The sequence below is a fragment of the Schistocerca americana genome, chromosome 7 (genome assembly GCF_021461395.2).
Source record: "Schistocerca americana isolate TAMUIC-IGC-003095 chromosome 7, iqSchAmer2.1, whole genome shotgun sequence".
In the NCBI taxonomy this organism is placed as follows: Eukaryota; Metazoa; Arthropoda; class Insecta; order Orthoptera; family Acrididae; genus Schistocerca; species Schistocerca americana.
The window spans coordinates 54,171,211-54,243,299 of NC_060125.1; the positions used below are offsets into that span (position 1 = coordinate 54,171,211).

General features: G+C 43.0%; 1 long non-coding RNA gene and 1 other non-coding gene across 2 annotated transcripts; both read right to left on the reverse strand.

The window, feature by feature from the left end:
• Nucleotides 1-3,764: 3,764 nt before the first annotated feature.
• LOC124622548 lies at nucleotides 3,765-37,399 on the reverse strand. Its single transcript, XR_006980648.1, has 3 exons — nucleotides 37,335-37,399; nucleotides 26,079-26,231; nucleotides 3,765-3,927 (listed from the first exon to the last, which is right to left on the reverse strand). It is a non-coding gene; the product is annotated as an uncharacterized LOC124622548 (long non-coding RNA).
• On the reverse strand, nucleotides 17,354-17,427 carry Trnas-cga. The gene has a single exon. It is a non-coding gene; the product is annotated as a tRNA-Ser (tRNA).
• Nucleotides 37,400-72,089: the final 34,690 nt, after the last annotated feature.

Here is a 72,089-nt window from a genome sequence, read left to right on the forward strand (position 1 = left end):
TATTAAATGAAAGCATTTTAATTACAAATATTTACATACAATTCAAAAAAAAGTTATATATCGGTAGCAGGTGCCATGCATCCTGCATTTTCGCTATTGCAAATGGCAGATACGCTGACAGCTGCGAACGAACTGCATCACTTCATGCTTGACGCCTTTCAGCTGTATAATGGTCCGTGTCTCGGCGTCTGACAGTAAAACAGTGGTTTGAGCAGCATTATAGTGAACTCACGTTGAAGTTTCAGCGACCAAATTCTAAATTCGCCTGATGTAAATCCTAGGAAACCCATCTGGGTCGGTATCGGGCGCCATCACCGCATACGCAAATCAGCGGCCCGTTATTTACGCGAATTACATGACCTGTGCGTAGACATCTAATTCCACATACCTCCACAAACCTACCAACAAACTAACGGATCCGTGATACGCAGAATCAGCGATGTATTTCGTTCTAAGGACGGACAAACTTTTTCCCAACAAATAAGAAGAACTCTCAGCCACATATGTAGCGGCTCACTGAAACAGGGCATTTTTCCAGACAGACTGAAATACGCTATCGTTAAACCATTGCATAAAAAAGGGGATAGGTCTCATGCTGAGAACTACCACCCAATCTCATTTCTGGCAGTTTTATCCAAAATTCTTGAAAAAGTAATGTATTCAAGGGGAGTATCATACGTTTGTAAACATGAAGTACTAACAAAATGGATCAAATGGCTCTGAGCACTATGGGACTTAACATCTGAGGACATCAGTCCCCTACAACTTAGAACTACTTAAACCTAACTAACCTAAGGACATCACACACATCCATGCCCGAGACATGATTCGAACCTGCGACCGTAGCGGTCGCGCCGTTCCAGATTGTAGCGAGTAGAACCGTTCAGCCACTCCAGCCGGCTAAGTACTAACAAAATGTCAGTTTAGTTTTCAACAGAAAATGCTATACATGTTTTCACTGATGAAATATTAAATGCATTGAATATCCGAACATCACCCATTGGGATATTTTGTGATCTCAAAAGCTTTTGACTGTGTGAATAATGAAATTCTTCTAGATAAGCTTAAGTATTATGGTATGAGTGGGACAGTGTACAAATGGTTTAATTCGTCTTTAACTGGAAAAATGCCGAAGGTTGAAATTAACAGTACAGATAGTCTGCAAAAATCAGCAGAGTCCTCTCACTGGGGAGGTATCAAGAATGGTGTCCGACAGGGATCAATCTTGGGTCCCTTATCGTTCTTAATATATATTAATGACTTGCCACTCCATATTAATGAAGATTCAAAGCTAGTTCTTTTTGCTAATGATACAAGTATAGTTATCACATCCAACAAACAAGAATCACGTTAGGAAATTGTAAATAATTTCTTTAAGAAAATTATTAAGTGGTTCTCTGTAAATGGACTCTCACAAAATTTTTGAGAAAGCACAGTTTAAACAATTCTGTACGGTGAATGGCGTAACACCATTGATAAATATGGTCTATGAACGAAAGTCTGCTGCTAAGGCAGTATAGTCGAAATTTCTGGGTGAATTCATTTATGAGAAAGTGAATTGGAAGAAACACATCGATGATCTGCTGAAACGGTTAGGTTCATCTACTTATGCTGTTAGGGTTATTGCAAATTTTGGTGATAAACGTATCAGTAAATTAGCCTACTATGTTTATTTTCATTCACTGCTTTCACACGGCACCACATTTTGGGGCAATTCGTCATTAAGAGAGAAAGTATTCATTGCACAAATGCGTGTAATCAGAAAAATGGCTGGAGCCCACCCAAGAACACATTGCAGACATTTATTTAAGGAACTCGGAATATTCACATTACCTTCGCAATACGTATATTCACTTATGAGTTTTGTTAGCCGGCCGCTGTGGCCGAGCGGATCTAGGCGCTTCAGTCCGGAACCGCGCTGCTGCTACGGTCGCAGGTTCGAATCCTGCCTCGGGCATGGATGTGTGTGATGTCCTTAGGTTAGTTAGGTTTAAGTAGTTCTAAGTCTAGGGACTGATGACCTCAGATGTTAAGTCCCATAGTGCTTAGAACCATTTGAATTTTGTTATTCCTCCCGCCGGAGGTTTGAGTCCTCCCTCGGGTCCGGGTGTTTGTGTTGTTCTTAGCATAAGTTAGTTTAAGTATGTGTAAGTCTAGGGACGGATGAGCTCAGCAGTTTGGTCCCTTAGGAATTCACACACATTTGAACATTTTTTGAATTTTGTTACTAATAATCCATCCCATTTCAAAAACAGCGAAGTGTGTAGCTACAACATTAGAAGAAACGATGATCTTTATTATTCTGGATTAAATCTCACTTTGGCACAGAAAGGGTTGAAGTATGCTGCCACAAAAATCTTTGGTCATTTGCCAAATAGCATTAAAAGACTGACAGATAGCCAACCAACATTTAAAAGCAAATTAAGAGAACTTCTGAATGACAACTCCTTCTGCTCAATAGACGAATTTTTAGATATGAAGTAGTAACTGTAAAAAAAAACTTTAATTATTTTGTTTAAAGAAAACTTACATTAAAGTGACACGTTCCACATCATTACGAAATGTCGTATTCATGATCTATGGAAAAAGTATTAATGTATGTATGAACAAAGAAGCTATTATGTAGCTGGTCATAATGTTTTGCTTCATCAATGTATATCATGTGCAGTCGACCACCAGATGTCACAAGCGACGCATCCGCCAGTATAAAAGGAGGTGGGGGATTACAGTGACGTCAGCTGAGATAATGTCCACTAATAGAAGTCCGGGTACTTTTGGACACATTGTGTACAGGGAACACCTAAACAAAAAGATGTGTAATAAGTTGCTGATGATAGCATACGTCAGGAGACATTAACGATATCCTGACGTTTTATTACGCGGTTTTTTTTAATGCACACATGAACTATGAACTAATATAACACTCCTGAGAAACTCTACTGCCGCTAAGAATATTTTCTTCTATCAGAAGAATATCATAAGATGCATTTTTGAATAATAGAGCACAATTTTTTGTACAAAAGACTTTAATGAATAAAAAATATTTGCTTTTCCTAACTTGTACGTATTCCTTGTTTTGACAACGTCCAAAGGGAGTGCACATTTGTACTAAACTTGGGCCAGGGTCCATATTTACGAAACCAGAAATAGAAACTTGATGAATATATCCTACACAAGACTACCTATAATCAAAAATATATCTGCGAACATTGTGGTAGCTTGATCGGGAATGTTTTTGGAAAGTGTAAAGGAATTCCCTGTCAAACTCAGAATGTTACAGCAATCGTGGATGAAAAGGAATTTGTTCTATATTTCTGAGGAGTCTGTATGTAAGAGTGTACATTGAAACATGATGTAAGTGAAATGTTTGGTAACGTCAGTGGATTAATATTAAATGTAAATTTACGTGCGTTACTTAATTACGTAAGACAGCGATCAGCCTTCACGAAAATCATTTTTACAGTGACGCTGTCTCATACAACAGCAATGCTGTTTCACTGTGGTTACGCTTGACTTTGATTTAAAAAATTCAACAGAGGCTTGGGATGCTGTAAAAATTTCAGTCGTAATAAAAATTCCAAACTGAAAAATATGAAACGGACAGTAGCCGAGAAAAGGTTGGCTGTGAAGTGAACGTGCGAACCGTGAAAGTTGTAAGTTCACCGATGCCATCGAATATCTATTCGCACCAAGATGTGGTACTTAAGTGAAATAAAATACTCGATACGAAGCAGGAAACATGAAAAAATAATACACAATGAAAATAACACGCCCACATTTCCGTATTTAATTTCTGCAATAATTTTGTTTCCACCAGCAAATCACAAAACCTCAAAAAATGTCCATCAAGCGTTTCTTCGACTGATGCATCAGCCATCCAAGTGCTGCTGGCGTCGTATCGCTCCTGGCAACGTCAGCCTTTGCATTCTGAAACAGAACAGAATGATGAAATTAAATACTTTTCCGTATTAATATAATAAACATAATGCGTTTGTTTATGCTTGTAGAATATTCCATTTAAAATATCAAGTTTGCTGTGAAGCACATTTGTCAAAAAACTGATTCGTTAAGTACTAGAAGAACAAATCTTGTGCTGCAAAAATTGACGTTAAGTCGTAATGATCATTCTCAGCATCATTATTTGATTGAGTTTTAGGATTTCACTATTCACAAGTTCAAAGGCTAGATTTTTTAAAAGTACATACATCTATATGTGTTTTCTTTGGCCCATTATGGATGCTGCACAAAGTAGAACGAAAGTTGGACCGCGTCTAATTACCACCAGACTTTCCAAGTATCTTCTTCTCCAGTTTCTTCACAATGAATGGATCTTCTGAACTTCCTCCAAAACTAGTGACTATCAGAGAGCTCAGATTTCAGCAGTAGATTAAATATTTCCAGAGTAAAATGGTTAATCTGTTAAAATTTGTTTTTAAGTTACGCGTTATTTCTACTGTAATATATCAATTTTGTAACTCGGTCTATCCTGTCATAACTGGCAAACGACACAGACCTGGTAATAATAAAGGTAGAAAATGGCATAAGAAGCTGTTTGCAAAGCTTGATAGTAAGTTTCCTCGAAGCTTTGTATGGCTCAAACGTAGCAGGTAATCATTTTCACTTTTACATAAGCAGTTTTTTGCTCAATTAATCTCAGAGAGACAAGTTTACAGCGTAAACATCCAGAATATACATGGTGCCCAAAAAGGAATGGTCAGTATTAAGAATATGATAGGAACGAGCATTCGGAGCAAAAATGTCCGGTACACATGGGCTCTGAAATGCATGTCTTACGAGCTACTAGCACTTCTTCGTCTTCGATACTGTGAAAGAAATCTGTTCTACTGCGAGCTTTTTGCTTTCCATATTTTGGGAGGAAGCAGTATGGATCAAAACGAGGAAAAAATATCTAGTATAGATGGACACTAAAATGTATACCTTAATAGTTAGGAGCAGTTGTTCAGTGGAAGAGATGTGTTTCACAATCATGAAGATGAACAAGCGCTCGTAGTTCATAAGGTATGCATTTCAGAGTTCATGTTTACTAGACTTTCGCGCTCCGAATGATCGTTCCAGTCATATCCTTAATACTGACTATTTCTAATCTTCCACGCAGAAACACCCGCCCCAAGTAGTCACCACACGAAAACGCACTCTAACGGTCCAAAAGATGCGCAGGCGAATTGTGTACATTACAGTTCCAGCCCTAGAGTAAAGTAACAGAATGATGTAGAATCTGACCTCAGAAACATATGCCAAATTACTGAAGAACAACTTTTTCCGGCGCAGAAAGCGCGCTTTCGAAAGGAGGAAGAAAAGAAACGAAATAGCCAACGTTATTTCAGTACGATATTTTAAGTGCTACGAACTCACATCCCTCCCCCCACTGTTACTAGCTTGCTGACAAGGTGCAATGTAGTACTTGCAATAGTCGTGTTTGCGTCCTTAAAAGTAGAGAGAGAGAGAGAGAGAGAGAGAGAGAGAGAGAGAGAGAGAGAGAGAGAGAGACTAAAAGCATACCTCTCATCATTGCTAAAATGAATTTTTAAGTCACAGAATTGAAAAGTCAAAAACTTGAGATGTTCCATGCCCTCTTTTGCTTGTCTCCTCTCATTTTCATCAATTTTATTAATGTTCTATGTCATTGCACGGTAGTAACAGACCGAATAAGGTTATTGTAATGAGAGTATTTGTACTGAGAGCTCAAAAAATACTTCTCACTTGATTCCTAAACATGTTGTTTTACTTCCCTGGGTGGCCTGTGCGAGGCGAGCATCAGAGGACGCGGCACACTGCGTTTCCGGTTGGAGGCTGCACTTCCCTGAATTCTGAGGAGTTCATACATTAGGCTGAAGCGCCAGGCGGAACGACTTACGTCGGTCGAGTTTCACCTATTGTATGCAGGGCGAAACGACCTGAGAGACGTTTGAGTGTCGCCGCAGTTTGTGTGTTTACCGTTCCAGCGCGTCCGGAATGAAGATTCCTGGCACCAACTGACTGCCTTGTCCTCTTGATTCTGAGAATACTTGTGGACTGGGCCCTGCTGTGTGCGACTGTCTGGCGCCGGATGGCCGATGGTCTAGGCGGGTTGTTTTCGTAGCCGGTCAAACGGCAAGTTCAGTGCCCTCAGCTGAATAGCAGAGGCATGATTGGTCAACTTAAACTGAGGCTAGTTGACGTCATAAAGCCCTGCTCGAAATTGGAGGGAATGGTCGCTGTTGGCACGAATGGTGTTCTGAGATGGTGTGGCAGAATTTTGGAATCTGAACTGAATGCTGATTCGCAGTTTTCGAGGAGAGTAGGTAGTAGAGCAATGTTGGATTCACTCTTGCGTTGCACGGGCAGTGGATTCGGGATCTGATATTCCTCGGAGTTGGGCGGTCTTGCGACTTGGTCGCCCGTTTTCGGAAGAACTTAAAATTCTCGAACAGCCTTCGCGGCCAGGGGTTGACACAGAATTGCTGCACGGCAGAAGTCGGCGCCTACATCATCAGGACGCTGCCTACCGGCGACGTGCTGCAGAATTCAGTACTGGTACAGTATTTTGCGGCACCAGCATTGTGGGACCTTATCAATTTTATACTGAATCCCTCAGCAGCACGCGCGTTTGCTTTGCTACAAGTCCACCTTGCTTGTTTCTCCATATGATCCCATTTGAGCTATCACTACTAATTACGATACTGCCGCATAGTCGGGAGATTAATATCTGATTCATTAGGACCTCCAGTCATTATCGTCAATCCATTGCATCACAGAGAGTAGGAGCCCCTTGTTCTCAAGCCAACTCTTATTCTCATAATATTTCAGTGTATCCTATCCTTTAACCTACTGTGTGCGTCGACAATCATGTGCATTTATGTTCAGACATATAATAAAACTCATTGTGATATTTAATCCACATATCACATCGTAGATACAGGCAGAATCCCATTTCCTGTTGTTTATTATGATAAAGTTCTCTTTTTTGTGTAGATTACGATTTTTATTATTGCCAGTGTGCATCCTTATTTTACCAACTAGCAGGGTCCACAATTTCCTTCCGTTACCGTTGTGTACATAATTGGTTAGATGGTAGATAAGGAGGCGGTCGAGTCCATGTCTCGTTCTCATGCAAGATTCGACTGAATTACAGAGGTACAAACTCTTCTCCACCCCGGCTCCTCGCAAACTCTACGACGTATAAATGTGACTGGCTAAATGTAAAACATTATGACTAATAAATGTGATCGTGATCACTGGAATAATCACGGATGTACGAGCCACTGTGTAACACATTAAAACCTCCTGATTATAAATGCTTAGCCCAGAGTCCAAATTCTGCATAACATTTGAAAAGTTTCAGCATGCTTGTCACGTAGTCGGTTAAAGTAGAAGGCTGGTACCCACTTAAATTTTCTCCTTCCCTCTGTTCAAAATATGAAATTTACTCAGATGGTTGCATTTGGTAATTTCCGCACTACAGGCATTATGAACTGGGGATTCCTCCGTCTGGAACATTGGATCATGTGTCAGTGGACAGTGTCCTAATAATAGGGGGGGGGAGGGGGGGGGGGTGACTGCATCCCATCGGAATGACCAGTATGAGGTGCGCCCGAGACGGGTGTTTGACTTCACCGACCGCAACTTATTGCTCCTAACCACAAGCCAGTCTTTCTCCATCACGACGGCAACATAGCGAGTGCCATCAGCTGATTCCCAAACACTTCGTTTGGTCCCTTTAATCTTTAAACCAACCAACCAACCAAACACTTCGCTCAGTGGCAGAGAGGGCAAAACAAGCGAGCACGTGTCTCAGGTCATATGAAGACATCCGACCGTTTTGTGAGAAAACGCAGTTTCCTAAGTAATTTATACACATTTTAGCAGGCGATAAGTTAAGCCGATTTGTTGCCATAATGGGTTACGTCGAGGCTTCACACTTTGCGCTCGATGTTCGAAACCCTATTATTGTTTTTATTTTATTTTTCCCGTTTATTTACCGATGCCTGAAGAAGATTACTGCACGAATGTTTCTTATCACATTAGCGGGTATCAAGGCGTAATATTAATTGTAAAGTGACCATCTGGGCTTCACAACAAGTGCCATTTATTTATTATGTAATATTCTTGTGCATGGTATTTTCAGGGGTCCAATTTTTTTTAAATTCTCGTATTTTTATATTTCATTCTTCTATCAGTTCTTATATTAATTCTTAAATTTTATTCTTCTTTTTATTCTTCAGGGAGATTTGGTGTATTCCCTTGACAGATACCGATCGTAGAAACATTGGAAATATAGAATTTTCCAACACAACGAACAGCATACGAAGGCAGATTTACCGCTGTGACATTTCTGCGTATGTATCTCAATCGACATAGAAATGTCGTCAACACTGAGGAAGTTTTCGGAGGAGGAGGGAATTAGCGTTTAACATCTCGTCGACAATGAGGACATTAGGGACGGAGCACAAGCTCGGATTAGGGAAGGATGGAGAAGAAAAGAGGCCGTGTCAATCCGAAGGAACCAACGCGGCGTTTGCCTTAAGCGATTTAGGGAGATCAAGGAAAACCAGAATCAGGATGGCCGGAAGCTGTTCTGAACCATCGTCCTCCCGAATGCGAGTAGGGGTCTCGCGGTTCTAGGCGCTCAGTCCGGAACCGCGCGACTGCTACGGTCGCAGGTTCGAATCCTGCCTCGGGCATGGATGTGTGTGATGTCCTTAGGTTAGTAAGGTTTAAGTAGTTCTAAGTTCTAGGGGACTGATGACCTCAGAAGTTAAGTCCCATAGTGCTCAGAGCCATTTTGAACCATATGAATGCGAGTCCACTGTGCGAACCACTGCGCTACACTGTCCACCGAAAACAATTTCAAGTTCAAATGGCTCTGAGCACTATGCGACTTAACTTCTGAGGTCATCAGTCGCGTAGAACTTAGAACTACTTAAACCTAACTAACCTAAGGACAACACACACATCCATGCCCGAGGCAGGATTCGAACCTGCGACCGTAGTGGTAGCGCGGTTCCAGACTGAAGAGCCTAGAACCGCTCGGCCACCACAGCCGGCGAAGTTCCAGAAGAAGCAAAATACTAAGCACAGATGATTCCGTCGTCTCCAAAGCCAGGGACTGCTCCTCTGAGAACGCCGTTAACTTCTATCTGTAATTCTCACTGTCCCCATATTTTTCAGTACGTTATCTCTGTCGGCCAGCCACTCTCAATGTTCTTCACTTTTTAACGCTTCCGGAGTCTCACATCAGTGGCTCCCATCTCAAACTAATATTCCAATCTGGCCCACGAGCATGAACATCGCCCCGAAAGCTGAGGTTCAATAGTGGACCCATTCACTTGGGGTCCCTACGGTCAGCATACATGCTGGGTGTCTGTAGTACTTTTCAGCTTAAGAAACGTGTAGTTACGTAGGACATACTGTATAATAACTGTCGGTGCTGTGTCTTTTGGCTAGATGATGAAGACGATCTGGAACACCCACTGAAATGATTCTTTCTTACAAAGTAGGTTGGGTTGGGTTGTTTGGAGGAAGAGACCAAACATCGAGATCATAGGTCTCATCGGATTAGGGAAGGACGGGGAAGGAAGGCGGCCGTGCCCTTTCAGAGGAACCATCCCGGCATTTGCCTGGAGCGATTTTAGGGAAATCACGGAAAATCTAAATCAGGATGGCCGGACGCTGGATTGAACCGTCGTCCTCCCGAATGCGAGTCCAGTGTGCTAACCACTGCGCCACCTCGCTCCGTACAAAGTAGGTGACTAGTGGTTTGCTGCTAGGCATGTTTCGAAAACTGATGTATAAAACCTTATGGCGAAATCTATGATGAAATGTAGACCAGCCACATACACTTACGAGCCAAAACATCACGACCACTGCAACCGCGAGGGCACGAGACGCGGTAAGAGAAGTACATGAGCGGAGCAGAGACGGATGGGGCATCATTCTTGCGGCGACAAGTGGCGCAAATGCGGAAATCTGCCTACTTAAGAGACTTTGACAGAAGCCAGACTGCTGTGGCCCGGTGTCTGGGCGCGAGCGTCTCGGAAACGGTGAAGCTGGTCGTCTGTTCGCGTGCTACTGCTGTGAGCAGCTGTGGAAAGTGGTTGAAGAGTGCTGAAGCCATAAGTAGGCGACAAGAAGCTGGACGTTCATAGCTCATCACAGAACATACACTGCTGGCCATTAAAATTGCTACACCACGAGGATGACGTGTTACAGAAGTGAAATTTAACCGACAGGAAGAAGATGCTGTGATATGCAAATGATAAGCTTTTCAGAGCATTCACACAAGGTTGGCGCCGGTGGCGACACCTACAACGTTCTGACATGAGGAAAGTTTCCAACCGATTTCTCATACACAAACAGCAGTTGACCGGCGTTGCCTGGTGAAACGTTGTTGTGATGCCTCGTGTAAGGAGGAGAAATGCGTACCATGAAGTTTCCGACTTTGATAAAGGTTAGATTGTAGCCTATCGCGATTGCGGTTTATCGTATCGCGACATTGCTGCTCGCGTTGGTCGAGATCCAATGACTGTTAACAGAATATGGAATCGGTGGGTTCAGGAGGGTAATACGGAACGCCGTGCTGGATCCCAACGGTCTCGTATCACTAGCAGTCGAGATGACAGGCATCTTATCCGCATGGCTGTAACGGATCGTGCAGCCACGTCTCGATCCCTGAGTCAACAGATGGGGACATTTGCAAGACAACAACCATCTGCACGAACAGTTCGACGACGTTTGCAGAAGCATGGACTATCAGCTCGGAGACCATGGGTGCGGTTACCCTTGACGCTGCATCACAGACAGGAGCGCCTGCGATAGTGTACTCAACGACGAACCTGGGTGCACAAATGGCAAAACGTCATTTTTTCGGATGAATGCAGGTTCTGATTACAGTATCATGATGGTCACATCCGTGTTTGGCGACATCGAGGTGAACGCACATTGGAAGTGTGTATTCGTCATCGCCATACTGGCGTATCACCCGGCGTGATGCTATGGGGTGCGATTGATTACACGTCTCGGTCACCTCTTGTTCACATTGACGGCGCATTGAACAGTGGACGTTACATTTCAGATGTGTTACGACCCGTGGCTCTAACCTTCATTCGATCCCAGCGAAACCCTACATTTCAGCAGGATAATGCACGACCGCATGTTGCAGGTCCTGTACAGGCCTTTCTGGATACAGAAAATGTTCGACTGTCGCCCTGGCCAGCACATTCTCCAGATCTTTCAGCAATTGAAAACGTCTGGTCAATGGTGGCCGAGCAACTGGCTCGTCACAATACGCCAGTCACTACTCTTGATGAACTGTGGTATCGTGTTGAAGTTTCATGGGCAGCTGTACCTGTACAGGCCATCCAAGCTCTGTTTGACTCAATGCCCAGGCGTATCAAGGCCGTTATTACGGCCAGAGGTGGTTGTTCTTGGTACCGATTTCTCAGGATCTATACACAGAAACTGCGTGAAAATGTAATCACATGTCAGTTCTAATATAACATATTTGTCCAATGAATAACCGTTTATCGTCTGCATTTCTTCTTGGTGTAGCAATTTTAATGGCCAGTAGTGTAGATCGGAGGCCTGTGCGCCCTTAAATCAGGATAGGCGACGATGTGTGGCAGATCTGACGACACAGTACAGTGCTGGCGCAGGCACGAGTGTTTTGGGGCACACCTATTTGCGTACAGTATTGAACATGGCGTTCCGCAGCAGAGGACCCCTATGTGATCCCATGCTGACCCAACGAAATCGTCAGTTATCATTACAGTGGGCAGGGGATCATCGAAATTGGACCGCGGATCAATGGAGTCGTGTTGCCTGGTCGGACGAATCCCGTTTATTGTTAAACCAAGCCGGCCGCGGTCGCCGTGCGGTTCTAGGCGTTTCAGTCCGGAACCGCGTGACTGCTACTGTCGCAGGTTCGAATCCTGCCCCTGGCATGGATGTGTATGATGTTCTTAGGTTTGTTAGGTTTAAGTAGTTCTAAGTTCTAGGGGACTGATGACCTAAGACGTTTGTTGTGGACTGGCAAGACAGCCAATCTACAGTGACGGGTTGCCGAAAGGCCCGCGTTAAGCTCACGCAGGCTGGCGTGTGGTCTGGAACAGTTAAAGGAGTTATACTAGCAAGAAAAGTACGTAGCTGCTGGAATACTTAACTTTAATCCATAATTGGTGAACATCGGTCTGACGGTACATGCATCACAAGATAAATAGCAAATGATAATGGCGCCTTGTTAGGTCGTAGCAAATGTAGCTGAAGGCTATGCTAACCATCGTCTCGGCAAATGAGAGCGTAATTTGTCAGTGAACCATCGCTAGCAAAGTCGGCTGTACAACTGGGGCGAGTGCTAGGAGGTCTCTCTAGACCTGCCGTGTGGCGGCGCTCGGTCTACAATCACTGATAGTGGCGACACGCGGGTCCGACGTATACTAACGGACCGCGGCCGATTTAAAGGCTACCACCTAGTAAGTGTGGTGTCTGGCGGTGACACCACAATGTTAAAGTCCCATGGTGCTCGGTGGCATTTGAACCATTTATTTGTTAAACCAGGTCGATCGTTGTGTCCAGATAGGCTGTCATCCAGGCACAGCTGCTCGAAACCTGCAGCGCACCAGGGACGCAGGCCTGTGGCAGCAGTATTATGTTGTGGGGAACATTCCCTGGGCTTCCATGATACCTGCGTAAGTAATTTTTTTTTTTGGTGGGGTTTAAGGGCGCTCAACTACTGAGGTCATTAGCGCCCAGTCACAGTTGTTAGAGCACATGGAACCTAGTAAAACTCAAGGGGAGGGGGGGACGCCAGAAAGTCCTGACAAAGATGCAGATAAAATAAGTAAAAAAGTTAGATGTCTTTGGACAAGCCAGTCAAAGTTATAAAACGCAGAACACGAGCAGCTGCTCGAGCGTCATCAGCTAAAATATCCGGTAATGTAGATGGCAGGGACAGGACAACACGGGATTGACTAAAGCGGGGACATGACAATAAAACATGGCGCACTGTTATTGCCTGACTACAAGGGCACTGCGGGGCTGGGTCACCGGAGAGCAGGTAGCGGTGGCTAAACCGGCAATGCAGATTGCAGATTTGCAACCTTGTCAGAAGGACCTCTTCTCGCCGAGATGGTCAGGAGGAGGTTGTCCAAGCACTTGGGAGTGGTTTTACTGCCCGGAGCTTGTTTCCTTGGAGGGATGACCAAGCATCCCACCACAACGACACAAGCCTCTTACAAACAACCCCACGAAAGTCAGATGACGCGACACAATGGGAGGCTGGCCGAGGCAGGAGGACTGCAGCTTTGGCTGCAGCATCTGCAGCCTCATTCCCAGGCACTCCTACATGTCCGGGAACCCACAGAAAACTGACAGGAGAACCATTATCAGCGAAAGAATGGAGGGACTGCTGGATCCGTTGAACCAAGGGATGGACCGGATAGGGAGCTCCAAGGCTCTGAAGAGCACTGAGTGAGTCAGAGCAGAGTACATACGATCAATGGCGGTGGCGGCGGGCATACTGAACGGCCTGATGGAGAGCAAAAACCTCGGCCGTAAAGCTGGAACATTGGTCGAGGAGCCGGTATTTAAAGGTGGCGGCCCCGACGACAAAGGCACAGCCGACACCATCGTCAGTTTTGGAGCCATCGGTGTAAATAAAGGTGTGACCGGGAAGTCGAGCACAAAGTTCGACAAACCGTGAGCAATACACTGCAGCCGGAGTACCCTCCTTCGTGAGTGAGCTGAGGTCGAGATAAATATGAACCGGAGCGTGGAGCCAAGGTGGTGTCGGGCTCTCACCCTCTCTAAAGGTGGTAGGGAGGGCAAAATCCAATTGTCGAACCAGGCGATGGAAGCGGATTCCGGGGGGCAGCAGGGCAGACACATACAACCCGTACTGATGGTCGAGAGAATCGGCGAAGAAGGACTGATAAGAGGGGTGGTCGGGCATTGACAACAGCCGGCAGGCATACCGACACAGCAGTATGTCGCGCCGGTAGGTCAATGGTAATTCGGCAGCTTCAGCATAAAGACTCTCGACAGGACTAGTGTAGAAGACTCCGGTCACAAGACGTAACCCCTGATGGTGGATGGAGTTCAGACGGCGTAAGAGGGATGGCCGAGCAGACGAGTAGACGAAGCTCCCATAATCCAGCTTCGATCGGACTATGGACCGATACAAGCGAAGCAGGACAGTGCAATCCGCTCCCCAAGATGAACCACAAAGAACTCTGAGGACATTAAGGGAACGTGTACAACGGGCCGCCAAATAAGAGACATGCGGAGACCAACAAAGTTTCCTGTCCAATGTGAGCGTTAGAAACTTAGTTGTTTCCACGAATGGGAGAACAACGGGACCGAGATGTAAGGATGGCGGAAGGAATGCTTTATATCGCCAAAAGTTGATACAAACCGTCTTCTCTTCAGAGAACAGGAAGCCATTTGCCACGCTCCATGAGTATAGGCTGTCTAGACAACGCTGAAGGCAGCGCTCCAGGAGGCATGTTCTCTGGGCACTGCGGTAGATCGCGAAGTCATCGACAAAGAGAGAGCCTGAGACATTAGGTGGAATGCAATCCATAATTGGATTGATCGCGATGGCAAAAAGGGCTACACTCAAGACGGAGCCCTGAGGCACTCCGTTCTCCTGGAGGAAGACGTCAGACAATACGGAACCCACACGTACCCTAAACTTTCGATCCGTTAAAAAGGAATCAATAAAAAGGGGCAGGCGACCGCGTAGGCCCCACCTGTGCATAGTGCGGAGGATACCTCCTCTCCAACAGGTATCATAAGCCTTCTCCAAATCGAAGAACATGGCTACCGTTTGGCGCCTTCGCAAAAAGTTGTTCATGATGAATGTCGACAAGGTCACAAGGTGGTCAACAGCGGAGTGGCGGCGACGAAAGCCGCATTAGACATTGGTAAGTAGCCATCGAGATTCAAGAATCCAGACTAACCGAGCATTAACCATGCACTCCATCACCTTACAGACACAGCTTGTAAGAGAAATTGGGCAGTAACTAGAAGGAAGGTGTCTATCCTTCCCGGGTTTGGGTATAGGAACAACGACGGCGTCACGCCAACGCATGGGGACCTGACCTTCGGTCCAGACGTGATTGTAGGTACGAAGAAGGAAGCTTTCGCCCGCCGGAGAAAGGTGTGCCAGCATCTGAACATGAATGGCATCTGGCCCCGGAGCAGAGGAACGGGACAGTGCAAGCGCACATTCGAGTTCCTGCATAGTAAAGGGGGCATTATAAGTTTCCAGATTCAGGGAGTGGAAGGAAGGTCGCCGAGCCTCTTCTGCCTCTTTCCTGGGAAGGAAGGCAGGGTGCAATGGGCGGAGCTTGAAACTTCCGCGAAAAACCGGCCGAAGGCGTTGGAGACAGCCACAGGATCAACAAGGACCTCATTACCTGAGGTCAGGCCAGGTACCGAGGAGTGAGCCTTAATGCCCGACAGCCGGCGCAGGCCAGCCCAAACGACAGAAGAGGGAGTAAAACTGTTAAAGGAGCTGGTGAAAGAGGCCCAACAAGGTTTTTTGCTGTCTTTGATGACTCTACGGCATTGCGCTCGGAGTCTTTTGTATCCAATACAATTCGCCAACGTAGGATGGCGGCGAAAGGTGCGTAAAGCACGTCGTCGAGCACGGATAGCGTCTCTACAAGCCTCATTCCACCAGGGGACGGAAACGCGACGTGAAGAAGAGGTAGCACGAGGAATGGAACGTTCGGCAGCATTGATGATAACAGCCATGAGGTATTCGACCTGACTGTCACAACTGAGAAAATCGTGGTCCGGAAAGGTCGCCAGGGAGGAGTAAAGTCCCCAGTCAGCTTTCGGTATGTTCCAGCTCGAAGGACATGGGGATGGGGTGTGGTGCAGGAGACGAACGACACAGGGGAAGTGGTCGCTCGAATGGGTGTCAGAAAGGACATACCACTCGAACCGACGGGCAAGAGTGGTAGAACAGATCGAGAGGTCCAAGTGGGAGTAGGTATGAGTAGAGTCCGAGAGCAAAGTCGGGGCGCCAGTATTGACACAGACAAGATTGAGATGGTTTAAGACATCCGCCAAGAGTGAGCCTCTTCGACAGGATGCAGGAGAGCCCCAAAGGGGATGATGGGCATTGAAGTCGCCAAACAATAAAAACGGCGGAGGAAGCTAAACAATCAGTTGCATCATGTCAGCCCGACTAACTGCGGATGACGATGGAGTGAAGATGGTACAAACTGAAAAAGTAAAAGCAGAAAGAGTAATACGGACAGCTATTGCTTGAAGTGGGGTGGTCAATGGGATGGGATGGCAATAGGCATCGTCCCGAACGAGCAACATGACCCCACCATGAGCTGGGATACCGTCCACAGTGGTGAGGTCATACCACTCCGAGGCATAGTGGGTAAAGGCAATATGGTCAGTTGGGCGCAACTTGGTTTCCTGGAGTCCAAGGACGAGCGGACAGTGCAGGCGGAGGAGCAGTTGTAATTCCTCACGATTAGATCGAATACCTCTTATGTTCCAGTGTAACAAGGCCATCGATAGTCAAAAAGGAGGGGGAACGAGACGGGGGAAGAGCTGGTCACCTCGACGGCCACGGAGGGCCAGGTTTCGAGGGAACAACGCTACAACCGGCGGGAGGCGGATCCTGTTCCATCGAGTCGTCGCCAGCTGCGGCCGCTGTCCTGAGTTGTGTGGGAGGGGCAGCATCATTTGCCGACGAGACGCCAACTGAGCGCCTGGCAGCAGAGCGTCCCGGTGAAACTGAGGACAGCTGGGAGCAGCGACTCACGGATGGAGCGTCAGACGATACGCACCGGGGTGGAGAGGGGGATAGAGACTTCTTCTTGGAGGCCTTCTTGGAAGTCCGAGGAGGCACAGGGATGGCGGGCTGGACCCGAAGAAGGTCCTCACGCGCGGGGTCCATTTTGGAACGCCGAATCTCGGAAGCTGGGGTCCGGAACGTTTCCCCAATGGACGCCTGAGAAGAGGATCGCTTCTCAGGCGGCGGGGGGGGGGGGGGGAGGAGGAGGAAGGGTGGCACCTGGGGCAGAGGGGGCAGGGGCTGCGGGGAGGAGGATTTGGAAGGGAGGGATTTGGGAGGCGGAGGGAGAGACCCCGGATGGGGGGAGGAGGTGGAAGGGGGACAGGATAGGGGTGAGGATACCGTGGAAGGAGTGGACACGACTGAGGCAAACAAAGTGGTCAACGTCACGGGATGGAGGCGGTCATACTTCTTCCTGGCCTCAGAATAAGAGAGACGATCCAAAGTTTTGAGTTCTTCAATCTTCAGAATGAGATTTTCACTCTGCAGCGGAGTGTGCGCTGATATGAAACTTCCTGGCAGATTAAAACTGTGTGCGCCGACCGAGACTCGAACTCGGGACCTTTGCCTTTCGCGGGCAAGTGCTCTACCAACTGAGCTACCGAAGCACGACTCACGCCCGGTACTCACAGCTTTACTTCTGCCAGTACCTCGTCTCCTACCTTCCAAACTTTACAGAAGCTCTCCTGTGAACCAGGACAGCTTCTGTAAAGTTTGGAAGGTAGGAGACGAGGTACTGGCAGAAGTAAAGCTGTGAGTACCGGGCGTGAGTCGTGCTTCGGTAGCTCAGTTGGTAGAGCACTTGCCCGCGAAAGGCAAAGGTCCCGATTTCGAGTCTCGGTCGGCGCACACAGTTTTAATCTGCCAGGAAGTTTCTTCAATCTTCTTCTCCTTCTGATACGCGGGGCAGTTTAAGGATCTAGGCGAGTGGATGCCAGGACAATTAACGCACCGAGGTGGTGAGGTGCATGTATGTTCCTCACGAAGAGGACGTCCACAATCGCCACAAAGGGGCTCAGCCTCACACCGTGACGACATGTGCCCAAAGCACTAACACCAAAAACAGCGCATAGGAGGCGGGATGTAAGGTCACACGTCGCACCGGTAGCACATCACCTTTACCTTCTCCGGGAGAACATCCCCCTCGAAGGCAAGGATAAAGGCCCCAGTGTTGATGCGACGGTCTTTGGGGCCGCGCTGGACTCGTCGGAGGAAATGCACACCTCGGCGCTCCAGGTTGGCCCTGAGCTCCTCATCAGATTGCAGCAGGAGGTCCCGATGAAAAATAACCCCCTGCGTCCTATTCAGCGCCAGATGCGGGACAATGGATACTGGGATGTCCCCTAGGCGGTCGCACGCCTGGAGCGCCGCCGACTGTGTGGCGGAGGTGGTCTTTATAAGAACGGACCCCCAACGCATCTTACTGAGAGCCTCGATTTCCCCGAAGATGTCCTCGATGTGCTGGACAAAGAACATGGGCTTGGAGGTGGCAAACGCAAACGTCCCCCCATTGGTTCGAGAACAGACCAAATAGCGGGGGAAGTACTTCGCCCCAAGCCGGCGGGCCTGTCCCTCCTCCCAGGGAGTGGCCAAGGAGGAAAGAGCAGGAGAACCAGAACCAGAGACAGTACCTTTCCTTTTGAAAGACTCGGCCACAGAGCGACCTGATAAGTGTTGACGTTTCATCTGCGAAACGTCCTCCCCAATACCACCCACTCCGACCAGGGGCTGTCCCCACGGGCGCCACCCAGCCTCAGCAAGGGCCACCTGGTGGGATGACCGTTGCCGGGAGTCCTGATGCCCCAAGGAGACAGGCATCTACTCCTTGGCCGACATCGGGAGGGTGCAGCTCAGGTATCGGCAGTACGATCCCTGTGTTGTCAGGGGGCTACAACCTAGAGGGTACATGAAGACCCCACCACAACGGGCTGGCTACCATGCTGGATGTCGGGTGCCATGGAAAGTCCATCATTATCGTAGGTGCAGATGGGGACGCACTATGGGCGTAACTTGTACAACCCATCAGGCGTTTAGGCCCAATTTGAGGAATAATGGGTATGGTGACAACGCCGTTACAATGCTGAGTGCCAAGGTCTTAGTGCACTGAGGACCAGTGGTACACCACGTAAGGCGTCCTTCCCCAAAAGGCTCGTACTTCTGTAGAATTTTGAAGAATGGAGGTCAAACCCCAAGGGGGACCATCACATGGAAGGCCGAAACTGTTGAAACTCCTTTTAGTCGCCTCTTACGACAGGCAGGAATACCTTGGGTCTATTCTTACCCCGGACCCGCAGGGGGGCGCGGAAGTAATCGAAGGCACCATGACAGCTAAGGATTACATGAACATATAGGGACCACCTGTAACCCCTTAGCTTGACTCTTCCTCAACAGCGATGGCATCTTCCAGCAGTATAACTGACCGCGTCGCAAGACCAGAATCGTGCTGCAGTGGTTTGAGGAGCATGATAGTGAACTCACGTTGATGTCTTGCACATCAAATTTTGCTTGTCTGAATTAAGTAGGTATTAAGGTATTTAAGGTAGGTATTAAAATCCATGGAGAAGAAATAAAAACTTTGAGGCTCGCCGATGACATTGTAATTCTGTCAGAGACAGCAAAGGACTTGGAAGAGCAGTTGAACAGAATGGACAGTGTCTTGAAAGGAGGATATAGGATGAACATCAACAAAAGCAAAACGAGGATAATGGAATGTATTCGAATTTAGTCGGGCGATGCTGAGGGAATTAGATTAGGAAATGAAGCATCAAGGGATCACAAATTTAGTATTGGAGGGCCACGTGGAAGGTAAAAATCGTAGAAGGAGACCAAGAGATGAATACACTAAGCAGATTCAGAAGGATGTAGGTTGCAGTAAGTACTGGGAGATGAAGAAGCTTGCACAGGATAGAGTAGCATAGAGAGCTGCATCAAGCTAGTCTCAAGACTGAAGACCACCACAACAACAACAACAACAACGAATCCGATGAAACCCAACTGGGACGCCAGCTACGAGCCCATAAACCATCCTCCCGTCAGCTATGGAAAATGTGTGACCTGTACGTAGGTATGTGGTGCCACAAACTTATGGTAACCTGTTAAATACTTGTCGAATCCATGGCACACAGAATCACGCTTTTAAGTATGTGGTCATAATGTTTTGGTTCAAAAGTGTGCGCTTGACAACATAATTCAGTCTTTTCCTCGTCTTCGTTTTAATTTCAGGTTGTCAGTAGTAATTATCTTTGATATACATCATTATTTTCAGATTGACAACAGTCGCCTTTCATTCAAACAGTGGAAGATGGAAACAGCACGGACAGATATTGTTTAACTTCTAGATTTATCGAACAACCATAGAAAATACCTCTAAATCTTTATTTGCAAGCGAATGATGTACTCTTATTTTAATATGGCCAAGACAAATACAAACGGACTCTTCTTGCTTCTTTAAGGAAAAGAAGAAAACAATTACAGACATTAAGAGAGCGGAGTAGCACAGAAGAGAACAAGCATTGCTATTAAGTTAGTGGGCAGTGCTTGGCACTTCCCTGTAAAACATAATGCGAGCGCACCCAGCGGTAGGTCACGTCGGAGAACTCTTAACCCTACGAGAATCCGCGCGAAGTGTCCGCGCAGTTTGAGGCGCCATGTCACGGACTGCGCGGCCCCTCCCGCCGGAGATTAGAGTCCTCCCTCGGGTATGGGCGTGTGTCTTGTTCAAAAATGGTTCAAATGGCTCTGAGCACTATGGGACTTAACTTCTGAGGTCATCAGTCCCCTATAACTTAGAACTACTTAAACCTAACTAACCTAAGGACATCACACACATCCATGCCCGAGACAGGATTCGAACCTGCGGCCGTAGCAGTCGCGCGGCTCCAGACTGCAGCACCTAGAACCGCTCGGCCACCCCGGCCGGCCTGTTGTTCTAAGCGTAAGTTAGTTTAAGTAGTGTTTAAGTTTAGGGACCGATGACCTAAACAGTTTGGTCCCTTAGGAATTCACACATTTCCCTACGAGAACGCTGCTGGTTAACCTGCAGTTCAGCACACAAGAATTTCCCAAACGGCGGACTTAAATCCTGGTGCTGACTAGGTCTGCAACAATAGTAGCAGTGGTAAAAAAAGATGCCGCAAGACCATGTTCATCTTCATTAATTGCAAGCCTACTCACGTTGCGTTTCATGTGTGCTTCAGAGCAGCCATACTGTGCCTGAATATTTGTAGCTTCATGGGACGACAGAGGTTAGCGTTGTGTTCATACTGTCTAGGCACACTGTTTTAGAGAAATACAGTGAACATTTTATAGTGAAATGCATTACACATTATATTACAGACTCAGGTCGCTCAGATGATTCGTTATCTGTTTCGATTCATTGCCAAGCCATCAGCACATGATTTGAGCACCTTACATAGCAACTCGTTACTTATTATGTAATTTATTCAGATCGAAGGACGATGACTTGGTAATCAGTCTTAGTCGTTAATTAAACCATTTGAGCGAGCTGACCCTGAAACAATTCAAAAATAACTGCTCAAAGGTTTTTCATTTTTGAATACATCGTGGGAGCAGACAGCGATCAATGTTATTACTAATAGTTAGTATTAAAATCAGTCTTGATCACAAATTTATTTATTCCCTGTAACCGGTTTCGACCACACCCGTGGTCATCTTCAGACCTACAAGTCAAATACAAAGTCTGATCAGAGGGCTACTACATACATGGAAGAAAATTATATAAAATACAAAGTTATAAAACGATGAATTACCAAAATTCTGTATGCGCAGGAACCTCGTTCTGGTGGTAAATCACTGCTAGATTGAGCAGTGCACGTCTTACTTACATACTGGAGGCTCCGTCCACTTTTGACAGAATGATGTCATCGCTAACCAATGGATTAAAAGTCAAATAACAACGTAAAATTTCGTAATTAAAATAACAATGACAAGAATGTGAAAAATACATGGAACGTAGCTGGTTCAACAGCTATTGTTAGACAAAATATGTAAAAATATTAACCATATGAGATAAATAAAAATTGTTTCTAAAGTACATGGGTTGCCCTCTCTGGGACTGTCGGAGAACCACTTAGAAGCTACTGGTTACCATGGCAAGTATAGACGCCATTCCAAAGAAGTGGCGGCAGGCTACTCTCCAACGAGGTTGTTGTAATATCGATAGGTAAACGCTGTCACGTCAGATGACGTAACATGAACGGCACCATGTCGTTATGAAACCATAGACGCTCCACCAGGGCGCTTTCCATCAAGGAAGATGCAAAAATCGTTGACTGACGTGTTGTAGTAATTGCTGTACATTTGCAATTCCAAGGTGTAACAAGATATCCATTTGTAGAGATTATTCTATAGATAATAATTAGTTCCTGCAGATGAAAACTGAGAAAAAATAGTCGAGAGGGCACAGTACTTGTGCATATTCTTGAAATACTGCCTATAACGCTCCTATATATATTTCAAATTTTACATGTGACAATATTAAACGGCAATATTATGTTTTATTTTACATGCCAGTCTTATAAACAAGAATATACTTAAAGTATAAAAAATAGTACTAGAAGACTAAGAATAAAACAATGACAGTGTAAGGTACGGCATTAACAGGTACCTGTGACAAACACTAAAGCAGGTGACAAAATATATGCACAACATTATATATATATAATAACAGTTTATATTATCTTTTGCTACTTTGTAAAATGTAAAGGAAAAAGAAAAACTGAAGAGTGGCTAAAACTTATGAGACAGACTATGTTATCATAGAATAAGATCACTTGCACATAAGTATATAACAATGTTTATAAAACAAATATAGAAATATAAATCGTGTATATACCATTAGTCAGAAAGTAAAGGGAATTTTGTAGTTTTATATAATTTTCTTCAATGTATCTGATCAGACTTTGTATTTGACTTATAGGTCTGAAGATGACCACAGGCGTGGTCGAAACCAGTTACTAGAATAAATAAATGTGATCAAGACTGATTTTAATAGTAACTATTAGCCAAAGGTTTTTGGTTTCTGTTCTGAAGCTACTCTGGTATGGGGGGGGGGGGGGGGATAAGATGATTCACTAAAACAACCTATCTCTAGAGCGCAGTTAGCTGTATAAGAGTTTCCCGTCGAGTTCTTTTTTTATTCCTGCTGTATCATTCTTCAGTTGCATCTACATAATAGCGTCTTATCTTTCCTTTTTTACCACCATTTCCTCCCAAAACAAGTACGTCTTCCCATCCCACCATTTATTCTATTGACGCTTTCCTTTGATTCCTTTTCACCATCATTGTACTTACAACATTCTTTCACATCCAGAAGTGAAAACACTGTACTGGGCGTTTAAATGTATGTGGCAAACGGTCTAAAAGCCACACTTGCACTTACGGATGGCCAAGGCCAACATTCGTCAAGCCTGAGCCGATCCGCCTGAGGTTCAGTTCCCTGTTCTTCAGAGCAGAAGAGTATGCTGGACATGTAGGTGAATAAAGGTGACTAACATTTATAATGGTAGTAATAATAAGAAACCATAAATGCTTTTACTTCTGATTTTTGAGAACATTTGGAAAACAGAAAATTTTCCAGAAGTAAGGAATACAGCATTAATCCATCCACTACGTAAATGGAGACACAAACAAAGTTGATAACAATTAAAGAGGTGTCTCACTTCTACAATGGCACACAAAACATATTCAAAATCCCTCGTGAACAGAGTTGAAGAAACTGTAGGCAAAGAAGTGTAAGAATGTAAGAATGGGTTTCGAAAGGGAAAGTCCTGCACGGAACAGAGTTTTAACTTGAAATCAGTAGCTTATAATTGAAACGTCCGCTAAATCACGCAGGGCTAACAGGTAATTAGGATTTTGGAAAGGGCCGAGGGAGCTAGGCCGGATTCATTTCACAATTGTAACTTATTATCATTTAGTTCACAAATACACGTTTGAAAGAAATTTACTTCGCGTCTGAAGACATCCAAACAGATGCTTTAGAATAAGTTCTATTTTGAAAATACATGACACAGTTAAATTTACGAATAAGATAAATCGTATACATATATGAGATCAGCATGCGGAGTGGCTGAAGGCCGCCAGATTAAATCTTCAAAATTCCAAATATATTATGATGATTACTGAAGGCAGAAGGCCACAATGTTTTAGGATTGTAACAGGGCTGATGGCCCCCAAAGTGCACAGAAAGAGACAAACAAACACTATAGGATGGCTGAAGGCCGCAAAGTTAAATTCTGCAAATTAAGGAAATATATACTGCAACAATCGGTAAAACAATACATTAAATTTAAAAATTTCCTTTTTGCAACACCAACGGCGGAAGGCCCACAATAACTTGTAAAATCTTTCAGAGGAAATTACAATAGCCTTTCAAGAGCAGAAGGCGATAATGTTTGGACTTAAAGGACACTCTGAGAACTTGTTTTCAGGGCTGAAGGCCCACAACTATCCTTGCCAAATTAAAAATATAAAATACAGGTAAATAACACCAACATAAAGACTGTCAAAAGGATAATTAAGAGAACGGCACTCAGGAGTCTCTAGTGGATCGGTCTGCCCTCTTTCACTTTTTTTTCGGACGTCGTAAGACATCAGTTTAAGTTCGTTGTTGATCAGTTAGCTCAGTTGTTTTTTTTTATTACAGAGGGCTGCTAACACTCTGACCGAACACGCTGAGCCAGCTACCGTGCCGGCGACTTAGGCGAGACAGGTGGTGAGTCCAACTACACTTAATTCATGGGAACCAACCAAGGGACAGTGACGGACCGACAGACCAACCACTTTCTTGCCACGACGGAGTACACGAGAATTCAAGGCTCCAAAAGAAAATTACAAGTATCACTATCCCCAAACAAACGTGTATATGAACTGAGCTGCCAAAACTACACACCATGTTGGGCAGCAACAACAGATGAGGAAAAGACACTGCCCAAAAACTACGTTAGCGGCCAGGGCAGGTAACCAGAACACTAACGGCCACAAGGCAGAAAATTCCGCTGGTGCACTTGACTATGGATAAATTAATTTGATCAGTTCCACCTGATGGCGGCTATCTCTAACACTTCACTCGTTGTTGCTCACAGGAAAACCTCCACAACAGCAACGCCGGAACCAACAACGTAATGCTCAAAACCACTCAACCTTCACGTCCTGGGTCGGCGAACGACGATGCTCGTACCGATCGGACAGCTACAGGCAGACTCCGACACTGCGCGGAGACCGCCAGCGGCCCAGTCGACTACGCCGCTCGGAGATATCCTCGGACCCACCGACCGACCAACAATCCACCAATGTTCAGATGTGTGTGAAATCTTACGGGACCTAACTGCTAAGGTCATCAGTCGCTAAGCTTACACACTACTTAACGTAAATTATCCTAAGGACAAACACACACACCCATGCCCGAGGGAGGACTCTAACCTCCGCCGGGACCAGCCGCACAGTCCACGACTGCAGCGCCTTTAGACCGCTCGGCTAATCCCGCGCTCCCTCCTAAGGTCAGGCCCGGCTTACGTGATGCGTGGCGGCAACGGTCGGTCCACGCAGGACTCACTGCTACTGCAAGCCGGCGACTGGCTGGCCCGGGCTGCGCTCCAGACGAGTTGCAGCTGACTGCCAGGGCCCAACTCACGACCCGAACTGCCTGCCGCCATGAACTCTCCTCCTCGCACTTTCCGATTCACTGCCAGTACGCCGACAACACTTAAAACAAGCTGTCAGTTGAAACTACAGCAACTACACACACAGTTTGACAAACACTTACACGAAGACTTGAACGACACTCCACAGTAACTAAGCACGCACGAAGACAAACCGACCGACGATCCACCATGACCGTGGCCCGGCTGAAGTGATGCGCGGCGGCAATGGTCGGGCGAGCCATGTCGACGCAGACCTCACTGCTGCTCCAACCCGGCTGCACTAGTGCTGCATTGCAACTCCCCGACTGGCAGGTCCGGACTGCAGACACGTTCCCACTGACTGACAGACCCGAAGTCGCTATCCGAGCTGCTTACGATAGACAACGACCGGGAAATAATAGCAGTCGAGCAAAGATACTACAAGAGGGGATATATCGGTACGCGCTGCCAACACCGCTCACGGTCAGGCAAAGCAGCAACTCAGTGACAGTAGTAATTTAAATTAACGTAGTGAGGTGGAAGTACGTTAAAAACAGGGTGTAAAATACATGATGGCAGGAACACGAGCCACACAAGGCTCCATAACACATAAGTACCGTTGTTGTGCAGGCAGTTGTGTGCTTCCAATTCACAGCGATTTCCAAACTCCCTGATTTCGGAGCCACACAGGGCTGCCACTGGCTGGTAAATTTGTGGGCAGAAGGTAGGGCATTCCTCTGAAGTGGCACAGCCTGCGAGCGCCGCCAGTACTGTGAAAGAACAACACCACAGTGGTACACATATTCTGCCACATCCTGATCTCACTAAGAAAATACACACTAAGACAAAAAAAAAAGAAAAGAAGATTTACCTTGAAGGAATTATCCGAAGGGGACGGAAATCGGTAGATGTGATGTATACGTTCAGACAAACAAATGATAGTAATTTCAGAGAAGTTGGATGATTTATTCAAAAGCAAGAGCTTCACAAATCGAGCAAATCAGTAATGTGTTGGTCCGCCTCTGCTTCTTCTGCGAGCAGTTATTCGATCTGGTCTCATGAGGGATATAATGCCAAATCGTGTCCAACTGGTGTATTAGAGTTTCAAACTCCCGAGATGGTTGGAGGCCCGGCCCACAATGCCCCAAATTATTCAATGCGGTCACGATCACATCGTACGACCACGAATACCATACTTTTCCGAAGCAAGAAGTGTTATTACTATCGAAAACAAAGAATTCCTCTTTACTTGTTTGTTATGCACATATAAACATCTCAACCACTGTTCAAATGGTTCAAATGGCTCTGAGCACTACGGGACTTCTGAGGTCATCAGTCCCATAGAACGTAGAACTACTTAAACCTAACTAACCGAAGGACATCACACACATCCATGCCCGAGCCAGGATTCGAACCTGCGACCGTAGCGGTCGCGCGGTTCCAGACTGAAGCGCCTAGAACCGCTCGGCCACTTCTCGAATTACGACAGTTTCTAACATGCATCTCATCTTTTTCTACAGCGTCTTTCCCTGCCTTACACGGGGCGTACGTGTTTGGTAAATTTCTTCCACTTTTTCCGGTTTCGCACATCGTCCTCCGTCAGTTGTTTGTCTCTACAGTCCTCTCGAATGCAGTCCACCCACCTCTTTTTTTAGGGCTTCCTCTATCCCTGGAAACTTCAATTATTTCCATACCACTCCCTGCAAGATGAATTTGGTCTCTTCTCACAAGACGCCCACACCACTGGAGTCACCTCTCCTGCACTTTCACGGGCACTTCAACAACTTTTACACATCCTCATATTTTCTCATTTGGAATCCGGTCTATCCACATATCGACCTCAACATCTCCATCTCTGCTACATAAAGCCAGTTGCAATGGTTCTTGGTTGTTGCCCTTGCCTCTGCCCCAAGACAACAATTCTGGCCTTGCAATTGTCTTATAGGTCTTCCTCTTGACCTTGAAATTCACATTTTTGTAATAGATGAATCCAGACGTCCTTTTGAAATTCTTCCATCCACATTCCAAGTTTCCATTACTTGCCACATATTTGGCAATATCTGCCTTTCTTGGGTTCTTCCTATTCTTTATAACTCTGTCACCTTCCTGGTTGCCCAGACATAAGTACTTCGTTTTATTTCTGCTGACTTCAAGCACTACGCACGGGGTAGCCGCGCGGTCTATGGCGCCTTGCCACGGTTCGTGTGGCTCCCCCCCCCCCCCTCCCGTGTCGGGGATTCGAGTTCTCCCTTGGGCATGGGTGTGTGTGTTGTCCTTAGCGTGTAAGTTAGTTAGATTAAGTAGTGTGTAAGCCTAGGGACCGATAACCTCTGCAGTTTGGTCCCATAGGAACTTACCACAAATTTCCAATTTTTTTACTTCAAATACTCTATCCTCCAGTGCTCGCCTCCGGTCTTCCAGTCTTCACTCATCATATCTTTGCTGGTCCTACACAAAGCAATATCGTCTGCAAACAAGCCGACGAAAGTACGTATCCATTCTGTCCTGCCCATACTGCTTCTTATCATTGTTCTTGCTTTTTCGCACATATCCTGTACGAAGCATACATACTTTTCTGGTATTAGCTTCTCCCTCATACATCTCCATATTCCTTGAACTGTTACTCAATCATATGCGTTCTCTAGATCTGTAAAGACCAGATCTAATTCCTGTTTGTGCTCTTGAAGTTTTCCCATTTGCTTGGGGAGTGCGAAGATCTCATCAGTTGTTCCACTTTCCGGTGAAAACCCAAACTCTTGCTCTCCTACTGGTATTTCGTCTCTGAGCAGTTTTTCCACTGTCCTCTCCAAGACTTTCACGGCGTGTGACATTAGTTTAATTCCTCTAGTCTCCGAAATGCACTAACGGAATAAAAACAGAATCCCAATCACATCTCCTGTCCCTCTGCACCACTTGGACGACTTGTCACTCTACAGTCGTATTTTTGCTGCTTTCTGTTTGCATAAGTTAGAGTTAACTGGGCTGCTATAATAAATAAGAACTCTCTGGTGTGTGAATCACAGTCACTGATTTAATTACTCAGTGTAAAAATTAGCTGGACGGAGTGGCCGTGCGGTTCTAGGCGCTACAGTCTGGAGCCGAGCAACAGCTACAGTCGCAGGTTCGAATCCTGCCTCGGGCATGGATGTGTGTGATTTCCTTAGGTTACTCAGGTTTAATTAGTTATAAGTTCTAGGCGACTGATGACCTCAGAAGTTCAGTCACATAGTGCTCAGAGCCATTTGAACCATTTTTTTGTAAAAATTAATATTTCGACTGAAAGTTGCCATACACGGTAAGACACCCACAGCTCCATCTATATCCATACTATGTGTGGTGTCGTCTGAAGAACGGGCTGCCAAAGCAAGGTTGGCTCCTCACATCCAAAACACAAAAGAGTAGATTTGATGCACCCTGCTCTGGCCAATCAAAAATGTCGACACAGCCAGGCATCGTAGAGCAGTGGTTCCCGCCCTTTCTTAAACCATTACCCCTGAGTGCAATCAGTAGCCAGCTGTCACCCCTCCCTCCTCCCCTGCCAACTGTTGCCTCCTCCGCCACATTATCACCAACTTCAGCACCAACTAAACTGTGGAATGCAACACTTTTCTTGCACTCTTTCATCCTTAAAATTTGAAAGATGAATGTTATTTAGTTTGTGTGTGTGTGTGTGTGTTAGTAAATGACAAAGGAATTCATGGTGCATCACAAGTGCTATCCATAACTCCTCCTCAAAAAAGAAAGCTACGAAGGTAGTTTGAAAAGTTCTCGGAATCACCACGAGAGGTCAGCGCTAGCGCAGCGAGTTGTTCACGTGATGTTGATTGGACTGTTGCCTAAACGCGTGCCACGTCAGTGTTCTTGGAAGAGAGCTGTGGCGTTGACGTGGCTCTGTATAGGCCGGTTCCCACTAGAGCGCGGCAGCGCATCGTGCGGCAGCGGCAAGCGTTTTCCGCTTTGACGCGGCGGCTCGCGGAATTGGCGTTCCCCCATCTGGAAGCGGCAGACGCTAGCGGTAGCCAATGACGGACAGCCACTGAGATACGGGGTGGGAACCACTGAAACGACCGATGCGTTTGATTAACTGTATCTTACACCTATGTGAACGAAAGACGAAGTTGGGTGAAGACATACCAATTTTTCATTTTCTGTACGATGCACTCTTTCATATATTTCATTATTCATGTTTTCTCATTTCACGATAAACAGATTTCGCGACTACCGTTCATGATTGTTCAGTATCTCCTAACACATTGAAACAATGTACGACAAAAGAGATTATTCAGATAGTTAAGCGAAACAAAAATTTAAAATGTAATACGGTAGCTGGTACACGAAAACAGTAAGAACACAAAGGCTTGGGGGAAGGGATGAAAGTGGAAGCCACCTGATAGAATTTCCCACAGAGCATAATGTAATCATCGCCAGCACCTTGCTTAAGAATCACGAAAGAATAATATATATTTGGAACAGTGTTCGAAACCAGATTTTAAATTGTGAGACATTTCCCATTGGAGACGCAATCCTACAATAATTTAAAGGCCACGAGCTGCAGTTTACAACTAAAGAGACAGTAATCGATAGCAAATTAAGGAAATTGAACTGGAATAAGTCAAGACCCACAGTTTTTCGATAATCTTAAAGTTACCGTAATGCAACGACTGACTGAAACAGAGGAAGGAATCCGCTAGAATACGAATGGATATCTTTGAGAGAAGAAGTGGTCAATGCAGCAGAGTATGTGAACGGCAAGAAGGTACAGTAGAAATCGTTAGATAAAACGTGGTATATTAAATTCGACAAGAGAGAAAAATATAAAAATGCAGCAAATAAAGTAGGCCATGGGAAATAGAAATGTCTAAACATGACGTTGACAGAAAGTCCAAAATTGCAATGCGATTTTGCGCTTGCAAAACATAGGGGAATGAAAATGAGAAAGAACAAAGAAAACTTTGCTCAAAGGAGAAGCAACTGTCAAGAACTCGTTTGTCAAGCCAGAACTAAGCGAATAAGAGATGGGTAGAAAGTGGAAGGAATATGTAGAGAGGAGAGGTGGACGGGTTGTACAAACTAACATAAGCACAATGTTAGATTCCTGTGATATGTCTGAACACGCAAGGCAATACTGATCCTACCACTTACCTACGTAGACAGACTGAAGAACTGCGAAACTGTGTTTACAGCATTTGCATGTTTAGATAAAGGTTTTGACAATCTTAATTAAAACATTCTTTGAAGCTCTGGAGATGTCATCGATAAAACACAGGGCCACAAGATTATCTACAACTTGTACAGAAACCAAACTGCATTTCTAAGACTTCAATGACTTGAAAGGGAAGCAGTAATTGAGAAGGCAGAAGTAGAGAGGATATAAAATCAAGACTGTGAGTAGCAAGAAAAGCGTTCTGAAAAAGAAAATTTGTTCATATCGAATATAAATTCTAATGATTGGGTACTATTTTACAAAGGTATTTGTGTCGAGTGCAGTATTTGTGTGGAGTGCAGCTTTGTATGTAAGTGAAACGTGGGCGATGAACACTTCCCTCAAAAAGACAATGGACGCTTTCAAAACGTGGTGATCAATAAGAATGAGGTATGAGGATCATGTAACTAAAGAAGAGGTACGGAATTAAATAGAGGAGGAAGAGGAAATCACGGCACAGATTTGACTACAAGAGGGGTAAGTTGACAGGGCATATTATGAGGCGTCAAAGAGTGAGGACAAAGGGGTTGCGTGATAGTAATCTGATAATAATCATCTGTTGAAATGCTATTCTACTATTTTATCTATTAATGTAAGCAGTGAATTTACTCTTCCATGCACTCCTCCACAAAACATTTAAACCAAAACTGAAATCAACTGAACACCAAATCTTTCAACCACTGTCTGACAACTACTGCATTCACTTTCAACTTTCTATAACTATCACTGGCTACCCACACACACATACAGATATAAGGAGAACAGAAATAAACAAACATTAGTTTTCAGCATATAATTCTTTAGGTTGGCAACATGTACATAAACAAACCAAACCGGAATGGACATGAGGTGAACACACTGTAGTTACGACTTCAAATCAGTGTTTTCGCTAAAATGTCTACAGCTATTGACAGAAGAAAAAAGAGCGAACACGGAAATGTGGTTCAAATGGTTCAAATGGCTCTGAGCACTATGCGACTTAACTTCTGAGGTCATCAGTCGCCTAGAACTTAGAACTAATTAAACCTAAGGACATCACACACATCCATGTCTGAGGCAGGATCCGAACCTGCGACCATAGCGGTCGTTCGGTTCCAGACTGTAGCGCCTAGAACCGCACGGCCACTACGGCCGGCACGAAAATGTGCTTACGTTCCATAATATAAGTTTCAGTTCAACCTCCAGCATGTGACCAGATGAGGGGAAACGCAGATGTCCGCCAAAAACTCGATTCACTGTAAGTAATCAGTTATTCACGTAAAAAAAGATGTGAACTGTTTTATAATCTTCGTGTATCACATATCAAAACAAAACTGAATCATTCTAGATTCCAACGAAGATGCGTTAAAGTAAAAGACGAAAAGCGTCTTGAACCAATAGAGTATACTGGATAAAGAAAAAAACGTTTGTTACTTACCAAAGGAAATAATCAATAGCTGTAGATACTTAGCAAATTACATCTTATGACATACCAGCAAATTAGTTTTGGTTTAACTTCTCATCCCACATTCTATTAAATGCCGTTTAAAAAAATGCATCGATCCCTTCTGAAAAACTGTGGTTACTTTCATATCTTGGCAGATAAACAGATTTTGGATATTTATCATGCAACGAAATACATGACTTTTTACAAGTTATCGTTTGCAAAAAAACACTTTTCGATTTCTTGAACCGTTTACGAAATTTGCGGTTGATACAACCACATGGTTTACGACGAGCAGGACGAAGTATCGGTCGCGTCGCGAGCGACCCGCGCACGGTCACGGCACAGCCCGTCCACCGACATATCATTCAATATCTCGAGAACAGTGATAGCTATCGTTCTGCTCTCAGCTTTAAAAACAATTTCGATATGTTGACTAAATTTCATACGCAATAATGTATTACCTAAAATGAACTGCACGCAAAGTCCACGCAATGCGTTTTTACCTCTGCACACTCATTAAAATGTCGTGTAAAGGTTTACATGAATGCGATACAGCAAGTAACCACGACGAATAACGAAAATAAATTCGATCCTTTATCGAGAGAAGATATCAGGCTGTAACATGCCCAAAAATCAAATTTTTCTGCCAAATAGTTTCCTTGGAATCGGATGATAAGTATTTCATAGCTGACGCCGCGTCCGCGCCAGCGCTTCGGCGGAAGTTCGTGTGACCCGGGGTGCCGTACCTGACGTCACGCTCAGCGCCTTCTGTGATTGGCGGCGCGCAGCTGAAGCGCGGCACGCGGCAGCGGAAGCGGTTCGACATGGTCAAACCGCGACGCAGAGCCCACCGCGCCGTGCCCCTGACGCTGTTTCCATGGTAACCACGCCGCTGACGCGCGGTTTTGACGCGCGCCAGCCCTAGTGGGAACCGGCTTTAACTGTTTCCGTGTAGTGATTTCCAAAGATGGAAAAAATCGAGATTCGAGCAGTGATTAAGTACTTTGTAAAGAAAGGTACGAAAGCAAAGGACACTCGTGCCGATTTCAAGATTACACTTGCGAGGGACGGGGAGGGGGGGGGGGACCTACTCCTTCATATTCAACTGTTGCCAAGTGGACATATGAATTTAAATTTGGTCGGAAGAGCTTTGATTATGATTTATGATGCGCGCAGTGATCGGCCAAGTTGTGTCACTACACCAGAAATCATTGCAAAGGTGCACAAAATGGTCATGGAGGATCGCTGATTGAAAGTGCGTGATATTGTTCACGGTTGCCATATGCCATCTGAAAGGGTATACGAGTATCACATTTTAACTGAAGAATTAGAAATGAAAAAATTATGTGCCAGATGGCTGCCGCGACTCTTGACGCGGATCAAAAATGCGTGCAAATGGACATATTGGAACAATATTTTGCCCATTTTAGGAGAAGGAACAAGATTTTTTTGCGCCGTTTTGTGACCACAGATGAAACTTTGGCGCACTACTATACCTCAGAGACCAAATAACAGTCAAAGTATTGGAAACATGATGATTCTCCGCCACCATAGAAAGCAAAGACAAAGGTCATGGCATCAGTGTTCTGGGATGCGAAGGGGATTCTGTTTGTAGATTATCTCGCCACTGGGCAAACAATTACTGGGGAATACTATGCTAACGTCCTGGGCAAATTGCAACACAAGATACGCGAAAAAAGGCCAGGTGTAGCAAGGAAGAAAGTCATCTTCCACCAACACAATGAGCGGCCACACACATGTGTCGTCGCCAATGCAGAATTACACCAACTAGATATGAATCGTTTGCCACATCCACCTTATTCACCTGATATGGCTCCGTCAGACTTCCATCTCTTCCCAAAACCGAAAATTTTTCTTCGTAGATGAAGATTCAAACGAAGAATTGATAGCTGGAGTTGACAGCTATTTTGCAGTCCTGGAGGAAACTAATTTTCGAGATGGGATCAAGAAAATAGAACACCGTTGGACCAAGTTCATTAATCTACAAGGAGACAACATTGAAAAATAAAAAAAGTTTCAGTGATTTAAATAATTTTTTTTTTCTATTCCGTTCCGAGCACTTTCCAAAGCACCACCGTAGCTACCCACAGTGAGGCTACACACTTGTTACAAAATATAGTTCCCCTGCATTACTCCTCACCATTGCGCACTTGCTTGGTCTACACACTGCACGTTTAAAATCAAGCAAGCTCAGCTACGTGCACTATACCTACTGTTCGTAAATCACTTCATTGCTGCACTCCTTACTTCTGAACTGGCCGAAACTTTTCAGCTTCAGGTTGTTAATGTTTTGTGTGTAACCACTCTAATAATAATAATAATAACGCCTGCAGCGTTATATATGTCTTGTAAGGACATTATGTGTGCATTAAGCCGAAACTCTGCTTTGTGTATCATTGGCTATAGGCCTATTTCGGCTCAAAGGCCATTTTCAAGCACTCTGCAACATTAGTACGGTACTTAGATCATATATCTGTGAGTTTTCATAATAAATAATTATTTTGTACATTTGGCGTAAGGCTTGCTTCCATATTACGTCGTTGACGCTCTTGCTGTCAGATATCTTACTTGGTACGTTTTTAAACAAAGCACAGGCGAAATTATAAATTACTCGCTAAGTAATGTATTTACAACTGTCTCTTAGTATTAAAGTATCACCTGATACATACAAATTTACGAGACTCTCCACTTGGGAACAACTGATATATAAGTTAATTTTCTGCCAAAGACATTTGACGCGCAATTTCGTTTGATATGCCATATGAACGTACTGTCTTTAATTAGGGTTCGTGTCAATGCTTTTTCAAAGTCGGTAAAAACTGCATCCGTCTGATTGCATTGATTCACGTCTTTCAGGGAGAAGGCGGAAATTGGGTTTTGTATGACTGATGTTGATGAAATACATCCCAGTTCGCATTCAGCACGCAACTGTGTTCTATTTACCCATGCCGTTACGTCACGAGCGAAGGAACCGTAAAGCAAACAATTAAAACCGGGAAAGCCCGCAGACGTACGAAGAGAGAATGTAAGAGCCGAGCCTGCAGGGAAAAGATCTACGAGACGGTCGTAGGAGTAAAATGCTTCTACATAATCCTGGTTTCACAATTCCTCAGCTTACACTGGAACTTCCATAGATGGCTGATTAACAATACAGGCTTCCACGATCGGTATTTACATAATTAGTCGTTTTTCTTTTATAGATTTAGGTCGCACTCCGAAGGCTATTTCTCTGGGAAATACTGACAAATTGGCAGTATCACATCATGCACTGGCACCAGGGAACCAACAAATTCGTTTCTCCTATATTACGGTTTTTACGAGATCCGATCCTTACATTGCCAGTACATACAGAGAGGCCATAGGAACTCAGAAGCACAAACTTTAATAGAAATGAAGATGAAATGAAACTAAACGAATTGTGGCTCTTAGTGCTAAATAAAGCAAACAGTGCCAACTCTCCGCCTCTGCAAAGTTCGCAACACTCGCCGGCACGACTACGTGATTTCTGAGAGCCATTGATGACGTCACGAACCGACTATTTCGCGGATATGTATAAGCAGTTCAGTTTGTTGAATTTTTTCATTGATGATCCTGCTTTCTCAGTGTTTATAGCCTCTGATGATTTGTCTAGCACTGGCAGACCTAATGTCAGGCAGGAAAACACACCTTGAATCGCGACCTAAAGCCTATAAAACAGAAGTCACCAATGACGCCCGAGTAACGTTGTACCTTATAGTTACCGAATCAGTCATTTAACGAAAACTTCGTGCAACATGGCCGTGAAGAACAAAACACAAAGCATGGCACTTGTACATGCACTTTTGGTTCGATACGAGAGGAATGTTCATAAATTGCTAACATCTTCAGTGATGACGAAACAAGAGTTTTACTTTAACTTAGGGAGTGGTCTCATCCAAATTCACAAAGCCATGCATCATGGCAATTGTAATGAATATGTCCTGAGTATGGGAAATATGTGTCGGACCGATAGTCATGACGTATTCATGACGATCGGCATTTTACGAGCGTACTTTACTGGTATCGTAAGATGTAATTCCAGTTCAATCATTTCATCAGCGAGTCCAATCATTTCGTGTCACTGAATTTATATTTGTGTCACCTCTGTTCCAGAGTGTCTGCAGCGTGGCTTCCAACCGTGGATTTAACAATACGTTTACAGTAGTGCATACTGGACGAAGGCGCGGGGGAGGGGCTGGGGACTGGAGGATAATAAAGCTACCAACTTCTACATGTAATGGGGGACTGATACGGACACCGGATCAGTGAGAGCTACAACACCAAAAATGTATCGAGGTGTTCTTCGGTAGATGCTATACCTTTCTCCACCACCACTCAACAAATTGAATTCTGTTACGGAGCAATCCCTACGGAAAATGAATCTTAATTGGCAAGAAACGCGATGAGACACATTTCTTACGTCAGAGGTGATGCGTCTTCTAGATCGTATTTGAACTAACTGGAATATTATCAATAGCTACGCCCCTCTTTATTTAAATTACTTTCACATGCAAGGAGATATCAGCAGAACCATGAACTGCGACAGTCTGGTCACAAAATTATACTCACCAAAAGCATTCTAGTTGCCACACTTAAGAAAACTCATGACAGCTATACACGCAGGGGCTTACAATCATTTAGCATCTTATCATCACCGTCATATGATGAGTCACTCAGTACATCCAGAAACACTACACGGAATTCAATTAGAGACTAGACGCCTTTTCAATAGAAGAATTCAAAAGGCGTCCTTAAAGATGATCTTAAGTATTTGTGTTGTTTTGCTTATCTTGTATACATAAGCATGTATGAGTGGATATTTCATGTATTATTTGGACTAAAGAGGAGACATCTGAAGCTAAAAGGGGGAAACAAATCTCGTGTATTATCAGACTGCCATTAGTCACTTTCACGTTGAGGATTAACGGCTAAGTTTTGTATCTCTAAGAGGAATTTTTAATCGATGAATCTGTGAGAATTTACCGCCGTCTGGAGATAAAGAAATGAGTGCTCGAAAAGAATAATTGAAGTTTGACTGAAGGCTGTTTTATTGTGAATCATTCTCCAGGGTCATTCGAAATTCTGGTGCAGAATATCGAACTCGAACAGCAAAGAAAAGCAACTTCCATGCCGTGTGTTGTTTATCGCTTTACGCAGCACTAGAGACGTACTGCTACGTTTTAACGAGAGGACATGTTCACTTACCGAGGACAGCCAGTGTGTGCGACTTCATAGCTGCGGTGGCCCCTGCGCTTTGCGGCAGCTGTAGCGTCACCTGCTCTTTATAAAAGCGTCAGTCTCCTCGTGCGGAGTTCCGCACGCTGATGACGTCATTTGGAGCTTCCTTTCTGCTCGCACGCAGTCTCTTCTCCGTGAGCTTGCAGCCAGTTTCGGCGAACACGGTCATATGCAGTTGCGAAGCTCCTGTGTATGCATTCGCCACACACAGGTGTACTGTGCGCCAGAATATGGCGGCTGTACAAATAATGACTATTTTTAATGCTTTCCATTGTTACGCTTTAACCTTTTCGTAGATAATAACTAATACGTTTACACAGACACTGACAGAAGAAACAAACTGCTGTGTTTCTGAAGCAAAAGTTTACTACTTAATGGCCTTCCTTACTTTCGAACAAACACACAAAGGCTCAGTTGTACTCAGCAGAGATGTAGCTTGAGGCTCAGTCCTTTCTCCACTCCTGTGTAGCCCCTAGACTGCCAATAAACCTAGCCCCAGTCTTCCTGCCCACCTCCTCCAGTGCCGCAATGACACCGCCTTCATAGCCCTAAACCCTGCCCACTACGAACCCAACCAATCCCTGCAACTCCATTTCATCCAGTTCACTCGCTGGTGCAAAACAGTGGTTCCTGTAACACAGCCTTCCAAAACGCATGCAAAGATAATTATAGGACGAAATATCCACACCTTCCGTCCTCATGATTTCTACATCAACATTTACGACCCATTTATCCGACTAAATAACACACCAAAACCCCTCCGACTAATCCCTAACATCAAACTGAGATGGGAACCTCACCTACCAAAAACACAACATCAAGATTGCATCCTCCACCACACTGCACACCTACAAAGTCTCTATCCTACCAATCCTTTCTCTCATGCCAATGTAGTTTAGAGTCCGAATCCACCAAACACTTACCATTCCCTCTGAATGGTCGAAGATCATGCACTCCACCTTATCTTCCATGTTACAATACAACAATATATATAAAAAAATGTAAAATTAGTAAGTTCTCTGACAGTATTAAAAAATTTTGTAGAATATATAGAATAGTTGATCGGAATTTCGTTTGACATATTTAAAAAACAACTCGAAAATCTTGGTCACATTCCTCTTTACGTTTTCTTGTTGGCCTTCTTTCTCTGAAGTGTTATTATAAGATTGTCTCGAATTTTATTTGTGTTAATTTCACTAATAATATTTATTTGAAAGATTCTAATTGGTATTGTCATAATACCTTTTGCTAAATTTGATTTTTAAATGTTTTTGCAACCTCTTGTAACGGTGAGCATCAAATTAAGCTGGATGTAACTAAAATGGTGATGCTATTGATCAGCCACATTTGCTCCAGACTTGAATATACATCACATGATCACTAAAAGAACCTGCATTTACTCTAAATCAGAATTACAAAGTCTGTTACCTTTTAAATAAGTACAGCAATGCAGACCAAATCGTAGCATTGAATTACTGATCATTATTCTCACCCTAATGGTCACTACTAGCAACAAACCAACAGTCACTCATTTTGCCAGTTACCACCCCGTTTTTCCTGATAGTAGTTAAATACAACCAATCTTTAATATTCAGTTCAAAAGCAAGAGGCATCACAGATATCTTACATTGTCTGTTCTATGTTTCATGTCCAATACATTGATGGAGATAGTTTATTGCAGAATAAATACTAAAGAACAACTGAATAGGGCAGACAATAAATAAAAGGAAAGAAAATAATTTATGACGAAATTAAAAAAAAGAAGTAAAGGGAACTGTTCTCCAGAATCTACAACACATCACTATGTAAGATACATATGACAGTTTTCTTTTGCTTGTCTTTCACATGTGTGCAGTGTTTAATATTAAGAACTTCAAATAATATAATTTTTTACTATTCAATGATTCTTTAGTCACAAGATGGCTGTTCTAGTGATATGAAATAAGTAATGGTGAAGTCATGTTGCATTTTTGTATGCATGTCAATTATTGATTCAGATAAGCATGAATGTTAAACACTGTTACTGAGTAGATGGCCTTTCAGATCATAACTCATTCAAAAATTTTTAAGCATTTTCTACTTATATTAGTGTTATCGCGAAAATAGGGAAGGTTACTAAAATGTCTATGCAAGAAAATAGTAACATGGAGCTTAACACAGAGTAGAGCAAATTTGCTAACACAGAAACCAAAAGTTCATGCATTTCAGAACATGATCTACAATTTGACTCTAAAAGCAATAAAAACTTTAACTGATAATAATTTATATGACGTTGATGTTCCCTTACACACTTAGCCCCCCCTAGAACCATGGACCTTGCCGTTGGTGGGGAGGCTTGCGTGCCTCAGCGATACAGATGGCCGTACCGTAGGTGCAACCACAACGGAGGGGTATCTGTTGAGAGGCCAGACAAACATGTGGTTCCTGAAGAGGGGCAGCAGCCTTTTCAGTAGTTGCAGGGGCAACAGTCTGGATGATTGACTGATCTGGCCTTGTAACATTAACCAAAACGGCCTTGCTGTGCTGGTACTGCGAACGGCTGAAAGCAAGGGGAAACTACAGCCGTAATTTTTCCCGAGGACATGCAGCTTTACTGTATGATTAAATGATGATGGCGTCCTCTTGTGTAAAATATTCCGGAGGTAAAATAGTCCCCCATTCGGATCTCCGGGCGGGGACTACTCAAGAGGACGTCGTTATCAGGAGAAAGAAAACTGGCATTCTACGGATCGGAGCGTGGAATGTCAGATCCCTTAATCGGGCAGGTAGGTTAGAAAATTTAAAAAGGGAAATGGATAGGTTAAAGTTAGATATAGTGGGAATTAGTGAAGTTCGGTGGCAGGAGGAACAAGACTTTTGGTCAGGTGATTACAGGGTTACAAATACAAAATCAAATAGGGCTAATGCAGGAGTAGGTTTAATAATGAATAGGAAAATCGGAATGCGGGTAAGCTACTACAAACAGCGTATTGAACGCATTATTGTGGCTAAGATAGACACAAAGCCCATGCCTACTACAGTAGTAGAAGTTTATATGCCAACTAGCTCTGCAGATGATGAAGAAATTGATGAAATGTATGACGAGATAAAAGAAATTATTCAGATAGTGAAGGGAGACAAAAATTTAATAGTAATGGGTGACTGGAATCCGTCAGTAGGAAAAGGGAGAGAAGGAAACATAGCAGGTGAATATGGATTGGGGGGAAGAAATGAAAGAGGAAGCTGCCTTGTAGAATTTTGCACAGAGCATAACTTAATCATAGCTAACACTTGGTTCAAGAATCATGAAAGAAGGTTGTATACCTGGAAGAATCCTGGAGATACTAAAAGGTATCAGATAGATTACATAATGGTAAGACAGAGATTTAGGAACCAGGTTTTAAATTGTAAGACATTTCCAGGGGCGGATGTGGACTCTGACCACAATCTATTGGTTATGAACTGCAGATTGAAACTGAAGAAACTGCAAAAAGGCGGGAATTTAAGGAGATGGGACCTGGATAAACTGAAAGAACCAGAGGTTGTACAGAGTTTCAGGGAGAGCATAAGGGAACAATTGATAGGAATGGGGGAAAGAAATATAGTAGAAGAAGAATGGGTAGCTTTGAGGGATGAAGTAGTGAAGGCAGCAGAGGATCAAGTAGGTAAAAAGACGAGGGCTAATAGAAATCCTTGGGTAACAGAAGAAATATTGAATTTAATTGATGAAAGGAGAAAATAAAAAAATGCAGTAAATGAAGCAGGCAAAAAGGAATACAAACGTCTCAAAAATGAGATCGACAGGAAGTGAAAAATGGCTAAGCAGGGATGGCTAGAGGACAAATGTAAGGATGTAGAGGCTTGTCTCACTAGGGGTAAGATAGATACTGCCTACAGGAAAATTAAAGAGACCTTTGGAGAGAAGAGAACCACTTGTATGAATATCAAGAGCTCAGATGGCAACCCAGTTCTAAGCAAAGAAGGGAAAGCAGAAAGGTGGAAGGAGTATATAGAGGTTTTATACAAGGGCGATGTACTTGAGGACAATGTTATGGAAATGGAAGAGGATGTAGATGAAGAAGAAATGGGAGATAAGATACTGCGTGAAGAGTTTGACAGAGCACTGAAAGACCTGAGTCGAAACAAGGCCCCAGGAGTAGACAACATTCCATTAGAACTACTGATGGCCTTGGGAGAGCCAGTCATGACAAAACTCTTCCATTTGGTGAGCAAGACGTATGAGACAGGCGAAATACCCACAGACTTCAAGAAGAATATAATAATTCCAATACCAAAGAAAGCAGGTGTTGACACATGTGAAAATTACCGAACTATCAGTTTAATAAGTCACAGCTGCAAAATACTAACACGAATTCTTTACAGACGAATGGAAAAACTGGTAGAAGCGGACCTCGGGGAAGATCAGTTTGGATTCCATAGAAATGTTGGAACACGTGAGGCAATACTAACCTTACGACTTACCTTAGAAGGAAGATTAAGAAAAGGCAAACCTACGTTTCTAGCATTTGTAGACTTAGAGAAAGCTTTTGACAACGTTAACTGGAATACTCTATTTCAAATTTTGAAGGTGGCAGGGGTAAAATACAGGGAGCGAAAGGCTATTTACAATTTGTACAGAAACCAGATGACAGTTATAAGAGTCGAGGGGCATGAAAGGGAAGCAATGGTTGGAAAAGGAGTGAGACAGGGTTGTAGCCTCTCCCCGATGTTATTCAATCTCTATATTGAGCAAGCAGTAAAGGAAACAAAAGAAAAATTCGGAGTAGGTATTAAAATCCATGGAGAAGAAATAAAAACTTTGAGGTTCGACGACGACATTGTAATTCTGTCAGAGACAGCAAAGGACTTGGAAGAGCAGTTGAACGGAGTGGACAGTGTCTTGAAAGGAGGATATAAGATGAACATCAACAAAAGCAAAACGAGTATAATGGAATGTAGTCAAATTAAATCAGGTGATGCTGAGGGGATTAGATTAGGAAATGAGACACTTAAAGTAGTAAAGGAGTTTTGCTATTTAGGGAGTAAAATAACTGATGATGGTCGAAGTAGAGAGGATATAAAATGTAGACTGGCAATGGCAAGGAAATCGTTTCTGAAGAAGACAAATTTGTTAACATCGAGTATAGATTTAAGTGTCAGGAAGTCGTTTCTGAAAGTATTTGTATGGAGTGTAGGCATTTATGGAAGTGGAACATGGACGATAACCAGTTTGGACAAGAAGAGAATAGAAGCTTTCGAAATGTGGTGCTACAGAAGAATGCTGAAGATAGGGTGGGTAGATCACGTAACTAATGAGGAGGTATTGAATAGGATTGGGGAGAAGAGAAGTTTGTGGCGCAACTTGACTAGAAGAAGGGATCGGTTGGTAGGACATGTTTTGAGGCATCAAGGGATCACAAATTTAGCATTGGAGCGCAGTGTGGAGGGTAAAAATCGTACAGGGAGACCAAGAGATCAATACACTAAGCCGATTCAGAAGGATGTAGGTTGCAGTAGGTACTGGGAGATGAAGAAGCTTGCACAGGATAGAGTAGCATGGAGAGCTGCATCAAACCAGTCTCAGGACTGAAGACCACAACAACAACAACATACACACTTAGGTCATGTATTTATTTAAGTGAAGTAAATGTTCCAGTAGACAATACTTCATGTTAATCAAGCATGCAAATATCTAATCAAACACTACTGTTTTGAAGTTTTCAAGCAATGGAAGAAAGTATAAAAAGTCTTAAGACTGTACAACAAACAAACTTTAACAACATATTATGGCAGCTATGTAAGCAAAGCATGTGCCAACAAGAATGTTGGATGAACTAAGAAAACCATTCAACGATTTAACAGAACTGACTACAGTTTTAACAGTTTATCAACACAGTTTAATGCTGTAAGAGGTGAATTTTCACAACTAAAGATGGCCTCCAATGGTCTTCTGGAAGCTGTACATTCTTTGCCTATGGAACAAGAATAATTAAAAGATAATGTAGAAAAGTTAGGAAACAAAGTCGATACTTTCATCAAAGAGTATTGAGCTAAAGTTCAGAAACAATTTGATGATCAGTGGAAGCACTTTGTTAGGGACTTTTTGCAATGGCTTTCACACAAGAACTTAGAACTTAATAGCAAATATGTAGAACAGGTGTTGAAACCTTCTCTGATATGTTAGAAAACAAAACCCACAAACAAGTGCAGCTACACAGAGGTACATTACATATTGTCAACACAACGTTTACAAATGGTAGCCATCAGTGGTGTCAGTTCAGTACTCTCTACATGAAGTGGACTTAAGTACTTTATACCCTTTATGCTCTTTTTTTTAGAATATATCAAGGCACATGTCACATAGTTAAGAGCAGTATCGGCCCTCATTAGGAGAATTCTTAGACATGACAGCTGACAGTTGCAAGACTGTTGGATTCCTAACAGTTAATGTATAAAACTCATGATGAAAATGGAAAGATATTCTGCAAGACTGTAACACATTCTGATATCAAAACTTCATACACAAAGTAATCCTATTGCACATATTTTCAGAGAATTTAATCGGTTTAGGAGCACATATGCAAGTACATAGCATAAGCATTGGGTGGAATTTATTGAGCATTTTGAACATGTAGTGAATAATTTGCCAATTTACACAACCCATTATACACCTTCAGAGATACTAGCTAACAGTAAGGAAGTCACCAATTGGCTGAAACCACGGCCATGCCTACATAAAGCAGAATGTGCACTGGAGGAAGAAAAGTAAAGAATCCAGTAATTCCACTCGCCAAACATGACAGCATTAAAGAGAATAACTATGACGAAAAGTTAGAACACATGCAGGAATATTTAGTTTGGGAAACCATATTGCTTAAATCACACCCAAAATCTTCAGTCCTACAAAAAATTAACAGCATATGACACTTATTGTATACAGGACCATATAAGATTACCAGAATTCCTCATCCAGGTAGCTTAAAGAATTTTTCAGTAGCCAAGGTTTGAAAAAGTATCATAGAAAGTATAAATCCTTGATTAGTGATTCACATGGAAACGTACACGAAGAAATTTCATTTTTCAATGTATAAATGTGGTGCTATAGAAGAATGCTGAAGATAAGGTGGGTAGATCACGTAACTAATGAGGAGGTATTGAATAGGATTGGGGAGAAGAGAAGTTTGTGGCACAACTTGACTAGAAGAAGGGATCGGTTGGTAGGACATGTTCTGAGGCATCGAGGGATCACCAATTTAGTATTGGAGGGCAGCGTGGAGGGTAAAAATCGTAGAGCGAGACTGAGAGATGAATACACTAAACAGATTCAGAACGATGTAGGTTGCAGTAGGTACTGGGAGATGAAGAAGCTTGCACAGGATAGAGTAGCATGAAGAGCTGGGAACCAATGTCTCTTTTTAGTGATTATGCTACACTATCAAGCACCTGTAAAGAAATACTAGAAAGTAAACCACTATCCGAATAGTTTTGCTGTAGTGTACCAATATATTTTAAGTACAGTGTTCACTGCATAACATGAACTATTCAGCCCAATATATGTATCCAAATGCTTTTCTCATGTAATAATTTGAATGTGAAACAGAAAACGACATATTGCAAGGAGCTGTACTGTACGGCAACATGTGCCTCCTATTTACACAGAAGATAGAGAAGTATTGTGGTACAAAACTAAATGTTTGTTTATAAAGAGACTCTTACTTTCCTCCTATAGAGATTAAAGAAGTAGTTTTATCTTCAATGTATATATCGAATATGCCTTGTGTGTGTTTAAACTGTTCTGCAGCATTCAAACATGATACAGTATCTTAATAGAAGGAAAGTAATTTATTTGGTAATTTCATCTCATGTTCTGAGGTCTTTCCCACCCTTTTTAACTAAAATGGCATTCTCATCAAGTGTGTCTACCTAGTGTGTATAATCGCCGATTCCTTTATAGCTTTGTTCATAAGCTTCCATCGAAAATAAAATCCAGCCTAGTGTCTATAGTGGTTCACGAGAATGATGGTAAACAGAGGTATTTTACATTGGAAAACTAGCTATCCAAAGGTCATAGCGGATACACTCACCAAACGGTTCAACTTTAGAGCAGAGGATATCTATCTTTTCTTTAATTTTATCCCTAAAAATACTAGTTACGATTAGATTGACTTTCCTCACAATTCGGATGTCGGAAGTAACGATAATTTCAGATCAACCACTGTACTGCTGATGCATAAGAAAGGAGACAGAATCTCACTTCAAAAATAAATAAGTAAAAAATTTAGTAAAAATGGTGATGATAAACCAATCTAAGTACTTCTATAAAAAATTAGTATGGATATAGAAGTGTATGTACATTCTATATATCTGCGGGTAAGACAACTCAAGAGATCTTTCTATCTGTCACATATTTTATCCAAAATAATGAAACACCTTGTGACTCTAGTGAACCTTAGTAAGTCCTTAAACATTATGTAACAAAGTACAGGACCACTGACACTTTATTACTCAGTATCTTAATACAACAGATATAACTGATCACTACAGCATAAAAGTCAGTGCACTTGCCCCCACAGAAGTCTATACTGGGACATTGATCATTATTTGTGTATATTAATGATTTGGCTTTTCGGTCTATTATTAAAAATGGTGATGCATGTATAAGACAATTTTTTTTATCACATCTGTCACAGTTGCGAATCTGTGGTTCAAATAATTTATGTCACGATGAAAGAGCCAATCGATTGGTTCATCGTTCATCAGTTAAAGCTAAATGATAAACGTGACCATTATTGTATTTCCCACCGGTCTCCCCAGCAATGTTGATACTGGTGTACATGGTCATACGGAAGAGTCGGCAAAATTCTGGACTCCCATCTCAATAGTAAGCTTTACAAAATAACAAACAGAAGAGATGTGTGATAAATTATTAGTGGTAGCGTATTTCTGGCGGAATATTAGAAATAGTGACATTGATTACCTCCTCTTTACAGCTTATTGTGTTGTTGTGGCATTTTTAATACTTATCTGAATTATGAACTAACATAACTGTTACTTTACTGTCAGAATGGTATCGTGGGATGTACTTTTGAATTTCAGAGCTCTGTTGCTTCCACAAAAGACTTTACTTCATACAAAATATGAGTACATAATGTTGCTAACTTGTATATACTCCTTGTTCTAGACTATGTCAAAAAGAATGCACATAAGTATTTAACTTGGATCAACACCAATATACACAACACCAGAAACTTTATATATATATATATATATATATATATATATATATATATATATATATATATATCTGTGTGTGTGTGTGTGTGTGTGTGTGTGTGTGTGTGTGTATGTGTGTGTGTGTGTGTGTGTGTGTGTGTGTGTCCTGGACAAGATCATCTAGAATCAGAAGCATTTTGTGCACATTGTGGTAACTTGATTAGAAATATTTCCCTAAAATGTAAATGAGCTACCAGACAAATTTAAAACTGTATTGCAGTCTTGGCTAAAAAGAAAGTTCTTCTACAGTTCTGAATAAGAGTGTAAGTAATCTAAAATATTAAATGTGATGTTAAGCAAATGCTGTACAAGTACATATTACATATAACTTGACATATGTTAGTTAATCATGTAAACGTGCAATCAGTCTTTACGGAAATCATTTTCACGCTTATGACAGTTTATGCAACGTCTGTGGTGCTTTTTATATAAAAATGAATATGGTTTCATTCGACTTAGATTCTAAGTACTCGGAGACTTCGAATGATAGAAAGGTTGCAGTCATAATGAAAATTTCGATATGGAAAATATGAAACAAAGAATACCTGAGAAAAGGTCAGCTGTGAGATGACCATGTGACCATGAATTATGTAAATACATTGCCACAAGTGAATATTGGTTCACATTAAGGTATGGACATGGATTGAATGTGATATTCAAGACAAAACATAAGAGGGTAAAAATCATACAAAAACAAAGAAATACATCTATACTTCTTTATTTAACTTTTTAGTATTATTTTGTTTCTAGCAGGTGATTGCAAAACCTCTAACAATGTCTGTACACCATTTCTTCGACTGCTCCAGCCATCAAAGTACTGGTGGCGTCACATCACTGATAATAATCTCAGCCTTTGCACTCTGGAACAGAACACAAAAAAGAAATTATTACTTTCTCCATATTACCCTAATAAACATGATGCATTTATGTATGCCTGTAGAAAATTGTTTATAAAATATGGCTTACTTATCAGTTATATCACATCTGATGTGAATTACTGTACATGTGTCAAAAAATGGATTCGTTACAAACAAGGGGAACCAAGCCATGTCCCTTCTATCAATCTGCGTCGAAACTTTAGTATTTTTCTCCTTCCTAGTGCGTTTCCGCCAATCGGGCGTTTTGTGCCCATTCTAGTTGTCTAAAGTACATTGAGCTTCCTGTGTGTCGCACCCGCTAGACACGAGATCGAAATGCATTACTAGTTTTTGTTTGTATCCCGTTGTAATTCCGAAACGCAGCTTTCTAAAGCTTTTTGTCTGTCCCTTGTGCAGATGTGCCACTACACGCGGTCCTCCCTCCTGAATCACCTGGTCAGGGTCGTTGACCTTCCTCCTGCCACCCCTTTAAGTGGTTTCCGTCGTAACCCATGCAGCGGACCTTCGCTACACTGTTGTCTGCTTGGCTTTTCAAACTAAAAAATGCTCGTATTGCCTGTTCCACCTTCTGCTCAAAGACATCCATTGTATAGTAACGGAGTGTTAATTACTGTCAATTAACTGTCATCCCTTATTGCATTACATACTGGTAGGCAAATGTTCTCATAACTGCGGAATTACGTTAGGTGTCATATTCAAAAGTGGTTCAAATGGCTCTGAGCACTATGGGACTTAACATCTATGATCATCAGTCCCCTAGAACTTAGAACTACTTAAACCTAACTAACCTAAGGACAGCACACAACACCCAGTCATCACGTGTCATATCCACCTTCTCATTGTGATGTATAACACTCTCATGTAAGGTGCAAAACTGACCATTTATTCTGCCACCTAACACTGTTATTGATGAAATAGTGATATTTAGAAAAAATACTAAGTGCAATATAAACAACATACGCTTGTAAATATATAAGTAATGACAAGCTGTACAAAATTATACACAAAATATCAAAAGTAACAACTAAAATGTTAATCTTCTCTTGATATCTCTACTGGACAAATGACGCCAGGTAAATAAAACGAGTATTTTTGCGGGAAAAGTCGATGATAGTATGGATTACATAAATAAGAACACACCAGGAAACAAACAACATCGAACAGTAGCCACTGACGGAAAGAAACTATTTTAAGAACAAAATACTAAATTTAGAATTATTTCAGGGTTAAAGAAGAAAAAAATCGGGAACAGCATGGTCAGCAGACAGGAAAAGACAATATACGGAGAATATGAAGAACTACTGAGGAAACAGAAAACTGCAAAGTAAGAAGAAAGACAGAAAACTGTTACGTGATTGCATACGGTCAATACAGAGACAACAGAATACCGTTGTTGTGAAGGCAGTTGTGCACGGCCAGATCGCAGCGGTTCCCGAACTGCCTGACTTTGCCTCCACACGTGGCTGTCACCGGCTGGTACACCGCTGGGCAGGCAGTGGGGCACTCCCTGGCGTCGCAGCAGCCTACGAGCGCCACCACAACTGGGGAAGAACAGTGCCAAAGTAGTACACATCTCCTGTTCAGGGTTATGAGCTCTCATAAAATTTATGGCCGTAATGCTGCGGTTTCCCGACGTATTCAGTTTCACCGAATGTGGTCTAATTTATTAAGAGCATCTGGAAAATCCGATAATACTCATCACTTGCTGTCTGTAATACTGGGATAACTACATTCTTCTTGGAACCTCAATGTACGACGACCATGTCTCCTACATCGTACACACCTGGTGGAAATTCCTCCCCGCCCCTCCTCCTCGATAGTTCAAATGCCTCTAAGCACTATGGGACTTAACATCTGAGGTCATCAGTCCCCTAGAATTAGAACTACTTAAACATAACTAACCTAAGAACAGCACAAACATCCATGCCCGAGGCAGGATTCGAACCTGCGACCGTAGCAGCAGCGCGGTTCCGGGCTGAAGCGCCTAACCTAAGGACATCACATACATACATGCCCGAGGAAGGATTCGAACCTGCGACCGTAGCGGTCGCGCGTTTCCAGACTGAAGCGCCTAGAACCGCTCGGCCACAGCAGCCGGCTGCAGAAGAACACGAATTGTGGTATGCAAACATGTAGTGCACGGAGAATTGCTCGAACATTGGACATACCCGTGAGCACGGTGCGTAAAATCCTACGAAACATTCTTCTTTGCTATCCGTTCAAAATTACTCATGTGCGCGAGTTGCTTCCTGTTGACCTGCCATCAAGTGAGACCTTTGCTTTAGAATTTCTTGCTCACATGGAAGTGGACAGTGATTGGCAATGTAACATTTTGTGGAGAGACCAAGCCCACTTGCATCTGACTGGATATGCCAATACACGGAATTGTCGAATACGGGCAACGGAAATTCCACACGCGGATCAACCAGTATCACTTTATGCTGAAAAGGTCAGTGTGTGGTGCGGGTTTACGGCGTCATTTATCATAGAGTCATATTTTTTTGGAGAGACAGGTGCCTTCGGATCTTGTCGCCTGTACCGTCACTGGTAAGCGCTATGAGTGTCTTTTGCGCAACCACGTCATTCCAGCTCTCCAACAGCGTGGACGTGTGGTGCGGGTTTACGGCATCATTTATCATAGAGCCATATTTTTTCGAAGAGGCAGGTGCTTCGGGTTCTGTTACCTGTCACTGGTAAGCGCTATGAGTGCCTTTGCGCAACCACGTCATTCCACCTCTCCAATAGCGTGGATGTGTGGATGGGATCATTTTTATGCAAGATGGTGCACCTCCGCACATTGCGAATCCACATTTGCGAATCCACTTAAGCAGCTGCTGAAGCGCCATTTCGGAAATGCTAGAATTATCAGCCTGGCTGTCCCGATCACCTGATATTAATCCGTGTGACTTCTGGCTGTGGGGCTATCTGAAAGATGTGTTCAGTGTTCCGATTGCAAACTCAGCTGCACTGAAGGCACGCATTGCGAACACATTCTGAACGTGACCCCAGAAGCACTTCGATCAGCTGTGGAACATGCTGTTTCTTGATTTCAACTTGTTGCAGAAAACGATGGACAGCGTACTGAACATGTTTTGCGCCAGTCACACAGAAATTAATAATCCGATTTGATTTTCATTGATACTTTGTATGCGGGTTTGGCCTCAGGACAATTAAAAACCGATGTGATTGATGCTTTGTATGCTGTTTTTAGCCTCAGGACAATTAAAAACCGATGTGATTGGTGCTTTTTACGCGTTTTTTGGCCTCAGGACAATTAAAAACCGATTTTTCCCATCCATTGTGATACGACCTTGCTGTGGCGGATGGACTTACGTAACTAACAATATCACACCTGTACACCCACACGCACTGAGTAGTGCAGTTTGTTTAACGCTAAACGTACACCTTAGGCATTGTTGAGTGATTCATTTGTCATTTGTAGTCGACCACTATTAAATTATGAAGCTTACAGCGAGCGCCATCTATTGCTAGATTTTGTAACTATTTACTTTTCTTCTACCAAAAGTTTTTCCCCTTCTCCGATAATATTCCGTTGCAATTTGACGTCATTCTGACCAGTGGCGTTATGTCTACAGCGGTTTGAAAGTTTAACTGTTGAACTGGGTGCAAGAATTCTTGCAGCAGCCACACAAACACTGAACACATCACGCACTTTCCAGCGTACATGACATCCCCTGCTTCGTCGATATCGGCTCTGCGCTGAGATTAATGGTGCTCATTTTGAACATTTATTGTAGTGTAATAGTGATCAGAACCATGAAGCGACGAACAACACTCAACACTGTTTTATTCTCAGTCACACACAAAACCTCCTGCATACTCAGTACTCCAATAAGATGCAACACATTGTTGCTTTACGAAGTATATCTGTTTCTGTCTCCCTCATCATCCCTGTTAGTGTGGGCGCTGAAGTTTTGAATAGCCTGTATAGCTTACAGTCACCCCCTCCCCCCCCCCCCCTCTTTTCGTTCACCACCACTTTTAACGTGATTCAGACGTGTATAATTTTAATGATAAATACAGTAAATGTATAAGATGTTTTAATATTGGTAATAATAATATTAATAACAATAAACTGTTTAGGCTAATTACAATAAAATATACAGGGTGTTACAAAAAGGTACGGCCAAACTTTCAGAAAACATTCCTCACACACAAATAAAGAAACGCTTAATTTCCATGTTAGAGCTAATTTCAGTTTTGTCAGTATGTACTGTACTTCCTCGATTCACCGCCATGATTTTATACGGGATATGGCTCTGAGCACTATGGGACTCAACTGCTGAGGTCATTAGTCCCCTAGAACTTAGAACTAGTTAAACCTAACTAACCTAAGGACATCACAAACATCCATGCCCGAGGCAGGATTCGAACCTGCGACCGTAGCGGTCATGCGGTTCCAGACTGCAGCGCCTTTAACCGCACGGCCACTTCGGCCGGCTATACGGGATACTCTACCTGTGCCGCTAGAACATGTGCCTTTACAAGTACGACACAACATGTGGTTCATGCACGATGGAGCTCCTGCACATTTCAGTCGAAGTGTTCGTACGCTTCTCAACAACAAATTCGGTGACCGATGGATTGGTAGAGGCGGACCAGTTCCATGGCCCCCACGCTCTCCTGACCTCAACCATCTTGACTTTCATTTATGGGGGCATTTGAAACCTCTTGTCTACGCAGCCCCGGTAGGTACCAAATGTAGAGACTCTTCGTGCTCGTATTGTGGACGGCTGTGATACAATATGCCATTCTCCAGGGCTGCATCAGCGCATCAGGGATTCCAAGCGACGGAGGGTGGATGCATGTATCCTCGCTAACGGAGGACATTTTGAACATTTCCTGTAGCAAAGTGTTTGAAGTCACGCTGGTACGTTCTATTGCTGTGTGTTTCCATTCCATGATTAATGTGATTTGAAGAGAAGTAATAAAATGAGCTCTAACATGGAAAGTAAGCGTTTCCGGACACATGTCCACATAACATATTTTCTTTCTTTGTGTGTGAGGAATGTTTCCTGAAAGTTTGGCCGTACCTTTTTGAAACACCCTGTATAAAATATTGTAATACAATAACAATAATAATAATAAAAATTTGTTTACATCTGTGAATAATACGTTTCCCTACCTCAACATTCAAAAAAACTGCAATTAAAAAAAATACAGCCTCTGAAAAGCATTCGTGTAAAAATTTGAGAAGTACATGTGTGATGCAATTACTGTGAGAATCATAATAACAAAAAACTGTCACAACTTTGATAATGTAGTGATTTGCGCAACACAGAATCGAAGTCAGGCAAGGGTGTCCTCAATCACATACACTATTTAACCCACACACATATACACGGTGGAGAAAAATTGTGTCGCGAATTTTTAACCCTGGAGAGTTGATGCCAGTATGAACCAAAATTACTAATGTTTGTAGGTCGACAACGCACCATTTTTAAACTACTGAAATTTGGCGCCACGACCTCGGATTGGCCGTGAGATTGCCCCGTCGCCGTTCGTAGATTGACGGGCAGCGCATTGGTTATCACGTACAAACTTCCCTCGCCCCGTCACTGCCCCAAAGTGACACGCACACGTGTCGATCTCCGGCAGCCAAAGCATTCGCAGTCATGCGTTGTCCAGAGCATGCGGCAACAGGGCAATCCCGCGGCCAAATCGTTGCGCGTGGTGCCAAGTTTCCGTAGTTTAAAAATGGTGCGTTGTGGACCTACACAACATCAGTAATTTTGGTTCCATGGTTAAAATTTCGTGACACAATTTTTCTGTATCTTGTAAGAGATGTGCAGAATGTAACTCACTCCTTTTTGCAGGTGACAGGCTATAGTCGCTGATACAGAAGACAACCTACAATGAGCTCTATGGTCCTTACATACAATGGAAGAAGCCGATACAGTCAGATATGTGTGATGTTATACCTCTCATGCATGTAATAATGATAAGAAATCGCAAAGGTACACGCATTTTAACCACCCTTTTGAAAATGCTGCTGCACATAACGAGGAAAGAAACAGTACTTCAACTCCGTAAAACTATTCGTCTTTACTGCTCTATGGACCCGAAGTATGCGGCAGAAGAGAGACTTATAAGACCTTGAAAGGACACATATCAGAAAGTCATATGAGAAGCAGTGATATAAGAGAGGAGGTCTGATTGTGAGTATAATAGAAAAGATCCAGCAGTATAGAAAGAACCGGCATGACCATCGACTGTGTGTGGATCAAAGCCGGATACTAAGGAAAACCTATGCCTACAGTCGCAAGGGCAGAAGAAGAATACGACGACCACGAAGAAGACGGTGGGTACAGCTCTAAACTGCTTGGTTTCGGAACAGACAAACTTGTCTAACCCGAATATGTACATGATGATAATGGAAATCAAGGTGTGCACTAACAGTTACATTATATTACCAAGCAGTACGACTGCGCACACTGCTCTGCAAATTATGACTGCCGGCTGCTGTGACCGAGCGGTTCTAGGTGCTTCAGTCTTGAACTGCGCGACCGCTACGGTCGCAGGTTCGCATTTTGCCTCGGGCATGGATGTGTGCGATGTCCTTAGGTTAGTTAGGTTTAAGTAATTCTAAGTTCTAGGGGACTGATGACCTCAGATGTTAAGTCCCATAGTGTTCAGAGCCATTTGATTTGAAATTATAACTGTACAATCTTGTAAATGAATGGAAAACTGTTTCTGTAAGCTGTCAAATTTGGAAATTCGTATACAAGTTAGTTTCGAGTGTTTTATTCGATTCGCGCGATTTTTACTTTACTATGTTGGAAACACGTCTGTGAAGTCTCGTTATAATGTCAGCCACATCGGATGTTTAGTCTGTTCTCAAATGTCAAAAAGGGTAAATGTGTTTTGGTAGTAGGAGTGATTGTTTATTTTGCAGAAAAATGGGTTAGACAAATTGTATTAAATTTTACTATTGCAACGGAATAAACTGAAGCTACGTTCTAGAAATGGTAAACACTGCTTTTGGTGAGTCTGCTTTCAGTAAAACAAGGGTTTACGAGTAATATAAGGGTTTCGAAGAATACCGTGAACATGTTGAATATGACGAGCGCCTTGAACACCCTAGCACATCAGCTCTTGCAATCGCAAAAAAAGAAATGATTATGATCGATGGCCGAATCACAATCAGATAAGTAACTGACGAGAATACTATATCAGCTCCTTCTTGTCATGGCATTTTTCGGGTGTTTTGGGTATGAAACGTGTGACGTTCAAAATCGTTGAACTTCGAACAAAACAAGTAGCAAATGCTAGTTGCTCAGGAGTCGCTATATGAAGACGACAACGATGAAGAACTGCTGAAATGCGTCATAATTATCGCTCAATCGTTCCAGTGGATGCATTTTGGATGGCTAAGATCGAAAAAAAGCTTTTCAAGTGCGGTCAGCTGCGAGGATTATGCTCACTGTATTCTTCGATTCTGACAGCAAAATGTGCCACAAGTTATTGCGACAAGCGCGAACGACTAACAATGAGTAATACAAGTTCAACGTCGTTTACGTAAAGAAAGCCGAAAACAATAACCGCCCGGGTTTGTAGCGAAACAAATTATGGCTATCGCACCACCATAATCCACCTCCTGACACTTCGTCACCTGTTCTTGAAATTCTGGGCAGAAACAATACTGTAATTATGCCCTAGCCCCCACGTTTGCCACACGTGACTTTTTCTTTTCTTTCTTTTTTGCCGAAAAAAAAGAAATGTGTGATGCAGAATATCTGACATGAACTGCAAAGAAACGTGTTTTTACGCTACATCTGGTTTATCGTTTTACACAGGACTAGAAACATATTAACGAGTTAGAAGGACACTTACCAAGGATCGCGAGTGTGTAAGTCTTCATAGCTGTGATGCCAACCGCGCTTTGAGGTAGCGGGCGCGTCAGCTGACATTTATATGTTTCTCAGTTTCTTTGTGTGGATCCCCGTGTGCCGATGACGTCATTCTTCGCCGCCTCTTTCACCGAATCCGCTGTTCTCTCAATGACCTTGCAACACGCTTCGGTGACTGCAGTCAGTTCCAGTGACGTAGCTCCTGTTTACACATTCGGTACATACAGCTGGCTGCACTACTCACCAGAACGGGATGACTGTACAAATAGCGACTACTCTTAATGCTTTCTGGTCTTGTGTGTTAACCGCGCCACTGATGGAGGCTTTTAGGCTTACGTAGGCAGTGACGGAAGAAATGAATGTGGGAATTTTCCGCCCCGCGAACTTTCCGCCCCTCTAGAAATCTGCGAGCTCTCCGCCTCGTACCTGCGTCCATTGTGTCCCGTTGTACCCGCAACCGGACCGTCATCACCTAGCCCTACCTGTTCCCTGGACTCGGCCGAACTCCGCCCGCACAATCCCGTCTGCCTGTTAGTATCGTTCTAGTTTTAGTAGACTTCACATCGTGCCACTTGGATATTATCATCTCAGCAGTAGTGATATGGAAGTTTCAACAACAATTCATGGTAAGCCTAGTTGCCACTATGAAGGTTATTCTTACACAGTTCAAAATGGTTCAAATGGCTCTGAGCACTATGGGACTCAACTGCTGAGGTCATTAGTCCCCTAGAACTTAGAACTAGTTAAACCTAACTAACCTAAGGACATCACAAACATCCATGCCCGAGGCAGGATTCGAACCTGCGACCGTAGCGGTCTTGCGGTTCCAGACTGCAGCGCCTTTAACCGCACGGCCACTTCGGCCGGCTCTTACACAGTGAAGAAAATGAAAGAAGATGGGACTGTGATTTGGCGCTGTTCAAAACAGAAAGAGAAGCATTGCCGAGGAAAGCTTAAAACCAAGGATTCTACATTGCTCTTATCGCACGAGTATCAATGTGGAGCTCCGGAAGACGCAAGGTTGCAAGTACAGAGGACTCTGAACCAGGCAAAGAAGAGGGCACGAGAGGAAAATACCTCTATTTCCAAAATCTATTCAGAGGAGCTAGGTAGCTTGCATAATCGAGGGTACGACTTTGTGACAGAAATGCCAGATCAGCGAACAACGAAGAGGTCGTTATGCAAGCAAAGGGCAAAGTCGCAGGGAAGTGAGAGGGACCCAGAGACAAGACAAGAGACTGAACTTAAAGCAGAGCTATTAACTATGAATGATGGCAGCAGTTTCCTGTTAAGCGACGATAAATTAAGAGACAGAATAATAGCTTTTTGTGGAAGAGCAGGGAGAGAGGCTCTAAGAAGCAAACGAGCCTCTTTTATGGATGGTACGCTCAAGTGCTGTAGCAAACAGTTTTCACAGATATGTGCAATTCATGCAGATTTTGCAAGTAATAAAAATGAGACTAATATCTACCGAGTTGCGTTTGCATTATTACCAAATAAAAGGAAAGAGACATACATCCGACTTTTCAGAAATGTGCTGGAAAATATTCCGGAATGGAACCCTGCATGTGTGACTGTAGATTTTGAGTCAGCAGCGATTTCTGCAATTATACATACGTTACCAACTTCCTCAGCGCATGGACGGTAATTCTACACGAAAAAGTCTCTCTTTGGAGAAAGTGCAGGATCTTGGACTCACTCGCGAATATAAAGAAAATGAAGGTGTGAGACAACAAATTCGCATATGTGCTGCACTGGCGTTTCTACGGCCTGAAGATGTACGTGATGGCTGGCTGGAGATACATTCACAGGCACCGGATGTTCCTAGGCTTTCTAACTTTTTCGACTATTTTGTAGAGAGATAGTTGAAAAATGAAGAAAACCCTTTCAGCCTTTGGAGCTACTACAAACGGCTTCATCGAACAACTAATTCCCTAGAAGGCTGGCATAAAAAATTAATAATATGCTTTCCAAACCAAATCCTAAAATTAGTGATGTAATTACTTGCATGAAAAGAGAAGCAGAAAATTCAGCGTGCGCGTTAATGAGAACAGAGCTGAGTATGGAAGGTAAAAGAAAGAAAACGGTGTACATGAAACAGGATGAAACGCTGGAGAAAATATTGAAAAAGTATGGGGAGGATGATGAGATAAGGGCTTGTTTGAAGGCTATGTCCTACCTTCAAAAACTAGACTAAATAACGTATCAGAATATGTAGCCTATATAAATAAAAAATATATGAAATGTAAATAGCAATCTTTAAAAAAATAAAAAACAAAAACAAAAAAGATACAAATATTTGACGAAGCTTATAAGCTAATTTTAGACAAGCCTAAATGACAATAAAATTACTTTTGCCATTTAGCCAATCTAAAGCCCGGAAAAGTGCGATGGGAATCAGATTATTTTTAAAAGTGTAGGTATGTGATTTCTAACGCATCCAAACCCAAAGCGGCACTAATCCCATACCTCAGTAGTGTTTACACATTAACAGTTAACATTAAGCTACACTACGCATGTGTGAACATAATGCCACTTAATATTTACGTGTATTAAATAAGTACACTTCTATGAAAATGTATCTATTGACAATGACTGCTGTCTGGTGCTGTAAAAGAACCGAATCTTCTTTATGTACTGAAATATTCTAAAGTCTCTGTGAAGTCTTATTTTTTTCTATCTACTGTCTGTTTGTTGTTTACCGTACAAAGCGAGGTTAGCGCAGTGGTTAACGAGGGCTCAATCATCTAGCCATCCATTGTCTACTGTATTTGATTTGCCTTGTTTAAGCAAATGCTGTAAAGGTTCCTTAAAGAGGTCGTGGTAGCTTCCTCCTCCCATCCCCAACTCTCTCGTAACCAACAAACCGAGCGAAGTCTAAATCTCTAACGACCACAACTGTGGACGTGACATGAAATACCAAACGCAAAATTGGTTTTCTCTTGGTTTGGAATATAAACTTGCTTTTTATGAGTTCCCATTCACCTTAGAAAGACGCGCACTACTGATGTAAGGATCAGACTCCTGAGCTATTTAAATATTAAGTTATTGAATAACTTGGCGTTATCTGCCGTGATCAATTTCGATCTCACGCAGACCTGTATTAATTTCCTATTTTGTTACCTACACGTCGAATATTTTGTTCTCCTTCAGACTGACATTTATGTAGTGGTTTAGCTATGTATTTTGGAACTTCTGTCATCCTCACCAACTACCATCCTCACAAAATTATTTATTTACTAATCCCGATATGACCATTCTTACGTTTGAGGTACTCTCTAGGTAAAGTATTTCTGTTTATAGTTAGACTTGTTCCTAAGGTTTTAAGGTTCAAAAATTCAACCACGCTTGATAACTTTTAACAAATTTATATGCGTTGTTCAAACTCGTGCCTGTGGTAAAGAGATTACAACAAGAAAAGTACAAACTGTGATTTTTAGTTGACTGTGCCATCCAAGTTCTAAAAACATTCTCACGCTGTGGCTGATATAGAAGGAGTCAGACGTTAATTGTTAGTTAACGCTTTTTTTATCTCATTGTTTGTTAAACAAAAACGAATGAGTAATATTTGTTTTTAAATTTTTTGTCACTATTTTGATGATTCAACTGTTAGATTTCCAAGACAGTCGAAGGTCACTGACAGATGTCAGAAAAGAAAATATTACTACTACTTTCATTGGATTCTTCTTCATTTGCTCTTTCTTCTACTAATTCACTGTCTTCTTTTGCTAGACAGTTATGTGCAAGATTTTCTACGTTTTCTTTAAGTCCTTCAGTTATATCAAGAACCACCTCTCTAATAGGTTTTTAATTTTTGTTACTCTCGTCAATTTTTTGATCATCTACAAATGTACTCTTGAACGTTAGTTTTGCATCTTCTTTCATGTCCTTTGGGCCGAGTGCTTCTCTGACGTTATTTCAGCATTGAACCAGCCAACAAATGGCGCTTCAAAAACCTGGCGGCTATTTCCTTGTTTATTTATTTATTTACTTATTTTGTGCTCCATTTGGGCAACGTTACTTTGTATGTGTTCTAAACCAAATTTCTGCAAAAATTTACTTTTAATCAGTAAGAACTCTCTACGTAAAAACATATACAATCAGAACTAATAACACCAAAATTGTTACATACAGCATACAGTATGCCTAGTACCGTGCGGCTTGAGCATGCTAGCTCGCGTGCCCAGGGGATTAGTGGGCCCTTCCTCGACCTTTTCTGGGAGGAAATATCACAGGGCGGAAAATTCACAGGGCGTAGAACACACGGGGGATCAGTGGACCCTTCCTCGACCTTTTCTGGGCGGAAATTTCACAAGGCAGAAAATTCACAGGGCGGAGAATGGAAGAGTCTGCTATGTAATGGACTCCCTCATTATTGAACACACTCTGCACAAAAGAGCATAATCGTCACAAACAGAGCTAGTACACAAACAGCAGTTACCATATGAGTTTCAATGGCCGGCCGGAGTGGCCGAGCGGATCTAGGCGCTACAGTCTGGAACCGCGCGACCGCTACGGTCGCGGGCTCGAATCCTACCTCGGGCATGGATGTGTGTGATGTCCTTAGGTTAATTAGGTTTAAGTAGTTCTAAGTTCTAGGGGACTGATGACCTCAGATGTTAAGTCCCATAGTACTCAGAGCCATTTGAACCATTTTTTGAGTTTCAATGCTCCAGACTTCACGTTACAGATATATATCAGAATTTGAATCGGAGAAACACATCACCGAATTTCTCAAGTGATTAAGTTTGGCAAATAATGTACTTCCCGTCATTGAAGTGTCTTTGAATTGAAGCAAACTAATCACTACGCTGACGTGTTGTGAAATTGCCATTCGTAATAGGTTACGACATAATTTTCTGCACAGCATGTTCTTCACAAAGGAAATGTTATCGCACAAAGGCCAGTCATCTTGTAACGGTCCCTTGAAGGACTTGCGTATTTTAATTATACTTTCATTATTTGTACGTTCACTGATGAATTTTGTGAAAAATAATGCGTCTCTCTTTGGCGAGAATTACTATGAGCAATGTACAAACAGAAAATTCCACCTTTACTGCTCTTCACAAAATTTGTTTGTGCATTATGCAGGAACAAGATTCTTCGAGACTTTTCCCCTAGGTCACAGAATGCTGACAGATAGTAAAAATAATTGTACACCGAAATGAAAAGTTCCACAGAAGCAGTTTTAAACATAAACGAGTAGCCAGTGCTAACTCTGTCTACACAGCGAAAGCTGCTGCACAACGGTGCTTCGGCCCTCGACACAGGGATAGTCTCCTCGAATCCTGGCGGTGGGAGAGATTTTCGTCGGAAATATTTGTCCAGAGAGGCGAGAAAAAGTGGTGGTTACAGCACCTCACTAGCAGACTGGCGCCATTTTTGTAAGTCATCAGCCTTTCGGCTGGTTTAATAGAGGCCATCATCTTTCCCGACCTAATCTTTTTATCTCTAAGTGATTATTATATCCGACATCCTCTATTTTCTGTTTTACATATGCTGGTCTAAGTCTAGCTTCAATATTTTACAGCTCCCTCCAGCTTCAACTATTCCTAGGTAGTTTATCAGATGTCACACTAAATTGCTCTTGTTTTTGTAAATGGTTTCCATAGGCTTTTATATTTACCTTTATTTTAAGACCAGGATATACGAAACACATTACAGAGGATGTCGGACGTAATAGTTGCGAAGAAAAGAAAAGTGAGAATCTGTTACATGAAGATAAGTTTGGCTTTCGGTAAGTTAAGGCGGCAGAGAAGCAGGTGTGACGTTGCTACTGATAAAAGAAGCAGATTTAAGAAAAATCAAGTCACTTTCAGTGGATCTGTCGACCTGGAATAAGTGTTCGACACTGTAAAGTGGTGCAAGACGTTCGAATGTCTAAAAAAAAAAAGTAAGCTATGTGAAATGAAATGAACGTATGGCATGGCCAAAAGACCTTGTCTGGGATAGTAATCTACATGAAAAGACGCGTAATATACAATATATACAAGAACCAAGACGGAACAATATGAACAGAAAACCGAGAACGAAGTGCTCATCCTAAGAAGTGTGTAAGACAGGTCCAGAATCTTCCTCCCGCTACTGTTCAATCTGTGTATCGGACAAGAAATGGGAGAAATAAAAGAAAAGCTCAGGACTGGAATTAAAATTCAGCGTGAAAATATATCAATGATAAGATTTGCTGGTACACTGCTATCCTGAATAAAAGCGAAGCACTGCAGGACCTGTTTAATGGAATGAACAGTCTAATGACCACACACTGCGGATTGAGCGTAAACTGAAGAAAGGCAGAAACGATGAGGAGCAGTAGAGATAAATGTAACACTGGAACTGGTGACCATGAAGTAGTAAGATGACATGTGGGGGATGAAGCAAAGAGGACATAAGAAACAGAATAGCAGGAAGAAAGTGAAGTCTACTGCTATTAAACATCTGCCTTAAGCTGAGGAACAAATTTATGAGAACGTATATTTAGAGCACAGCATTGTACGGTAGTCAACCATGGGCTATGGGAATGACAAAAAAGAGGAGCCTCAAAGCGTTTGAGACGTGTTGCCGTAGAAAAAAATGGTTCAAATGGCTCTGAGCACTATGGGACTCAACTGCTGAGGTCATTAGTCCCCTAGAACTTAGAACTAGTTAAACCTAACTAACCTAAGGACATCACAAACATCCATGCCCGAGGCAGGATTCGAACCTGCGACCGTAGCGGTCTTGCGGTTCCAGACTGCAGCGCCTTTAACCGCACGGCCACTTCGGCCGGCTGCCGTAGCAGGATGTTGAAAATTATGTGGGCTGGTAAGACAAAGAATGATGATGATCTCTGCAGAATCGGAAAAAAACGGAACATGTGTAAAACACTGGCAAGAAGAAGAGACAGGATGATACGAGATGTGTGAAGACCACGGAATAAGTTACTGCCTTGGCACTAGAGGGAGCTGTAGATAGTAAAGACTGTAGCAGAAGACAGGAGGAGGACATCCAACAAGTAAGCGAGGGCTTAGGTACGTAATTGCTATTCTGAGATGAAGAGGTTGGCTCAAGGGAGGAATTCATGGTGCGTTGCATTGAACCGGACAAAAGAGCGATGGAAAAAAAGTTTTAAATACCCCTTAATTTCGGATTTTACCTGTCTCCTTTATTTTTAACAACCTTTTCTAGCATAACAATTTAATTGTTTCAATTTTTCTTCGCGCTGGTGAGATTAAACGGGAACTTCTTTGAACTGCCCCATGCAGTGAGAGAAAGTGAGATTACTAAAGTTGTACGGGTACGTTAACTCCGTAGCCCACCCTGGAGTTATTCCAGTGAAGTAGACTGACTTCTGACAGGGGTTTTATCTCACCCAAGCGTTTGTCTCGATAACAAGCCACAACGACAAAAAAAAAAAAAAGAAAAAAAAAAGCCACACAGCTGACACTTCGTAGCAGATTCGAACTCTGCTGGAAAGACAGCTTTCCACAGACAGTGTTCTTCGTCTCGCTGCCTATCTTGTGTAACGGGACGCCCTCTTCTAGCATTACTTTTCCTCAACACTAGATGTCGATACCAGTATTGTTTTTCGAATTTTGGACAGGTCAGTATCATCTCAGTTGCTTTTCTGAAAACTTTCATATAATTTCAAATACAAAATGTTATATTTCAAGCTAAAATTTATGAAAAGGAATTACTTTATAAAATATTTTAGTTTCGATGTTATGATCCATGAGTACTAGTTCTGAATGTACTGTTAAAAATATTTTTTAGGAACATTTAAAATTACGAATTATTGACACACTTAAAGTTTCTATTTTTAATTACGCAAACGTGTAGTGTTTAGTATGTTTATTTCTGGATTCATTGATAATCGGTTTCCATCCTAAGATTATTTACCCGTATTAGTACAAAAGGACCATATGTAACGGAAACTAGTAAAAATTCATTTGTGAAGAAAAACTGTAAAACCTTTGAAATATTGTTATTTCCGCAGAGCGGGGGAGTCGTAAGCTTGTCTGTGATGTGATCGGACGTACTTTTGTGCGAACAATGTAATTTCGGTTTGTTAATGTGAAAAATCAAAATACCGTATGATATACTAAAATCTGAGAAAATATATTTACAAAAAAATGGCTCTGAGTACTATGGGACTCAACTGCTGAGGTCATTAGTCCCCTAGAACTTAGAACTAGTTAAACCTAACTAACCTAAGGACATCACAAACATCCATGCCCGAGGCAGGATTCGAACCTGCGACCGTAGCGGTCTTGCGGTTCCAGACTGCAGCGCCTTTAACCGCACGGCCACTTCGGCCGGCCAATATATTTACGTAAAAAGAGATGCTGCAAGAACAGTCTTCAAATTTCTTTAGTTCAAACCAACCGTGAGGACCAGATGTGAAATTTTTTAAGCAAATATCACCTAGTCTCCAGACTCTACACAGGCCCTGCTGATTACTTCGCTAAAATAATGTTCCAACGGAGAAACCGTATTGTGGACAAGCGATTAATCACATCCCAAAACATATTTTGCGCGAGCGACTTTCTCATCAAAACTTACTCTTTCTTGTCGGTGCACATCATGTGCATGAGTGTACGCCAGCCGCCAACCATGTCGCGAGGTCAGTGGCGCCAGTGATCAGTTGACTGTGCCGACTGTACTGTTCTACGTCTTGAGTGTGATGCAGAATGAGCATCTGTAGAAACAGAGGACTGTGGCGGCGTCCTCTTCTCGCCAACTTCACTCATATTATACGTGCTTAGCTCAATAAGTAATGCAACACATTATTTTTCTCGGCCAATTTCGTTTTAAAAAATGCAGCTTTGTTGTGGAACATACCAGAAAACTTCAGACTTTATAGTTTCACTAATTTCCGTTAGGTGGCGGCACTAAACGAAGCCTCCCAAACAGCGTCTGTAACGGAGGTGCGTTCAAGCAGAGATCTGTCATTGAGTTTCTTTTGGCGGAAAACCAGACCATCGCAGATACGCAAAGGCGCATGCAGAATGTATATGGAGATGTGGCAGCGAACAAAAAGATGGTGAGTCGTTGGGCGAAGCATCTGTCATCATGATAACAAGATCGCGCAAAGTTGGCTCTATTGAGTTGTTTGCTTTGTTTTCGTGACACATTACGCGGGCAGTACGAGGGCTTGGTATTATCCCTACTAGCGTTCTCGCACAAGAGAGACGAAATATCCGAAAGCAAAAATGTATTTACAACACCTGGACAAAGCAAAAGAGCCTACATTGTGCACAAACAAAATCGTAATCAGAGAAATATTTATTAACGGAACCAGTTTCAACAGTGAAGAGTACTGATAAATACACTCTTAAGAAAATAAAAACGGAGTATGATTAAAGAATTACCTGAAAGTGAAGGACATCAATAGTAGCGTAGTGGCGACCTCTGTGAAATTTTGATATCAAATTGATAGGCGAATGAATTAAAGTGATCAATTAATCAGCCCCATCCCACTCTCCACCCAGAAATTGGTGGGAAATCAAAATTGGCAGTACCCTTTCCGTTACTTGTACCCTGGTCCTCCGGGTGGAAACCCTAATTGCACCCCCCAGCACAATTAAACCACCAGAGGTGCTTGGAACTGACGGGAGTTAAAAATGGCAGAGCCCTTTCCGGGACTGGAACCCTGATTCTGCTAGATCGAATTCACCCTCCCCCCGCCCCCAACGCATGGAAACTGACCAGATGAGGGAGACAAAGGTTAGGTTAGTGTACTTTATTTATTTTGGTTAGGAAGCTGACGCAAAGATCGTTCCTAATTACGTAATTAATCACAAAGATTGGGCCTAATTACACAACTATGTACATAGTGCTACATAAGGACGGCCTAAAACCGCAATACAACTCAAAAACTGACGATACCGTACAACTGGTGTTATCCTGCTGGGAAAAAATTTCGCAATGCCACTCCAAACTAGCGACAGGCACACTTAAACTCTACCCTACACCTACACGCTGGTGGGAAAAAGGATGTGGTGTAAGGTACTATCCTTATTCTTTTTGGTGGAAAATACTTTCAACTGATGAAATGCTGGTGTAGGACAGAGAGGAGTTTAATAAGTGTATTACCTGTAAGCATACGGCTGAGGCCATATTTATAGTTGTTTGACGTCAGAGTTCGATAGAGATGCATTTTCAAAAATCACCCTGCAGCCGAGGTAATCGAAGACAATACATGATACCACAAATGATGGGAAAAAATGCATCACAGTTCTAATTACACTTCGAAATTGTCGTGAAAAAAACCAGCACTCATAATGAATGGGTATGATGCAGCACATGCACTGGGGAAAATCGTCGTCCTAAAAGACTGTCTTCTCCTCGACAGACGTCCACAAACTGCCGAAAATCGAGACCCTCTTCCTCCCTCCCTCCAGCCCCCCTCCCTCTGCGCCTTAGAGTATGTGGGGGGGGGGGGGGGGGGGGGGGGGGACACACAGGCTTCTTGAAACGGCCAGCAGCTCCGCTGAGCGTCTCGCTGCCCACACCCAACTTTCCACCAACTGGTCGCCGCCTTAAGGCGACGCTCATACGCCAACACAATAGCGTCCGTAGTCAACTAAACAGTAGATGATAAAAAGACGGTCGCCTCAAGTGCAACTTGTTCGTCTAAAATATATAGACAGAGCCCCCAAACGCCGCCCCCTAGACAGAGAGCGGCTGTGTCCGGCGACCATCACAGCAGACACGCCCCCCACCCTCCCCCCGCCCACAGCAGCCCACTATTCGGCAATGGAAAACAACTGTATTTCACATCAACGCATCTATAATTAAGCATCTATTACAGAAGCAAAACACAATTGCGACGCTAATAAATGTCCTCTTTCCACAAATATAGGCGCAGTCTTTACTTTTAGTCTTATGCGCAAAATTGGTATAGTTTTTACGTTCGACTGCAGTTGCATCTCATTTTTTGTGATATCCAACAAAGTCCACCGCCACCGATCAAATGGTGCAAACGCCACCAAGCACTATGGGACTTAACATCTGAGGTCATCAGTCCCCTAGACTTAGAACTAGTTAAACCTAACTAACCTAAGGACACCACACACATCCATGCCCGAGGCTGGATTCGAACCTGCGACCGTAGCAGCCGCGTGGGTCCGAACTGAAGCACCTAGAAACGCTCGGCCACAGCGGCCGGCCAGGCCACCGATCACAAATGATCAGCAGAGACGTGTCAACCATGTGTATAATCAGGAAAAAGAATTCGACTAATTTGCTGCAAAAATTACCGATCATCGCAGAATGCCCTCGTTATCTCGAAAACAGTCATCGGAGTAAAGAAAAGGCGAGAATTTAAAACTCCAAAGAAAAAAAATCTGTATTAATCAATTTCTTTCAGCTTGAACAAATTACACGCCGGGGAGCGTCTCTTGCGTTCACTGTTTGTAAATAAACTCTCATGCACTGGAAAGAACGTTAGAGAACAGAATCTTTCATGCCATTGGTTCAAATGGCTCTGAGCACTATGCGACTCAACTGCTGAGGTCATCAGTCGCCTACAACGTAGAACTAATTAAACCTAACTAACCTAAGGACAGCACACTCATCCATGCCCGAGGCAGGATTCGAACCTGCGACCGTAGCGGTCACGCGGTTCCAGACTGAAGCGCCTAGAACCGCACGGCCACACTGGCCGCATGCCATTGGCTCAAATGTCAGAAAAAAAAATCCTTTTACATTCGACAACAGCAAGCTATAATTCAAGAGATCGTAGCTGTTTTGTACACTATAACAGGTCCCCTTTTACCAGTGCGATGCTATATCATACTAGCGTTTACGAAACAAATTGTGAGAGCCTGCCTCGCCCTGTGTAGATGGGAGATTGAAATTTCTTTAAAAGATATCGCCGCAACGAAAAAAAAAGAAACGCTCGTCAAGAATCATTACATGGCGCACTAGCCATCTCTTCCACTCACCGTGGGTGCCTTACTGATATAAATTTTATAGGCTAATTAATTAAATTGATCATGAGAGTCAATCTGCATGGCGAGTAACTTTGTTTTTTCAGCAGTCGGATTACACTCGCCAAGTAGGACAAATGGGAATCCATGGAGGGAACACGATGTTCTTTTTGAGGACCACTGTTTAGAAATGACATCTGAAGCTGACCACAGAGGGATTCTACAGCCCACAACATACATTTCATGTAAGGGCAGCGCTATTAAAAACACTATCATAACGCCTATGTTATCATCACCCTGCATAAAAAGCGGTCTTGAGTGTACGGGCACACACGGGTCACTGATATTGTTACGCTTTCAGGCAGAAATGTTATCCAAAATGTTGTCCGCAATTTGTAATGAAGTCTATCCATTCAACCACATATCTGCGTTGGATCCTGTAGAGAGATGTCTTTTAATGATTGCAGCCTCTGGTGCATCATATTCGTGTCATTCTCGTATCTCGAATGAGTCACCCTGTTTCGAACCTATCTGCTAAGGATCCCATACACCAAGAACTCCAGCGCTGTTTTTAGACAGTCCCTCTGCATCTTGTAACTGCTCCTAAGTCTCTGCCGTGCCCTCGCTGCAGCTTAGACCTTCTGCATTGTCTGGGGAAACAGGACGAGCTGAGTTAATGCGACAGGAGCGCGTTTTGAACACTCGGTGGAAATGGGAGCATGCTGTCATAGCGCCTCCAACCCTGTACAGTGTGCAAGGCCAGCGCCAAACGAACCTTTCCCCTGAAACAAGAGGCAGTGGAAGAGCAGTTACGGTGGTGTTTCTTGTTGGGCAAATTAGGAAAACTGCACATCGTGCATGGCATGGAGGAAGGACGAAGATTTTGCTACTGCATGGCGACACATCTCCAACCTACATACAAGTACTGCAGTCCGAGATCTGTGTCTCTCACGGTGAATTCATGTCTATCACCCAAACATATGAGGCAATCTTATTAAATATTCAGGTATTGGTTAATTATATCAGGTGATTCGTGATCAAAGTCGCTTCCACAGACAGGTGTAAAGTTTCATCACCTGTACTGTAGCATGACCATGTCCAACAGACTATCAATCACACGAGAGGGTTCCTGTATTGTTCCTTCATAAGCAGTTTAATACATTGTTTTCTTCTGTTGTAACACACCTAATCAATGTACACCGCCATACACTTTGTTTTTTCTACCATGACTTCAAGATCCATGTCAGCTGCTGCTAAACCAACATTAACACGTTTCGATTCTCTGGCTCTCACAGGAAACAACATCGCATAGCATAAACTGTACAGCTACCACAACACAGGCTGGTAGAAATAAAACTCAGAGGCGATGTTTCTCATTGACAAAAATGTGGAATACATCGCACCATATGGAAACTGGAAGAGTTTGCGGTATTGTATACCGCTTCCAACAGCTATTTAAAGGTGATTATCTGTACAGTTAATCTCATCTTCCTATCGACAGGGTAGCGGATGTCTCAGTGCTCCATTTCGAAAAACATTGTTCCTTCATTTTGCAGTCACATACATGATTACTGTTCCGGTGTTGACCGTCGCAAGAACGTGCTGTTCACAAAATTCGTGAGGTAGCATAAATAAAATGAGGTACTGTTATCTTATTTGTGAAAAAAATAAAAACATGTGTAGGGCATCGCAGCATATGGAAATACGATGAGTCTGTAGCAATGAGGAACACTTCCAAACAACTGTATTAAGGTGATGACCTCTACATTTTATCCCATGTTCCACATTGACAAGTAGCAGATATCCAGCGTCCCACCAAGGCTTCCACCATCTCAACGGAGTAGTGTCGGTCAGTCAGTCATTGTGCGGCAATCAGCAGCGTACCCAGTGGACGGTCGGGATGGGAAAGATACTATTGATATGGGACAATGTGCTGTAATACACACCGCAGTTGATATCGAAAACGAATAACGTCTACGTGCTGGCATCGATCATATGCGGCAATCCTATTGAATATACAGGTATTTACCCACTGGAGCAGGCGGCCTGTGATCGACGTGCCTTGCACAGACCGATGTAAGGTTCCGTCGCCTGTTCTGTACGAGAGCCTTCTTCCACAGTTTATCAGTCGCAGGAGAGGGTGCCTGTTTCGTTGTTTAATGCACCGCTTTTTCTGCTGTAACACGCTTTGTACAGTACCATACTTTTTTTTCCGCCACGGCATCTACGTCTGTGTCAGATTCTAAACTGACATTAACACATTTTAGTGCATTGGCTCCCCCCCCCCTCCCAGAAAACTAGACATTGCACGGTGTAAATCATGTTGTTGCTGCTGATCCCACAACACATCCACACAATGGGTGATTGAAATAAAAGACAGTCACAACATGAGAAAACTGGAAGAGTTTTGAAGCATTGTGAAGCGTTTTCAAACTGCTGTCCGAAGGTGACTGACGACCTCTACATTTGAACTCATCATTCACAGTGACAGGATAGCTGATGGCTCTGTGTTCCGTTTGATTGATTCCTCATATCTATGCCATGGACGCACCCACTGTTTCGGTGTTAGCCCTCCCCGGAATGTGTTGTCTCCTCCACCAAGACTCCTTCTCCACCTCATGTAGGTACGAAAAGGGGTCACTATACCTTCAGCTACCTGGTTTCAACTATTTTTCAAGGTCATCCGACTACCCACTTTCCACAACCGAAATATATGCCCATGGATCATTGTACATAGGAAATGTCGTAGGACTTCTGGTAGGTTAACGAATAAGACAAGCAAATATTGTAGTACCAAATCTTTATTAGCTTTTGCATTTACATTTACGTACAGAAAACAACTCTTTCCTTATTTTTGTTTGGTGTAGTTTTAATAATGTCCAATTTAATTTTTAACTTATAACTTAAATCCACATCTGAATCACCTATTTCTTTCTCCAGCCAGTTATTTGACAAATAGAGAGAAGGTATGTTTTTGAACCCCAGTATATATCTAATTTTTTTGCTGTAAACTACCCCTTTTATGGCTTTAATACTTAGTTCTGTTCCTTCTGGCAGTTCTTCTAGACGAGAGCATTCGGGGATTTTAATTTTTCCTCTTATTTCCTGCATGACACTGTTGTTATAACATTCCACATCCTCCTAGGTGTAGACTGCCTGCCAGTTCTGCTGCACATTCTTGCGAAATTTCAGTATAGAATTTTAACTTTACAACTTTTGCAAAAGAATTGCCATTAAATGTTGTTATTTCGTTGTTTTTAGGCTCTACAGACGATTCTTCTGTTGCTAAGTGTATGACATCAAGCCCACAACATTTCGATACAATGTATCCCTCTTTTTTAAGCACATCCAAGGAGGAATGGAGTTTGATTAACAGATTTTTCGTGTGAAAAATGCTCCAGTCCGTCGTTTTCGGCCAGTACTCCAACATATGGCCACTTACCACTGATCTTTACTGTAAATGCTATTATCTTGTATTGCCCAGTCGTAGCCAGATTTAAAGCCGTATGTAAACCTGGCCTGCACATCCACAATACCCTCTACCTTTTCCATTTGCAGCTTGTATTCGTCCTTTATAGCGGTTGTCTTCTCTGTATACTATAGTTTTCTTTTCTTTACTTCGATGTCTTCCATTTCCAATTTCCCTTTTCGTGGACGTAGCACTTTAACTGTACTTAAAGGTGTGATTTCTTTAATGGCGAATGGTGTAAGTCTGTGGGACGCATTTATTCTTTTCTTAGGACTTGTGGAATAACGTTGCTCGTGTCAACCAGTCCCAAATCTGCTATATCTATATCGGGCGGTATTGTGGAGAACAAAACAATATTCTAGATTGAGAAAAATAAGTTTCTCCTGCTTTAACATAACATTTCTGTATGATACTTATATTGTCTTTATTGCACTTAGAGTTAAGAATCTCCACTTAGTTTATAGGTAGATAATTAAAACTGTACGCAGACAGAACGTAGTTGGTAAGCTTTTCTCTGGATTATGTGGAAGACTTACTTGTACACCTGTCAACTTTCGGGTATTCTTATTATCTCAGTACACAAACTGCAGAACGTTATTAAACACAACACAACTGTTATTCTGTGCGTTATCCGTTAACTGACGCCACATGAGAGCAAGAGTCACAGAGTAAAGTGGAGCACATTGTAAATACTGTTTCACATATTGAGCAAGTCAATAATGCATTGGCACACCTCAGGTCCTCGTGCAAGCATTTATTCGTTTTAGTATTTATTGATAGATTTGTTGGATGTCCACCTGAGGGACATCGTGCCGATTTCCGTCCAACTGGCGCTTTAAATCGTCTAAATGCCGAACTGATTGCTGCCCAAAATGTTTCAAAAGTTCTCAATTGGGGAGAGATCCGGCGACTTTGCTGACCAAGGTAGGGTTTGAAAAGCACGAAGACGAGCAGTAGAAACTCTCGCCGTGTGCGGGCGGTCATTATTTTGTTGAAATGTAAGCACAGGATGGATTACCTTGAAGGGCAACGTCGATGTGCTGCTTTACCGTTTGGGTGCCGCACATGAGAACCAAACGGGTCCTGCCGTGACAGGAAATGGCCCTCAGACCATCACTCCTGGTTGATGGGCCGTATGGCGTATGACAGTCGGGTTGACATCCCGCCACTGTCCGGGGAAAGGGGTGGGGATCTCCTGACACTCTTCGCTGGTCATCATGGCTCAGTTCGGAGCGGGACTTATCAATGAAGACAATTATACTCTAGTCAGTGAGACGCCAGGCCAAAGAATGCGGCACGATATCCCTCAGGAGGACACCCAATAGCTTTGTTAATCACTGCCA